Source organism: Salvia splendens, chromosome 16 (genome assembly GCF_004379255.2).
Source record: "Salvia splendens isolate huo1 chromosome 16, SspV2, whole genome shotgun sequence".
Classification (NCBI taxonomy): Eukaryota; Viridiplantae; Streptophyta; class Magnoliopsida; order Lamiales; family Lamiaceae; genus Salvia; species Salvia splendens.
The window spans coordinates 5,258,357-5,309,218 of NC_056047.1; the positions used below are offsets into that span (position 1 = coordinate 5,258,357).

The 50,862-nt window shown below is 40.9% G+C and overlaps 6 protein-coding genes and 1 pseudogene across 6 annotated transcripts; 5 read left to right on the forward strand and 2 right to left on the reverse strand.

Annotated features, from left to right (window-relative positions):
* Positions 1-312: 312 nt before the first annotated feature.
* Positions 313-4,167, forward strand: LOC121769799 (probable inactive ATP-dependent zinc metalloprotease FTSHI 3, chloroplastic). The gene is made up of 4 exons (XM_042166558.1): positions 313-1,524; positions 2,293-2,616; positions 3,271-3,571; positions 3,694-4,167. Exons 1-4 carry the CDS (start codon positions 514-516, stop codon positions 3,891-3,893), a joined length of 1,836 nt encoding a protein of 611 aa, XP_042022492.1. The 5' UTR covers positions 313-513; the 3' UTR covers positions 3,894-4,167.
* Positions 4,168-9,115: 4,948 nt separating this feature from the next.
* Positions 9,116-10,684, forward strand: LOC121771989. The gene is made up of 3 exons (XM_042168896.1): positions 9,116-9,364; positions 9,441-9,593; positions 10,073-10,684. The coding sequence occupies exons 2-3, from the start codon at positions 9,579-9,581 to the stop codon at positions 10,682-10,684; spliced, it is 627 nt and encodes a 208-aa protein (XP_042024830.1). The 5' UTR covers positions 9,116-9,364; positions 9,441-9,578.
* A 6,088-nt stretch (positions 10,685-16,772) lies between these two features.
* LOC121771991 lies at positions 16,773-19,293 on the reverse strand. The gene is made up of 5 exons (XM_042168900.1): positions 18,775-19,293; positions 18,619-18,687; positions 17,605-18,132; positions 17,310-17,535; positions 16,773-17,236 (listed from the first exon to the last, which is right to left on the reverse strand). Exons 2-5 carry the CDS (start codon positions 18,643-18,645, stop codon positions 16,773-16,775), a joined length of 1,245 nt encoding a protein of 414 aa, XP_042024834.1. The 5' UTR covers positions 18,646-18,687; positions 18,775-19,293.
* A 124-nt stretch (positions 19,294-19,417) lies between these two features.
* LOC121771219 (proline dehydrogenase 1, mitochondrial-like) lies at positions 19,418-21,646 on the reverse strand. Its single transcript, XM_042167993.1, has 3 exons — positions 20,822-21,646; positions 19,860-20,743; positions 19,418-19,761 (listed from the first exon to the last, which is right to left on the reverse strand). The coding sequence occupies exons 1-3, from the start codon at positions 21,350-21,352 to the stop codon at positions 19,719-19,721; spliced, it is 1,458 nt and encodes a 485-aa protein (XP_042023927.1). The 5' UTR covers positions 21,353-21,646; the 3' UTR covers positions 19,418-19,718.
* A 6,048-nt stretch (positions 21,647-27,694) lies between these two features.
* On the forward strand, positions 27,695-28,613 carry LOC121770059. Its single transcript, XM_042166854.1, has 2 exons — positions 27,695-28,182; positions 28,285-28,613. The coding sequence occupies exons 1-2, from the start codon at positions 27,863-27,865 to the stop codon at positions 28,466-28,468; spliced, it is 504 nt and encodes a 167-aa protein (XP_042022788.1). The 5' UTR covers positions 27,695-27,862; the 3' UTR covers positions 28,469-28,613.
* A 22-nt stretch (positions 28,614-28,635) lies between these two features.
* On the forward strand, positions 28,636-29,133 carry LOC121771992. The gene has a single exon (XM_042168901.1). It carries the CDS (start codon positions 28,636-28,638, stop codon positions 29,131-29,133), a length of 498 nt encoding a protein of 165 aa, XP_042024835.1.
* A 4-nt stretch (positions 29,134-29,137) lies between these two features.
* LOC121770057 lies at positions 29,138-31,913 on the forward strand (annotated as a pseudogene).
* The last annotated feature ends 18,949 nt before the right edge of the window (positions 31,914-50,862 follow it).

The window sequence follows — 50,862 nt, forward strand, 5'->3', positions numbered from 1 at the left end:
AAATATATGGAATGTGGAATTTGTATGCTTTCAATATTATACGGTAATTTAAGGGATTCAATTATGTATGTTTTAGCTTTCAATATTATATTTTAAGATATTGATTAATTGTATAGTTTAATTAACTTTAATTTAACTAATAGGAGTAGTTTATATTTCAAGTGAAATAAGAAATAAATAAAAAATTAAAGAATGTGATCCAAGAACAATTAAGATAATTGCAAACAACCCCAATAGAAAACCATTATTCTGTAGCCACCCCAAGATTAATTTTTCACAAAGAGTCGAAAACGAAATCGGATAAAAATCTACTGCGATTCCGTGTTTTTATCTCCCACTTCAATCGTCCAACTAAACTGAGCCATATCTTCACACTTCAGTCTCTAATTCAACATCATATTGAAAAAGGTAAGTCCTACACATTTCTCTGAGGCCATTTAGCACTTGCTTGGTTGTGAAATTAAATTGTGGCAGCGGGTTCATGGAAACTTTTCTTTGACTATTCATCAAAAAATGGCTTCTTTACCTCTTGCTTGGAGTAATGGGTTCTTGAATGCACAAGAAAAACTGAATCTTTGTGTTGTTAATTCTAAAGTTTATGGGGCAGATAGAACTCGATCTTGTTCAGTATCGAGGAGTAACTTTTGCCCTGCTGCTAGCCCCTTTTCATTGAGTAATTGCTGTCGGAAACCGTATCATAGATTGTCATGTAGCAACAAAATTAGGTTAATTGGAAATGAGAAGATAGATATTGATGCTCAGTTGATTAGAGAAGGAAATCGTGGGAAACGGAGGAGGTGGTTTTCTTTGAGATTGCGCCCTAGGATAAGGTTATTGTCGAGGAGATTGAAAAGGGCTTCGATTAGGTCGATGCTCGATGCCCTCGGGACGTTTCTCCGCAAGAATGTGAAGAGAGTCACGTTTTCGACTTCTGTATCTGTTGTTTTGGGGCTGTGCTTTTTGTTCCTCAAGTTAACTGCTATGCCCAATCCTAAAGGTGTTCCGTATTCGGACTTGATCACGAGCCTGCAGAGTGGGAGTGTGTCCAAGGTGTTGTTTGAGGAGGGTACTCGTCGTATATATTATAACACGAAGGTGTCAGCTGTGGAAGATGAGTCGATGAGTAAGAGAGAGAGCGTGCTTGAGAATGAGCACGACGAGGATGCTTCGCGAAATAGTGTGGTTGAGAAAAATATGCTTGTGAAACTCACGAAACCGAAAACTGCATCCCCTGCGTGGGAGTTTTCTACGAGAAAGATTGATCACGATGAGAGCTACCTTCTTAGTTTGATGAGAGAGGGGGGGATTTCGTATGGCTCAGCACCTCAATCAGTACTTATGTCGATGAGGAGTATCTTGATCACAGTTCTTACTTTGTGGATTCCTTTGACTCCTTTGATGTTTCTTCTCTATCGTCAACTTTCTGCTGCCAATAGTCCTGCCAAGAAGAGAAAACCTAGCAACCAATTGGTTTGCTTTGAAGATGTTGAGGGTGTTGATGCTGCCAAAGTGGAGCTTATGGAGGTATGTTGTCTCTCTTGCAAAATGATGTCCCAGAAAGTTCGGTTTGCCATATGAATAGGTCATGATAGTAGGCGAAGTTTATGTGCTAGTGTTTGTCGAGATACTTGCTGAGTTGCTGTTCAACTCTTTATTCGAGTTATAACCTAAAATATTGAAGCCAACTTGAGAAATTTAAAATTGCAAACTGAAATAATATATTTATGATAGAGATGGTAACTGAAAAGTTGAAATGAAAATTCTTTGTCCCGTCTAAAATCAGAAAGTCCAAACATGGGTTGTCGAAGGTGAGTAGGTTCCAGTTGTTAGAGACACATAATTCGTTTGTATGAAAAATATATATTCATATTCTTGCTCACACGTCTTTGCATAGCATTGTTGTAAAGTTGTATAATGTTAATTTTTGGACACGGGGAGCAAGAATATGAATATATTCTTGCTCCTGGATTTCTGTGAAACTATATCTACGGGCAGTCAGTTGCTGATTCATTGCAGAACAGTGTATGCAGGATTAAGGAACTTGCTTGGTGAAAAGCATTTTTTTTTACTCCCTAAACTTTCAACATTGGTTCTGGTTTACTTCTTCGTATATTGGTAGATGAAAAAGGCTTTATTCATTATCGAGTGTGCTGTCCTGTATTGTCTGATACTAAATCTTCATGATGTTGAAACTTTTTGGGACACGCATTAGTTCCTGTTACGTTGTTCACTTTCGTATAATATGAGAAAAAAAGAATTTTGTATATGACTCCAGTTTTTCCTCTTTAACAGGTAGTGTGTTGTCTCCAAGGATCAATTAACTACATTAAATTGGGTGCCAAGTTGCCCAGAGGTGTGTTGCTCGTAGGCCCTCCAGGAACAGGAAAGACTCTACTTGCCCGTGCTGTTGCTGGAGAGGCAGGAGTACCATTTTTCTCTGTTTCCGCTAGTGAATTTGTTGAATTATTTGTTGGAAGAGGGGCTGCCCGCATAAGGGACCTTTTCAGTGTTGCAAAGAAGAATGCACCTTCGATTATTTTCATTGATGAACTTGATGCAGTAGGTGGAAAGCGTGGAAGAAGCTTCAATGATGAAAGAGACCAGACACTGAACCAGGTATTTTCAATTGCAATTTCGCTTGTGAGAATTATATATATATATATATATATTGTAGCATTTCCATTTTTCTCATTGCAATTTTTTCCGCAACTATTTAGTGAGCATAACACTACAGATTTGCATGTTGTCAGGCATGTTACTGTGACGGTAATAACACATATCTGAGATATTCTAGGCTGTGACTATAGGATATGATGAATATCATTAGTCTTTTGTTCAAGCATAGTAATCAATATCATGAAAATTATAACTAATTAATCTGGTTGAAGGTTGCTGATTTAAACGTGACATGTAACATGGTCATTGCCATTTCTAAGTGAGATTATGGAAGATTAGAACAGATTTCAACAAACAGGTAGAGAGAGGAACATATTGATGTAGCCACATGCCTCTGTTTTGCACGAAGCCAACTTTAAACTCGTTCCATGTGATAGAAAGTGAAATTACAAACTCCTTTATTTAAGTTGTTAAATAGTAGTAGGATAGAGTATGGTGGATGTGGAAGCATCAGAACTTCAACTGGAAATTGTCCAATGTGTGATAAGAATTTACTAGCATGTGTTCGGCATTTTAAGTTTCTTTTAACATTGATATTGATTCCCCAAAAGCGAGATATGGCTAATGGCCCTTATTGTCGCTGTTGTATTCTAGTTGCTGACAGAAATGGATGGCTTTGATTCAAACATAAATGTGGTTGTTATTGCTGCAACAAATAGGCCAGAAGCCTTGGATCCAGCTCTGTGTCGACCTGGCCGGTTCTCCAGAAAAGTATACGTTGGAGAGCCGGATGAAGAAGGGAGGAAAAAGATTTTAGCTATACATCTAAGAGGAGTTCCTCTCGAGGAAGACTTGGGCTTTATTTGCAACCTAGTTGCATCCCTTACCCAAGGCTTAGTTGGGGCTGATCTTGCAAACATTGTCAACGAAGCTGCCCTCCTTGCCGCTCGCAGAGGTTTGATCAGTTTTATCGAGCCCTAAAATATCCGACTTTTCTATTTTTATTGAGGCTGCCTTGCTTGCTGCTTGTCAGTTATCACTCTTCATGTTTAGGTAACTTTGATATCGGTTTAGCAGGGGCAGAATGTGTATCAAGGGAAGATATCATGGAAGCTATAGAAAGAGCAAAATTTGGAATAAATGACGAGAGGCAGAGAAATCCAAATACGATAAGCAAGGAACTCGTAAAAATGTTTCCCTGGATGCCTTCTCTTATGAAAAGAAATGATACTTGGAGAGATGGGGGTCAAGGGCTAGGCTATCAAACTTTGAGCTAACAAATCTGTGTTTTATATCTTTTTACGTGTTTGTGGAATCGAACATCATGTTTTTGAGTACACAATCTTCACATCTGTACTATTTCTTTAGCACTCTCTCTGGATTTGGCTTCAAGAAAGGGTCCTCGTCTTTGTTGCTCTTCTCAAAAGGTAAGCATCATCATCAGTTTGATATACGTCCATTTCAATTCTTTTTATGATTAGTTGTGTTTCTGGTTGGACCTGTAATCGGGATTATAATGCCGATGAGTGATGCACATTTTCCTTCGAATTATTTCGCCTTATTGTTCCATGAGATGCGTTCTTGAAAGTCAGTAGATGTAGCAAGTGTAATGCGCCGTATGATAGTTGCGAAAATGACTTGGAGGTTGCTCGACCTTTATCAGAATTTTCGGAGTGGTTCATATCGATGAACCCTAGCTGCAGATAGCCAGATACTGCATGGTCACATGTTTAAGATGTGCTCATATTTTTCTGTTATGAAATACTTGTAAACTAGAATCCACTTCATTTGAAGAACCCTCAATCTTCTAATTTCTTGAATCCTCTTCCATGACTTAATTATGGGTTATTAAGGGATGAACATGATCAAGATGTGGTGGATATGTCACTTTGTTTAACACTAATATAGGAGTATATTGCAAAATAAAACATGATGACATTTAGTCTATTGAATTGGAATTCCAGATTTTTCTTTATGACAATAATAATAATAATAATAATAATAATAATAATAATAATAATAATAATACTCAATCTGTCCCAACTTATGTGAGATGTTTCATTTTTGCAAGTGTTTTAGAAAATAATACTATTAAATAGTTTAAGTGGAAAGAAAGTAGTATAAAAGAAAGAATATTGTATAATGAAGAGTCTCACTTAGGCTGGGACGGAGTTAGCCGTTGTTATTATTTGATTTAGACTGGTGGTTTGTAGTCAATTCTTATGTAGACAAATGAGACTGGACTTTGCAAAATAAACTATAGACCAGTTAGGATATCTTTCTCAGTTGTAGTTTCCTAATATTTCAGTAGATTTGACGTTAATGAATTGTTAACGTTGATGTGGAATTAAATTTGGAAGAAAAGTATAAGATTGATCAATATACACGATTTTTGTCTTTTTAGCAAAAATGGCTCAAAATATATGACAATTCAATTGACAAATATTTCTATCCTCAATGAAACTACCAATATAATGTCCAATCATTTATATATGTTTGTGAAATTTGGTATGGGCTAACATACTTGTAATTAATCTGGCAGCAAAACTTTTCAATTATGCTTCATTCTGTAAAATGCATTTCTGTCATACCAATATCATATACACAGCCACAAAATTAAGAGTTGGGTAATTGAGTCCTATTAATTGCTGAACTATTTTTCCAAATAGGAATGTCAACAAAACAAGAGTTGTAGATAGGCACCACAAGATATTGTGTCATAATTTCCATTTATTCAAGTTTTCAATTTGTATACCAAGTGGGTATACCATCCCTAATAACCTATATATTGAGATATTGAATAAGATTGAGCTACCTATTCCAAAAATATACTATAATTGAATTTCCATTTCTCTGATATAATACCCTGTTAGGTAACCTAGTACTTTGAACTAATTGGAAAGCTAGTGTAATAGTAGTAATTAAAAGTTGATTTTAAATACATATAGCATGAAGAGAAATGAAACATCATTTCGGTAAACATTCACATAATGTGGATGGAGTAAAGATAGATGCACTTGAAGGCTTGAAGCTATAGTAATAGAATCAAATACCATATCCCAACTTAAAACCTAATTAAATACATGGACACTGAAATACTAAAATGTTAACGTAGCTCAGTTAATAAGACATTTCTCTTCCAATTATTTTTGGTTGGAGGCTTGATAATCATGAAAAGGAATTGGGAAATATTATTATTCTGACCCATTTTTTAAGAGTTGAAAAGATAAGAAAAAATAATTAAATATATACTCGTGTTAATTGCTGAAAAAATAATGTGGTTGATTTTTTATGTTGTCCAAATTCTGACGCTGTAATGGAAAAAATGCAGTTCGTGTAACTTTTTCCAGTCTCGGATTTTTTTGGGACTAAAATAGTCAAATTTGATGAACTTTTAAGCATTGACTTGTAAGCTTTTTTTATGAAATTGGATTGGTTGTCTTGATTGTGTGAGTAGTTTTCTCTTTCCAAAATTTGAAGTTGAATATGAGCTAAATTTAATATTCATTTAATATTCAATCATCCCACTACCCCCACCCGGCCACCCCCTACCCATACCCCACGTTTTCTTTTAATCCATTTATATTTTGTTTTAGAGTATATAGTACATAATTTTTTAATTCTGTATCATGGTTTCTTTGTTATACAGTATTATTTTGTTTTTTCTAATTTTTTATTTATAAGTCATTTTGATATTTAAATTAGATTTTGTTATTAAAAATATAAAAGATGTTCCATAAAAAATATTAATAGAAAAAAGTGTATGTTGTGGAACAGAAATGTACTTCTTTTCCTTAATACTTTTATTCTTTTTATGGTATATTTTTATTTGTTTATTTAATAAAAAAACACTTTAAATTTAATTATCAAAATGAAAAAAATAAAATGTCTAGCCAAAAAGTTTACTTACTTTTAAATCGAATGCATGTTATTGAAAGTCAAGCATAGTATAGTAAATTTATAAAAATAATTAATAAATACGAAATATTAAGAAAATGATTACAAAGGATTCAATGGCATTTTTAGTGTAACAAAAATTAAATTAATGTGAATGAATTCAATAAGAAATATAATTAAAAATAAAAGTATTGAAAGAATTCAATACAATTTGTTACCTAAAAGAATAAATGAATTAATAGAAATAGTTGATGCCAAGTTTCCTACCAAATGATTAAAAGAATAAAGTTAAGTGGAGATTAAAAGAATTGTTTATCAACTTTATGAGAGATGAAATGAATATACTTATATACATCCAAACAACAATGTTTAAAAGAAAACGTGGGGTATGGGTAGAAGGTAGGGGTGGGGGTTGTGGGATGATTGAATATTAAATGAATATTAAATTTTGCTGCTGCCGTTTCATTAGGAAACTTCTGCGTTTTGTGGCACAGTATGGGGTGCTGTTGATTTTAACCACAGCAGAGGATCCTTCTCCATGAATGGGAGAGTCAGATATAAATGGGTTCCACAATAAAGACATATCCGTAAGAGCAATTTCAAGGACAAAAGGCAAATTACAATAATATACTCCAAGTAATTTCTTGGAAAAGTAAACATATTTTCTTCAAAAATATAAGGAAAACTAAAGAAAGAAGGTAAATGAATAAAATAAATATACCTCTCCACAAATTAAAGCTCCCTCTGTCCATACTACTCCCACTATTCTGTGCCGGCTCGTCCCAACTATTTACATTATTTTATTTTAAGTAACAATTATGATATTTAATTAACATATTATATACTTAATTAAGTGTTTCCTTATTAACTGATATCTCATATCACTAAAAATACTAATTTAATTACACTAATAAATCAATCTCAAATTTATTATCTAAAATTTTAAAAAAGCTGTGAATAACATAGGCTCACATAGGCAGGAGAGAGTACTATTTTAGATGCTAAAAAAAATTATATAAATTTATGTAGATTTGTATATTCTTGGGTTTTTTCGGCCAAGAAAAAGCTATGTTCCCATTCATTTTATCTTTTGATATGAGAAGATGTAAAGATATATATTTAAATTTAAATAAGATTTAACATTCTCATTTATTCATGTTGGAGTATATACTAGTATTATATGTAATATGTATAAACATGGTTGTGATATGAGCAAAACTAATTTCTAGTACCGATACGTTGATCCAACACGAAGTTTATTTTAAAATCGTATTTGTTCATTCTTTTTATAATAAACTAAAATGATTTGAATTTGAAATCCATAAAAATAAACTAAAACGAAATAAAAATGAACTACATAATCCCATAGGAGATGATCAATTGCTAACTAGTTAACAATTCAAAATTAAGACCAATTTTTAATCATTAGATTAGTAGATCTAGTGGTTGATATAATTACAAGTGGATTATATTTTAAATTTAAATAATTATTAAATAAAATTAAATGGTGTTAATGTCAATTCTTTCTTATTAAAATTATCCTAAAACTTTAAATTTACGCAACTCACTGAATTTAAATTATTTTTTTTTACAAAAAATATATCAAATTAAAAGTAATTTTATAATGATTCTAACGAAATCTCAATTGCATATGTTCCGACGACGTTCGGATGATGAAATTTGATGATTTTTATTTCAATTTTCGCATATGTTGATAAACAAATTTTTTATTAACAAGTACATAAAAAAATCTCAATATAATGTATATAAAATCTCAATATAATGCATTTAAAATCTCAATATAATGCATATGAAATCGTGTTGATATTTTGTCTACTATTTATTGATATTCGTAAGATTTAATCTCATCCACTCATTTTAAAATCTAAGGGTGAAGATTTAGTCTTGATTTTGGATTATGATGCTATGAAAAATACAAGAAGACCCTCATATATAAACCTATAAGAAAATAGATTTAATAAAGCTTTATCAATATTGTTTTCTATGTTCATCTAAGTCTTAACAACAAATCTATTTATGTAACTATGCAAGCGAAAAACAGTAACAAATCCCTATAATAGATGCACGTAATTATGAACCCTTGATACTAATATAAAAAAGAGTGTACTCCATCACGATTATTATTCCATAAAATAAATTAATAACCTTCTTGGACGTGGATCAAGGAATTAAAGACCAAAACCCACATGTATTTTAAGGGCTCGTTTGGTTTCGTTGATAGCCAAACATGGGTTTGAAGATAGTAGACTCCAAAAGCATGTTGGAGGATGGAGTTAACAATCACACCCTCGTGTTTGGTTGAAGAGATTCATATCCCGAGATTGTAACACCTCTGTTTGGTTTGGGTTGCATAAAGTATAGATAGGCAATACGGAATGACGGTGTTGTCCTCAAATATTTGTTAAAATCCCAATTTGCCCTCTTCATCCCTAAATTGGGGCTGCCAATTTAATACGCGGTATACCCTAGCTCCCGCCCACGCAATTGATTCCGAAGGACTTCTCAATCACCTTGTGGAATCGACGACGGCGAACGAAGGTTGAAGCTCCACCACAGGTCTGTTATTCGGTTATCAGAAGTAGTTAGGCTGTTTTGCCAATGTGACTGTTGCTACCAATCTGTGTTACGTAATATTTGATGAAAGCCGATGGCGGCGAAAGCTTATTCATGGTTTCGGTATTGTGTCAACCTACATCCATACATTTATTGTGTTTGTTATTTGCTTTCTTTGTTGCATATAAAACCAGGAAATAAGTATCACAATTGCTTCATCCTATGGCATCTCAACACCGAAGCGCTAATGACAATGACGGGAGTCCATTACCAGATGGTAATGTCTTCATCTAAGCTCCGTTCTTTTGCGTAGGAGTTACGGACGTGATAGTGCCCTGCTTTTTTCGGTGCAGGTAGCTCAGATATGGTGCCCAACAAAGGGGTAATAGCAGCTGCAGGTGCAGGTGCAAGACGTTGTTGGACAGAACGCGAGGAGACTATTCTTATGTCAGCCATGAAAGAGTTGGCTGCAACCGGTTGGAAGTCCGATAATGGGTTTCGTTCAGGTTATCTGACTCGTGCTCTGGAGGCACTTAAACGTGAATTTCCAAAAACTGATATTTGTGTTCACCCTCACATCAAGTCAAAAATCACCACCTAGAAAAAGAATTACTACTCTCTAATGCAAATACTTGACCGTAGTGGAGTTGGTTTCAATGCGGATGGTGACTTCAAGATAGACATCGATGATGAACAATGGACACAAGTTGTGGCGGTATAACTAGTCAAATTTTGTGTTTGGATATAGTAGTATGTGCTTATGCAAGTGTGTTTTACTTTCCCCCCTATATCTGTTATTATGGTGTTTGATTATCCACGGTTAGCTTCCGTTTGAATGATTCACGCATTAGTACCATGAGTAAGAGAGTTTGGTAATTGTGGCTGCCTGTTAAAGTTGCAACTTTAACTTTATTAGTATTTGAAGTCTTATTTTCAGTTGGCTGTACACATGGTTATTGGTGTCTTTTGTTGAATGTGTCTTCAGAAAGACATTAATGCCAAGTACATGAGGAATAAGTCGTGGCCAATGTTCAATGACTGGAAGGAGATTTTCGGCAAGGACCGTGCGGATGGGCTTAATGTAATGGACACCGGGGAGGCTGTTCAAAAGATATATGGTTCTAAGGCTGATGCTGGTTCAAGTTCAGCCAAATCTTCACCGATGACCTTAGATGAACTATTCCCAGATGAAGTTTTTACTGGAGGTGTAGTGCCTGAGATGGTAGATGAGAGCACCTCGGCCCCGGCACCAGCGAGACTACCTGCGAGGGTACCAACCAAATTGTATCCAAAAAAGAGGAAGGCCGAGGACAAGATGGACAGTGTCCTTGCTATGATGAATCGCATCCATGAAGACACCAATGAGCGGCTGAAGGACATATCTAACCGAATTGGTTATGAGTTTGATATAAGCACAAAGAGAACCGAGGTCTTCAACCAGCTGAAAGGCATGGCCGGGCTCACCATCAAACAACAGTTTTATGCGGCAAAGAAGTTAGTAAAGGAGCCAGAGCTAATGGATCTGTTCAGGGGATTGGATGAATGGGCACGGCCGACGTTTGTGCTTGATCTCCTGGAGACGGATGGAATGATTTGAAATTGGTGAAGTATGTGGCTTTTGTATGTATTTTGTTAACTATCGGGGTTATAACTTTATGCCTGTGTATGTTTATTACGGCGCATGCATCAGTTTGCAATATGGCAACTAATTTTTTTGGCTTGTTACTTTGGGATGCATAGCCATATTTTGTATTATGGATTATGACTGTTATCACTCCAGCAGTTGAGAAGGTATTTCGTATATAAGGCGCACTTGTTCATGTTAGCTGCTTCGAATCATTTTTTGGCCTTTGTTTTTTCACTTCCAACACAACACGCGTTTATTATACTTATAATTCAATAAATCAATGATGCATCGAAGTGAACGGCCGTTGTCAAAGCTGGAGAGAAGTTATTCTAATATTCCATTACATATTGGATCAGGCAATCACCCGATGAGGTCTGTCAATTGTAACTGCATTTTTTTGGCCTCTACCGAGTTGATATTGTGGCATAATGTTGTAGGAATGTTGTCATCAAAGCAATACAAATACGAGTGATTATGACATTGATACGAAACATTAACCACATCTAAAGCCCACGTAGCACTTACATCAACCATTAAAAACGATCAACTGACATTGTCACATACATTACGCCACGGAAGTTACTACAACTGCATATAGCTACGTACTTCATTCCAACGACCTTAAGGCCGATCAAACCACACTTCAAATTGGACCACAAAGTTATCAACGAGCTTGAAATGGCAACGAACCCCTTCAACCAGATTGTTCTCTTGTTTGAATCGACCCCATCCATGCTTGACCAATACGGAACAAGGATCATCAAGCAACGCTGGAGGCTTTGGGAGACGAATGGATCCTCCTAAGTTGTTTCCACTGATGCCATTGTACTCATCGCCGAAAGGTTCCTCGTGCGCGTCTTGGAGTCCTGCAGCCAGAGATGCCCACCGGTTCCGGTTCCGGCGGTTAACCGCCGAACCGGAACCGGCGGTTCCGGAACCGGAACCGGAACCGGCGCAATATTCCCGAACCGGAACCGGCGCAATTCGGTTCGCGGTCCGGTTCAGGTTCAAGATATTTCGAACCGGAACCGTCACCGAACCGGCGGTTCGGGACGGTTCGGAACCGGCGGTTAACCGTGGAACCGCCGGTTCCGGCGCTTAAATCGAGGCAGGGGGATGGGGGCCGGTGGTGATCTTCAAAAACGGTCGAAAACCGCCGGTTTTTCGGCGGTTAACCGGCGGTTAACCGGAAAAACCGGCGGTTAACCGCCGGTTTAGTGGCTTTCGAGGCGGCGCGGAGCACGAGGCGACAATGGAGCAGCTTTTGCAGACGGTTCGTTGACCGAACCGGCGGTTTTATTTCGGAAACCGGCGGTTTTGGCCCGGAAACCGGCGGTTCCGCCGGTTCCGGCGGTTTTCCGCCAAAACCGCCGGTTTTGTGAAAATTCAAAATTTTTTTTTTTTTTTTAAATTTCAAATTTGAATTCTTCCATTTTCCCCCTCATTTTTTTCTATAAATACCCCCCTCTATCCTCATTTACATTCACCCCACTCTTGTGTTAATAAGAGTTTCTCTCTTCAATCTCTCAATTCTCTCTCTTTGTCTCCAATTTCTCATTTGTGCTATTGTGCTTCCATTTAATTACGCAATTGCTACTCTTATTACGCATTGTTATACACTTATACAGTTATACTTGTTCCCGTAGTTCTATAAGTTGTCTTTCTTTCTCAATTACTAAAACAAAAAAATATATATTATTCCATATTTCTACATTTCTACATACCATTCCAATATGTCTTCATCCCGAGAAGGTCGTGTTGATAAGGGAAAGGGAAAGGCCAAGAGGCCATCTCGGAGATCCGTTATTGATGAAATTTCTCAAATGAACATGGATGAGTGGCAGGTTAATATTTATTATCTACTAATTTCATTAATTTTGAATTACATTTCATTATTGTTCATAATTTTATTTTGTATTTACAATACAAATATTATTTTGTAGGCTCGAGAAGAGCAAGATGTGGCACATGCTATTGCTCTCTCTCGCTCTCAATACCAAGGCGATGCTTATGTTGGTACCGGTAGTGGTGCTCCCGGTCGCGGTGCCTATTCCCAACAAAGTCCAACCCCCGTGAATGTTGATGAAGACGATGATGATGATGATGATGACGACGAGGAGGAGGGGGAGGAGGTAGAAGAGGTTCAAGAAATGCCACCCCCACCACCACCAAGGAGTCGGCGTGGTCGTGGTCGTGGACGTGGACAACCTCCTCAACCTCCTAGACCAGCTGAAAGGTCTTTAACCTCAAACATCTTCGTGAAACATTTCAAGAGGGTACAAGATAGTAACGATCCAAACACTTATAATGTGTATTGCAACTATTGCGAAAACGTATACACATTCCGAAAGGGTGGAGGGTACGGTACATTTACCCGTCACCTGGAGAAAGCGCATCCGGTCGAGTTTGGTATCGCTCCAACCCAAACTCAACTCAACTTTCAACATGGAGTCGGAAGTGGGACGACGGGTTCATCCCAAACATCAGGTATGTGTAGCAATACTCTTTTGAAATATGATCACAAAAATGCTCTTAATGTGATGTCTAGATTTGCCGTTATGAAACATTTTCCATTCAATGCTTTTGATAACGATGCTTTTGAGTCGAGTATGCGGCAAGTATATAATGCCGCTGCAAGAAAATTGAGTCGAACTTCAATGACGCGAGCCGTTGTTCGACAATGCATGGAAAAGAAGGCGCAATTAGGTACGTTTATTATTAACTTAGGGCATAAAGTTTCTATTTGTTCTGATGTGTGGACTGATTGTTTTTGTAAAAATTCGTATATGGGCATCACGGTGCATTTCGTTGATCACAGTTGGACTTTAAACAAACGTTTGATTGCATTTCGGGAATTTCCCGCACCACACACTGCACAAGCAATTGCTCAATTGATCATTCAAGTTTTGAATGAATTTCAATTGATCAATAAAATTTTTTCTATTGGTTTTGACAATGCTAGCGCTAACACTGCTAGCATAGATGATTTAATCAGTGCATGTTCTCCTGTTATTGATGGTAAATATTTCCATGTGCGATGTATTGCCCATATTTTGAATTTGTGTGTTCAAGATGCCATCGATTTGTGGCAAAAGTATGTTGATCCTATTAGAACTGCTGTGAAGTTGATTCATAACAAAGCTCCTATTGGTAGAGCTTGGAAGAGATATTGTCATGGTAAGCAATGCAGGTACACCAACTTTCGTTTGGATGTTTCAACTCGGTGGAACTCGACATATGATATGTTGGAGTCGACTTTGAACCACATTGAGTATTTATGTGATTTTTTTAGAAGTTGTCCTCATGTTCCTTCTGATTTGATTTTGATACCCGCTTGTTGGGACCACAGCATGGATTTATTTCGATTATTCCGCGCTTTCAAAAATGCCACTGTTGAGTTATCCGGTGTTTATTATCCTACTTCTGTGCGCGTTTTGGAGCATTGCATGTATGTGGCAATTGGTTTTAAAACTTGTGTGAAAAATACTCAATTCGTTGAGTTGAAGGCTATTTTGTTTTACATGGTTGAAAAATGGTTAAAATATTTTTCACGTATTCCAAATGTGTTTTTGATTGCAAAATGCTTGGATCCAAAGTGGAAGTTGCATGGTGTTTATAAAATTTTAGACATGTACTATGGTTGTTTGCACGCTTTGGATTTTTCTCAACTCCGCGAAATGGGCTTGACAAGAGGAGAATGCTTCGAACTAAGTATTCCGAATGTTGATGAAATCAAACATAGGTTAGATAGTGCACTTCGTTCTCTCTACGCGGAATATGAAATGCGGTATAACACCGCTCACCAGGTACGTGCTCCTCCTAGTCCTTCTACATTTGATTTTGGTGGAGGGGATTTTTCCAATGTCATGATCGATCCCGACGTAGTATCACAATTGCAAGATCTATACGGTACTACAACCAATAGGACTAGAGCGACTAGTGAATTAGATATATATTTGGAATCGCGCTCTATTTTTCAAGATGCAGGTCCTCCTACTCAACAAATTGACGTCCTTAATTGGTGGGGAACACATGACAAAGAGTTTCCGATACTCTCCATCATGGCTAAGGAGATATTCGCCGTTCCCGCTTCCACCGTCGCCGTTGAACAAGCTTTTAGTGTCGGCGGTTGTGTCCTAGACGACAAAAGGAGCAATCTCTCCGCCAAGAACATGGAAGCCACTATGTTACTTGACGATTGGGCAAAGGCGGACATGAGAGCACAAGAGCCGGATTTCGACTTCCGTGTAGAGAGTGATGGTGAAGAATTTTCTTCCGATGGCGATGACGAGGTCAGAAGCGATAGCACTCAACATTAGCAATGAGTCGACGGGGGCGGTGAACGGCGAGCACTGCCGACCAAAAAGGTAAGCAAGGTAAGAGAACTACGTGGGCTTTGATTCCTCAATAAAATTGTGGATACGTAGGCACCTCAACTTAAATTTGAAAAGTTTAACTTCGAAAGTTTAAGTTGAGCTCAAGCCCTTTTCAATTTTTTTTTTCCCCCCTATTTCATAGATCATTCAGGTTGCGGCTATGTTGTACTTGAAGATCATTAAAATATATTCCCCATTTGATAAATATCAAATGCGGAATATATTTTAATGATCTTCAAGTACAACTTAGCCGCATCCTGAATGATCTATGAAATCTTACCTTGGAATCAACCTTTTTTTCTTGCAAAATGTTGCCCATTTTCTAAGCAAACACATATCAACACGCTATATACACATTGCTGCATTTCTAATAGGGGCAATTTGATCTTCCAAAGCAATCAATGCATCTCGAACACACATAGTCAGAATATTATTCAAGCATCTAGCATGGAAAAAATTAGTACTAATAGATAGTTTGTTCTGATTTTTTCCATGCTAGATGCTTGAATAATGTTCTGACTATGTGTGTTCGAGATGCATTGATTGCTTTGGAAGATCAAATTGCCCCTATTAGAAATGCAGCAATGTGTATATAGCGTGTTGATATGTGTTTGCTTAGAAAATGGGCAACATTTTGCAAGAAAAAAGGGTTGATCCCAAGGTAAGAGAACTACGTGGGCTTTGATTCCTCAATAAAATTGTGGATACGTAGGCAACTCAACTCAAATTTGAAAAGTTTAACTTTGAAAGTTTAAGTTGATCTCAAGCCCTTTTCAATTTTTCCTTTTTCCCCCCCATTTCTTTTTTTTTTAAATTTACCTTCCGAGTCCGACGAGGCGACGAGCCGACGCCCGACGACACTTGTAAATTATATTACATTGTTGTATGTTGTTGTATTGTATACTTATGTATTGTAAATTGTAATGTATCGTTGTCCGTTACAACTCAAAATCAATAAAATTTATTTCATTTTCTCCTTATTCGTCTTATTTGTGCTTGAATTATGCATTGTCTTGTTCCGATTTGTTGTATAAAGCCAAATTTCAAATTTAAAAAAAATAAAAATAAAAAATAATTGAACCGGCGAAACCGCCGGTTCAAAAACCGGAACCGCCAAAACCGCCGGAAAACCGGCGGTTCCGAACCGGAACCGGAACCGCCCGGTTTTCGAACCGGAACCGGAACCGTGAAATAGCCTCACGGTCCGGTTCCGGTTCCGCTTCCGCCAAAACCGGAACCGGCGGTTCCGAACCGGAACCGCCGGTTTTCGAACCGTGGGCATCTCTAGCCCCAGGGCGCAAATCCACCCCATAAGTACCTAAGTCTTGCCCCCGACCGGTCTCGATCACTTTTGCCGATGTAGTAATATGTTGTTGTGTACGTGTAATTAGTAGCCTACACTTGAATGTAGGTTTAGCATGTTTTATCTATTTTGGGATGTACAAGATTGAGACTGGTCTAGTAGGTATTGTATTAAACTTCCGTAATTCCGTAATGAAAACCCAAGCTAGTTGGACAAAGTCACATAGCAACAATAAAAACGTGATAGCTCTAGAATTTGATATAATGGCTCAACACAAATGCAAAGTCAACTAAATAATGTTAAAGAGTATGATACATTACGAATCAATGTCTGGATACATAGCCACATGTTAGGTAACGGGTGAGATCAGCGGCGACGATCACATGTTTGTCCTATCATTCCATATTGTAGAAGCAAAGTCGTCCCGTTTCTTCATCCACGCCGGTGTTGGTGCGACCGAACTTATAGTGGGAACAACAGGATCATCGCTATCACTTCCATACCCATCTTCATAATGTTCTCCAACCAATGCATCATACGGATCCACCTCCATCTGCGTGCGGATGAAATTGTGGAGCAAGAAACAGGCAATGATCAATCCAGTTTGGACATCAATAGGATAGAAGCTTGGACTGCGGAGTATTCCCCAACGCATCTTCAGTACTGCAAATGAGCGCTCAATAACATTCCGAGCTTTAGAGTGCATCAAGTTGAACAATTCCTCGGGCGATTGAGGTGCCTGAGCGCCATTACCCCACTCCTTCAAATGGTACCGGACGCCTTTGTACGGTGTGATGAATCCCTCACTGTTGGCGTATGCATTGTCGCAGAGGTAATAGCAATCTACCGATGAGAACAAATGTCAAAAGGTGATTAAGCAGCCAACCAACTATACAACAATGAAAAAGAGTTTGACCTTTAGGTATTTTAAGCCCGAGGGGCCGGCTAATGGCATCGCGTAATATTCGGGAATCACCAGCTGAACCTTCCCATCCTGGCAGCACGTAAACGAACCGAAGGTAGCGATCACACACTGCAAGTGTATTTGTTGATATTTGCCCCTTCCTGTTACGATAACGTGGTGCGTCAGCTATGGGCACGCGCACGTGTATGTATGTTCCATCTAAAGCTCCTAGACAACCCTACAATGTCAACAGTTGGAATAGCATTAGTATACCGTATAATACACCCAACAGCAAGATTACACATACCTTAAAACACTTCCATCGTGAGTCCGTGCAGTCATCCCCAACCGGTTCCGGTTTAACCAAAAAAATGTCATGCAAAGTAAGCACCCCACGTAGCACAACATGAGTGTACTTAGAAACTGTTTCAGAAGAACGCATGAAATCGTGTCCTACAACCCGTGTCTTTTTGTGGTGGGACAAAATGGACAAAAACATAGCAACTTGTTCCTCAACGGTGACAAATTTTTGGTCGAATAATCCTACCCGGTCCCGTAGAATGCGACACAATCTACCGAAAGTGTTTCTATCCATACGCAAATTGTCCACGCAGGAACGATCAGAAACCCGGACAAGCCTATCCACCTGCTTTACATGTGCGGGAATGGCTTCAATCATAGCCTCGGTAATTAATCCCCCCACCCTCCGTTTCCTTTTTTGTGATTTGGATCTGGCCAAATTGATAAACATGGTGATTAGAAGCATGTTCATCCGATGATTTCTCAGTATTTCCTCAAGTAAGATCAATAGCTCTGTTGGTTCTGTTCTTGCAATCTACACGAACAATATGCACAAGATTCCTCAGATTGAAATACACACCACAACACCATGACATTGGACATAATAATCACTGCTGAAGCATCACATAAACATTAACATTGAATCATAAATCAATTGCATAAACCTATTTGACTTGGCCTCAAATTCATGAAAGTTTATGCAACAAAAAACATACAATAACCCCCTATCACAAACAAATCTGCAAAACATAATAGGCTGTATTGGTGAAGGCCGATCTGTCTACGCAGAACTCCATTCTCGTTTAAGAACAAAACAAATTCCATTCAGTTTATGCAACAAAATTAATACAATAACACCCAAAATTATTTAACAGCACATGTTCGGCAGTTTATGCTCACATTGAGAAGGCCATGGGAATGAACACATTCAACTCAATCTCATCATTAACCGAATTGGCTGGAGTAATTTCAATCTCGGCTGAGTACACATTTTTCGGGATCGGATTTTTTAAGAACTTACCTTCTGAACAACGTCTTGGTCGGCCATGGCTCTTCGTCGTCCGATGTAGCCCGAACCCTCACTTGCAACCTGCAAATACACGCAGGCGCGGTGAGAAATTCGAATAGTAGTTCAACCATCTCAATTCGGGAACCAACATATGAAAAACAGGCTTACCGTGAACTCTTCACTTACAGCCTCTCACCGATTTCGGCGACCTCTGGAAATTGTTGCTCAAATGTGGAAGAGGTAGATGGAGATGGAGTAAATGAAGGGGTATTGGAGTCAATTGATGCAAAATTTGAAATCTTCACTTTGTTGATTGCGTACAATCGCACGTCGAAGCACCGATGGAGTTATCGGTTTTTTGGAGATCCATAACTCAATCCGAGCCGGGTCGTTAGATTGAAGATGCGGGTCAGAGTGATTGCTATCATGCCAACCAAACATGGAATAGAGGGTGGATACAAATGACTATCTATGGCTATCAAGGAAACCAAACGAGCCCTAAGTAAAACATTTAAACTTAACCCGTGTTTAAACACACAACTCGTGTATTACGCACGACTACACTATTAAACTAAAAAATGACGGAGATATCATTTTATAATAATGACACGTCAGATCACCAACTCATTCCTTATTGAATCGAAACAAAAGAATCTATTTGTGACGCTGACATTTTCTCAAGATTCTATTTTCTAGAATCATGCATTCAGTCATTGTGCCGTAAAGCAATTTTCCTTTTAAAATATTATAAAGTTGATTGCAACACATTTGAACAATAATATTATAGATCATATATAGTCACAAGTAGAAATATTTTTGCCACAAATTTGATATCTGAATTGAGCCAAGAACAAATTTTACAAACTCATTTACAATGACTCAAATACCCTTAAAAAGGAAAAAAAATTGAGAAGAACTTTCCAGGAGTATATCTTGAAATGCTGGATTATTATTGGAGCTTAAGAGGGTTCCTAATTTTTCAACATTGAAAACAACATTTTCTCCTCCCCTCCAATATCTATTTACAATTCTTTGCAGTGCACCTTCATCGTCGTTGTCGTTGTCGTTGGCATCATCTATATAATTCATCCAATTCGAAACCTGTGTATCTTTCAGTGCTCCATCGGCGATTTTAGTCTGCGGATAAGTTCATTTCTGCAGAAACGAGAACATATTTAAGATGAGTTTAGTAGAAAAGATAAATAAACAAAACATGATAATAATGTAATTTTTAGTCGTATAACGAATTTTACCTCATGAGCGACCTATCGAAGGAGGATGCGGAGAGGATTCCCCTGTTTTCATCTGCCCGTCGTAGCAGATACGGAATGATCTGATCGACGGGCCCGTAGGGCAGGTACTTGCTCACTCTGAACCCGGCTTTGTTCAGCCCGAACGAAAGAGCATCTGCCATTCCATACAACTGAGCGAAATAGAGGCTCTCCTTTTCGATTCGCAAATCCACGGCTTTCTTAGCTGCCATTTTCCCTGAGTCCATGTTGTGCGTGGCCAGGACGAGCGAGCCTGAGCCGCGGCTGATCTGGTCCAGCATAAAATCTGCGCACTCGTTGTAGCACGCGTGCGTGTCGTGGATGGAGTTATGAATTGGGGATTTGACTCCGAGAGAATTAGCTAGTTTGTTTTCGGATGACATGTAAGCGCCTCTCACGAGCTTGATCCCCACCGGCACGCGCATTTCGTCCGCCGCGGATTTCGCGAGGAGGAGTCTTTCCTTGGCGTCCTTTAAGTAGGCTTGTATTGTGTTGAATATTAGCGGCTTCTCGGCGCCGGTGCTGAACTCCACCGCCGCCGAGTACGTGAAGTAGTCGATCGCCGGCTGGATCTCTGTGTCCTCTGCGTCGATCAGGATCGGGAGACTCGCCTCGATGCTTTTTTTGCAAATTTTCGCCATCCTCGCGAAGGCGGTGTCGAGATCGCGCTCTTCCTCCGCGGTTAGCGGCGCCGGCCGCGCCAACGTGTGGTAGAACGGGCTGGAATCGGCGAGGAGAGGCAGCGATTTGCGCTTCCACGGTAGATTCAACGATTTATCCATGTGCTGCCATCTCAGTAGATCGCTAACTCTTTTCAGTATCCAGAATTTGCAGATCGCCGTGATCTTCACCACCACGAAGCTTATCTGAATGCACGATTAATTCTCAGATTATCAATTGCAATCGTTGAGTTTAGGATTAGGTCAAATCAGATGAAAACTCACCGGAGAATCGACGGATTTAGCGGATTCAATTGTGCGGAGGAATTCCTCCATGCTAACATCGCACGATTTATTATCCTTAGCGTGCTCCAATCCGTAATCAAGCATAGCCGTGAGACCGGTCTCCCACAGCTCCCGCGCGGTGGCGTTCGCCGCCGCGAGATCCTTTCCGGCGCAAAATTGGCGGTAGAAGGTCCGTTCGGTGACGCCGAGGATCGCCTTCCTACAGAGCGGGCCCTCCATAAGCTTCGATTTCATGATCCAAATGCCAAAATCGGCCACCGGCGGAGTCGCGGCGAGGCGGAGCGTGATCAGCGACCGGAGCAGCTTCGCGGAGGGGACGGACGAGAACAACTTCTTCGTATCGGTGAAGTCGACGCCGCCGCCGCCGCCGAATTCGTCATCGGCGGGGCCGGCGTCGGCGTTCGGCGGTGGATCGGCCGCGAGTTTCTCCGCAAGGGCGGCAGTGGCATTGGTTCTGGCGCCGGATTCGAGGCGGAGGGGGAGCCGAGAAAGGACGTTTCTGCCGGTCATGTTTACGAGTGTGGTTATTAGTTAATGCGTTCGCAGCTTTTATAGGCGAATTTCTGGATTGAGGGGCTGTTTGGATGTGCTTAATTTGGATAATCGGATTTGAAATGGTAAGGATTAAGTACTCGAAATTATCGATATTTCATAACTAAATGCAAGGAGATTCAAATCCGTATTGAATAACTTATCCATACAAAATTGAAAGATTCCTGATCAAAGAGGAGATAAAATAGAGGATTGAATGATGTTTGTAAAGAGAATTGCCATTTTTCAAGGATCATGGATTTAATTATGAATCAAAACAAGAAATCCTCATTTAACGGGTCTATATATTATCCTAATCTGGGATTGTCCTAAACATTTGGGATAAAGATGCATTGTCAGCGCTGATGAAGAATACATTCATTTTGCCAACTCAGGGCTGAATCACTTTATTAAATTAAATAATATAGTCAATCATTTATTAAATTAGATATATTGTGCCTAAAAAAAGTTGTTTTTGAGTTTGAACGCAAGCATGAAATGGAACTCCAGCATGCGAGGAGCGATCAACCAGTGGCGTATCCAAGATTTTTAATCTGGAGTACGATACTTAATTATAAGACTTAGAATTTTAAAGTTATTTTTTTATCTTTTCTTTAATACAATATTCATTATTTTTTGGTAAACTTTTTTATATCATCTATAAAACAAGTAGTACTAACTACTAGCTTTGCTATTTGGACAACTTCTACTATCTAAAATGAAAGTTACTTTTTTATATATTAAAGATAATTTATTTAAGATTTCACATAGCGCATAGTTTTTTATGACAAAACATTTTTTGATAAAAATTTAAAAATCTTAAAAAACTAAAGAAGAGTATGCATTAGAGATACAAAATGGAGTATAAAAATACTAAATGCACTAAAAGGGAATTAAAATGCTTTAAAAACTAATTGAAAATGATAAAAGTAAATAAATTTATTAAAAAGAATTAAAAGTACTTTACAAAAAATTAAATGAGTTACCAATAGAAAATATAAAAACTTAAATATATTAAGAATTACGAAACTACTAATTGAAAATGATAAAAGTAAATAAATTTATTAAAAAAAATTAAAAGTACTTTACAAAAAATTAAATGAATTACAAATAGAAAATATAAAAACTTAAATATATTAAGAATTACGGAACTTTATAAGAGAATAGTGAAAAAATAAAAACATTAAACATATTAATTAGTAGAAATTTAAATATGTTTGATAGAATGAGTAAAAGTATAAAGAATTCCAATCAATCAAAATTGAATATATGAAACGCTATTAGTGAGTTTCAAACCTGAGTCTCGCAATGGAGAGGCAAGTTTTCTACCACTCGACCAACAACTGCAAATGTCAATAAAATAGATCTTATATAGTGCTGTCAACATCAACAAGTTGTAGATTGACTGCTACTTGATTGCAAACAAGTTGTGTGGATCATATATTAATAAGATTAAGATATGTGAAATCCTAATTTAGACTCAATATAATTTTCTGAATTTGATAAAGAAAAACCAAATATTATTCAGGAAATTCATATGGCTACGTGTCATTATTCTTAAAATTATTTTGATCAAGAGAAAACCCAGACGTCAAAAGCAAATCGGCACGTGCTGTGAAGTACGCATTCATATTGCCACGTCAGGGCTGAATCATTAATAAAATTAAATAAGATAGGTCGTAGGTTTCAACTTTGATCTATGTCATTTGTTTATTTTGTTAATAAATCGGTATGAAATACACATTCAATCTCCTTATTATAGTAGTCAATCCCAGATTCAAATTAAATAATCCACAATATCTTAGATTCCTAAATAATCCTTAGGAGTGAATGTGAGTTATTTAATTGGGCAATGAGTCGGCAATGACACTCATCGAAATCATTTTTTATTCTTAAAATAATGCTTTTGAGGTTCGGTAAGATTCAATTTCCTCGTATACTCATATAATTATTATATGGTACTTCATCCGTTCCATGTTAATAGAATCGTTTTTTTATAAAAAGTTTCAAGTTAATTGAGTCATTTCAATTTTTGGCAAAAAGTAATTCTTCTTTTTACTTTATTGTCTCTTCATCTCTTTTACTTTTTTCCACCATACATTTAACGCACTATTCTTAAACTCTGTGCCGAAAAGAAATGTATCTATTACCAAGAAACGGAGGGAGTATCGAGTTGCATATAAATTGCTACTTAGTTGCTAAATGGATGGGTATAGTCGAAACAGTTAATATTGGGTGGGCAATATATTAATAGTAAGATTTTTGGAATTCTAAACTATGCTCAACACTATTAATTTCGTTAAGATCATTTGGAATTCTAGTCTAGACTTAATTTCCAGAATTTGACAAGTTTTATAACCAACTTGTCAAACTTATGAATAAGAAATTACAACATCCATTTGTTGACAAGTAGTATTGATATTACACAGCTTTAGAAAACATAAATTTAGTTTTCTATTGCGAAGTATACTGCTATCTCCCTTCGTCATTACATATTTTTTATATTAACTATTAAATACCTCATTCATGTTTTTACATTTTTAAAACACAACCCAAATTAAAAGTGTGACATTTAATCCCAGGTGAAGGGAGTATTATTCTTTGTGTGTGCGTAATTACTAATGGCATTTTATGAATCGCAATCCAAACATTTAAATATGGAGTTTTTTTAAAAAATTCAGAATAGTCTTGTTTTTTTAGTTATTAACACAATTTAGCCATCTCTTTTGGCATATTTTTCTTTTAATAAAGTGGATTGTACAAATAATTTTTTAATCAATTTTTTTCTTTCAATTTTACATTACAATTTATATAATCTAACTATTAAGATTTAAGACTGTAGGTAGTGGATAAATTAATAAATAAATGATAAAAAAAATACTGATAGGATGTTGTGCGTCATCAACGGAACAAAATTTTCACGTGTAATAAAAGTATAACAAATCCTCAGCAAAAAGTGGAATAAACCACGGAACAAATTTAGTAAAATTAAAAATTTATCATAGACTTTTGGACGAATTAGTTTTTTTTGGTTTGACCACCTGTATCGAACCCGCCTTTGACGGAATCCGACAAATCCTCGATCGAGTTTGTGGATTAAGGCCGAAAATTTTCCAGCAAGTGACAGGTTCGAACGAATGACTTCAAGGTCACTACAGCTCTAGGCTGCCAACTGTGAATATTAATATGTTGTTTTCTTGTGATTTACCACCATTCTTCGTTTTTCTTACTTTTATTCTATAATTATAAGTAATAAATGTACATAATTATGCGTACATAATCGAATTTTTTTAATATTTTACATTAAAAATCGATATATAAATATTAATTAATTCAAAATAAATTTTGCAAAAAACACAAATGTTATAACTACCATTCCGGAATTTATGCATGAGATTCCGCATATGCTCTTACGTTACCTCTGAATATACTTTTCCCGGAATCTTCTAGTAGTTGAATTTTTTGTCATCTACTAGAGTACCAATTCATATTATCATCTTGAATTTGTTGAGTTGGTAGATATAGCCATTTTGGGTAGTTGGAAAATGATGATTTAATGAGTCACGAGAGAGAGGGCTGGATAGACACGTAAAAATTCACACTAGCCATTTGTTGAATAAAATTCACACTTATTATTACTCTTTATTTACCCACTTTAACTATTTATATTTATTTTTACAAAACAAGTGACTGAGACTATTAAAGTGGGACGGATGAAGTAATGAAAGATGAAATTTTGCATTATCCCTCCATTAGCAAGCTATGCGTCAATGTGGCAGTCGATTTGAAACACGTGGATGATATAAAGTTAGGAAATACGACAACGTTTGATTAAGTTCGTAACGACGTTTGAACACATTTTAAGCCTGAAACATCAACACTAATTTGTTGGAAAGGAAAGGATGAGATCATTGCGAAAATTTCTTCTCGCTCGATTTGTTTTTCATAATCAAAATTTGATGGTTATTCGTGACTTATTTAGCAAATTGTCCTTTTGAATATAATGTTTTGTTTGAAAAAACTAAAGATTTTATTTGAGTTCCATTTTTATACAAATGTGATTCAGATAAATAATTTCCGAGTTCTTACTATTTTATGTAAATTGAAAAGTTGTTTGTTGCGACGTTGTATAACTTTGGGTTTCAATATGACGACCTTTTGTATTTTGTTTTACTTTTGATGTTTTAATCTTCTCTTAAGCTCTATTTTTTTTCTCTAATAAGTAATTTTTCAATGGCAATGCTACCGATTTAGAAAATATCAATAAAAAACGTCATCTTGCGATTATATGAAGAGTACATATATAAATTTAGCAAAGCCAGCAAAAAATTCAAAATTATGGATCTCGAAAGAGCTATCAATATTATTTCATTTAGGAAAGTAAAGATTCACATCTGTCATATGCCATGTAATAAACGTAGAATAATAACATAACTTCTAATTCAAATCAAGAAGAAACACTAAACTAATCAAGCCCCGTCACTAATATTAAATGAAATAACCAGTCTAATTTTCATAGATATAAGAGTAATACAACCACACCCAATAAATCTGCCCTAATGAATCTTTACCAGTGGAGTTGTAAATTTTTTTAAAACATAAGATCTATTTACTACAGTAGCTGCCTAACCATTATTATTAAATTATAAAATAGTAATCCAGTTATATTACTTGAATAGGCCCCAAATCTTAAAATCCTAGTACTAATCTCACTCTTATTCTAAAGCCCAATATCAAATTTTCTTTCTACCTTACACATTTCACCCTCTCTTCTTACACAATACTCCTACTATAGTATAGTCCCTCCGTTTCCCATTTAGTGTCTACTTTCTTTCCGGCATGACCTTTTAGAAATGTAAGGAAAAAGTGAGTTGAAGAGTTACTGAAACATGAATTTAATAATAATCCCTCCTACAAAGTTTATCCCAGTTTTATCTGATGCGAATTTTAAAAAGTTGTTTGACTTTGTATTAAATAAAAGTGTGTAGTGTAATAAGGATCTCAGTCCCACGTTGAGGAGATTGAAGGGTGTATTTAATGTAATTTTTGTAGATTTCATGAGACAAACTTTGTGGGATAGACGGAAATGATAAAATGAGATAAAGTTTATGAGACGGATGAATTATATTAATTTTATAATAAAATATGCATTGAATGAGTTAGTGAAATTTAAAGTCTATTTATCTTTTATAGTAAAAAAAATAAAAATAAACTCTTAACGAGGAATAGAGTAAAATAGCAAAAATGGAACAGAAAAAGTAGCATTTTGGGCTTTTTCTTGTTTGGATCCGCCAATGCTTTTGAGAAGCGTACAAGGTTTTGCAAGGAAGCTGAATTAGATGCATAAAGTTAGATGGGCATGATTTAAGATGGCTGAGCTTATGAGTTTTTAAAAATAACTTTATATTTATAAGTTTATAAGTATTGAAAACATTTGATAAAATAAAATTTTGAAACAATTTATGAATTGGAAAAATAAATAGACAGCTTATTGTCGAACAAAAAAAAGATAAACTTAACTTTTGTAATTAGTACAGATAAATTTATATATTTTATAGTAGAAATATTTAGATACTTTGCAATAGAATTATAGGAAATTGGTCCCTACGACCATAAACTTTTCTTAAATTTTGGTATTTCCCATGAACTTTCAAATTGGTATATAATATCACAAACTTTGCACTTTTTTTGGTATTTCCCACGGCATGTCTATTAGGAGTACTATATTTGACTAACTTACGAGCCTTTTTTTTTTATCATACTTGACACAATTAAATCAATGTGGTTTTCAACGTGACTTTTTATCCTACATGTTATGAACTTAAAAAGTGATTTAAAATATCATAAAACGTATCATGGTTGCCTACGTAAAATAAGATTTTGATGAGTATATCTTATTTGAGTGAGTTTGGGAAATACCAAACAAAATGCAAAATTTGTGATATTATAAACCAATTTCAAAGTTCATGGGAAATACAAAATTTTAGGTGAAGTTCATGGTTTTAGAGACCAATATCCCTAGAATTATCTAGGATCATGAAGTAAAAATATCAGGAATTTCATGGTTAAAAGTGGAACATGAAATGGAATAACAAAAGGGTCATAAATAAACTTAAATTTTTGAAGATGAAATAATCCGTACCGTTTAATTATGCCATGATAGTTCTGAATCAATATTAGTATGTTATTTTGTGCTTTAAACATTCAATGGGTTTTCAAGTTTATGATAGAGTGCATGCAGCATGCCACATTCTACACTAATATATTAATCTCCAACTATGCTGCTTTAAAAAAGATAGTGACCTCACTTTTCCAATACTGCAAAAAACAAAGCTGAGAGACAAGATTTAAAGTGATATGTAGAGGAGGGCCAAAAGCAGTTGGCTTTAGGACTCTCTTCAATTTTTTTTTCAGTTTATTCACTTGTATGAAAACTTTATTGATATTTTCCTACTAGAAGAAGTGTGTGTGGTTAAGGCAGCGAGGAAGATGTATGTAACCAGACCGCGATCAGTCTATCACCACTTCCCGGGAGCTCTTTCGCTGCAGCCACAGGCAGATGTTGCGTATTCGGGCCACCTCGTTGTGACAGATGAGGAATCGGAGGCGATGGACTCCTTCTGCTGTGGGATTTGGAGGAATCACAAAATCAATAGGCTGCCTTTTCCTTCAGACAGAGTGTTGCAGGTGGTGCACTCTTCGTTGCAGGAAGAAGCCGGCGTGATCAAGGCTTGGTTCGTACCTGTTCTCGATCAGCCCCTCTCGTCCAATCGCTACTATGTCATCAAAGCTAAGGGAAGGCGAAAAGGGTATTCTGCTTTTCCTGTTTTTCATCATTTTTCAATAGATATGGTATGGATTCGGGTTGTTTGACACAATTTTTTTTGATGTTGTATTGGTTGTGTAGGCAGGCCTACACATGTTCGAGAGAGGGAGATGTCGGGATGTGCTGTTGTAGGCGTCCTCGTGTGGAGTCGAAAACAAGGCCTTTTGATCATAGGGATAGGTACCAGCAGTTGGAGATTAGGCCATTTCATGGTGGTGGTTTTTGTGCTAGATCAGTGGAATGGGATGGTTACCCTCCTACTTTTTTAAGCAGAGGTGGATGGGAAGTCTACAAGACGCCTTCGTGCAGACTCCATCTGCATGAAGGCGCGGGCCTTCTTCCCACGCCACCGTTGGGGTTCCCTGACAGGGACCTCCCACTCAACGCGAGGCGCTCCACCCCTGTGGTGGTGGGGAGGTGGTACTGCCCTTGTGTTATGGTGAAGGACGAGGAGATGAGGGCGGCCGAGCAGATGAAAAGGTGTATGGTGTATGAGATGAGCCTGAAGCAGTGGTGGGAGCAGATACATTCTGTGGAGAATGAAGGTGGTGGGAAGGATGCTGTGGTTGTGGATGCGAGGGTGAGGAGGCTGGTCTGCCGGGCTCTCGGGATGGAGGCGGAGAAGGAGGATGGGGTAGGGGCGGACGGGTTCGTGTGGTTTAGGGGGAAGGGGGAGTGTAGGAGGAGGGTGGGTGTGGGGCTGAGTTTGAGTTTGTATGAGAAGATGAGGTGGGTGCAAGAGACAAGGGGGTGGTTTGATGGGGAGAGAGAGGTGAGGGTGAAGGGGAATAAGGAAGTTGGGAGTGAGAGTAGTTGGACTAGGTTTGGTTGCTATGTGTTGGTGGAGAGCTTTGTGTTGAGGAGAATGGATGGGAGTTTGTTGATCAATTTCAATTTTAGAAATACAGATAAGATTGTGTGCAAATGGGAGTGATGTTGCTTCAAGATTTGATCAATTCCTACCATCTAACTTTTTATATCAAGAATGTATGTATTTTTTATGTGCTTAGCTAATTAAAGCCAAGAAAAATTTCCAAAGAGGCCCACTTCTATATTGATTTTTGGACTTAAATAATTCAGTAATTTACGCACTAATCTCAAAGTCAGTATATAAAACTACAATTGCATTTTTTTGTTACTCTATTAATTAACCCAAAACTTGGTTAAGTAAAAAAAGGGAAAAAATCTTACACTTTGAATAACACTGATTAGTGTATTGTTTGACCAATATATATATATATATATAGATAATTAATTTTTCTCATGCCATGCAAGCATCTTCCTCGCCGCTTCCACACTTCCACAGTTCCACTTTAAATTCTCTATAAAATATGATAAACAATTCAAATTTGATTTGATCATTACTATTGTCATTGTGGGTCTTTGTATCTGTTGTTATCCTCATCTCCTTCCCCACACCCAAATTACTACTCCTTTTGACTGAAAACTGCTGGAGCTTCACACTTAGCAGAAATGGATGAATCTTGTTTCCTTTCCTCCTCTCTCAAACCACGACTTCTCCTCAAAGGTAAATCTCTCTTCCTCCTCTCTATAACACATCTTCTCCAATTCCAAATCTCTTCATTACTGGATCTATCTTCAAATTTCTTCACCACTATTCCTTTATTTTTTTAGGGAAAAAAACATATCCTTTCATTACATTGAGTTTGCTGCTAATAGAACGAGTACAAAATTTAGTGAATCTTAGCTTTTTGCTTAAATTTGTTGACTATTATTAATACTTGATCGAACTAATCAGGAGATGAACAATGGCGGAGCTGTTTTTCCAGGAATATAAGGCCATCCTATTTGAGGCTATCATCCAATTTCAGAGTACAAGCATCCATTGCTAATTCTAGGGCAATTGAAATCCCTAAACAATGGTACAACCTAATTGCTGATCTCCCAGTGAAACCACCGCCCTATTTGAATCCCAAAACGTTTGAACCGGTTAAACCAGAGGATTTATCACCTTTATTCCCCGATGAATTGATCAAGCAAGAGGTCAGCAACGAGAGGTTCATCGATATCCCGGAAGAGGTCATCGATGTTTATGGCCTTTGGCGGCCGACACCTCTGATCCGGTTAGCTATGCTTCATCAATCATCATGATGCCTTAAGGTAGTTAGTTAAGAGAGAAACCTAATGTGTCTATGTTGAAATGCAGAGCCAAGAGGCTGGAGAAGCTGCTCGATACGCCTGCACGAATATACTACAAGTATGAAGGTGGTAGCCCTGCTGGTTCCCATAAGCCTAACACGGCCGTTCCACAGGTCTGGTATAACGCAAAGGAAGGTGTCAAGAACGTTGTCACTGAAACGGGCGCTGGTCAATGGGGGAGCTCTCTGGCCTTCGCGTGCAGCTTGTTTGGCCTTAACTGTGAAGTAAAGTAGCTTTTCTTCTTGTATCAATTGTTAGCTTGATGCTTGCTCATGCTATTGATTGACATTATATATGATGATTGAGTATGCTTATCTTCGAGTTTTAAGTTGACTTTCATATATTTTTGACAAAGTTAATAAGTGTGTGATGAGATGTGTATGGGGGTGTAGGTGTGGCAGGTACGCGCATCCTATGATCAGAAGCCCTATCGTAAGCTGATGATGCAGACGTGGGAGGCGAAGGTGCACCCCTCGCCTTCTAGCGTCACTGAGGCTGGTCGGAGGTTGCTTGAGAAGGACCCCTAGAGCCAGGGGAGTTTAGGGATTGCTATCTCTGAAGCAGTTGAGGTTGCAGCAGGGGATCCCAACACAAAGTATTGCTTAGGTAGTGTGCTCAACCATGTTCTGATGCATCGGTGAGGAATGCATAAAACAGATGGAGGCCATCGGAGAGACACCTGATGTGATCATTGGATGCACTGGCGGTGGTTCTAACTTTGGAGGGCTTGCTTTCCCGTTCATCCGGGAGAAGATGAGTGGTGCGATGAAGCCAATCATCCGAGCAGTGGAGCCAGCTGCGTGCCCCTCGCTGACCAAGGGCGTGTTTGCTTATGACTACGGTGACACAGCAGGGATGATTCCGTTGATGAAGATGCACACCCTCGGGCATGACTTCATACCCGACCCAATCCACGCTGGTCAGCTCCTACTTAGATTGAATTGCACATTTCATCGTTTGCTCGTTAACGTTCCTTGAATTGCAGGCGGTTTGAGGTACCACGGAATGGCTCCATTGATCTCACATGTCCATGAATTAGGCTATATGGAAACACTTGCAATTGCTCAAAATGAATGCTTTGAAGGTGAAATCAAGAGCTTCTTTCTCACTACATGATGAGTGAGATTTGTCTCAAATATTTGAATGTGTGTAGGGGCGATAAAGTTTGCAAGGACGGAAGGATTGATATCGGCGCCTGAGCCAGCTCACGCCATCGCTGCCACCATACGAGAAGCTCTTCGTTGCAGGGAGACGGGGGAATCAAAGGTGCTTCTCATGACAATGTGTGGACATGGCCATTTTGATTTGCCAGCTTATGACAAGTATTTGAATGGAGGGCTTGTTGATTTGTCTTTCTCTCAAGATAAGATTGATTTATCACTTGCTAATATTCCTCAGAGAAACTAGCTAATTCTGTAGGTGGAATACAATGTTTTACTTGTTTTGAGATCATTTAATTTCCTTGGGAATTTGGTCATAGACTCAATAGTGTAAATTTTCTTCGAATCATGTACTTGTCTCAATCTATTAATTGAGCAATAAGTTTCTGGTCCATTAAGTAGGCTGAACATCAATTTTTGAACTCTTAATATCGATTCAATAATTAATACTTTAATTTGTCTTAATCTATTAAATGAGAAATCAATAAGTTCTGGTCCATATGTAGGCTGTGCATCAATTTTTGTACTATTCTTTTGCAACACTTGTTGAACTAACAATATCGTTTCTCTGTATGTTTCTTGCAGTCCAACTGTTTTCTATAGTTGTAAATTTTCTTCTGTGGGAAACTCATTTTTAATAATGACAACTTTTATTATATGATAATCTTGTTGTTTCAACCTATTTAGAAAATGTCTAATGTTATAAGTCCAATATTCCAATAACCATCAAGTCACCATCTCAATGTGGTATAGGTACGTATATGCCTACTCATGAACATCATTGGATTATGAGAATCTGAATATGATATATGTTACATGTCACGTTCATGTAGATATTTTGATATTTTAAGTTTTTGTGACATTGTTAAAAATAGTATTATTGATCTCTAAAATCATAAATTTTAAGTAAAAATTGACATTTCTCCAAAACATAAAATTTGGTTGCAAAAATATTGTATCAGGTTTAATTATAGTGAATTTCTACGATCTATTATTTCCTAAATTATAAACGAGTGGGAAATCCACTACAAAACAAATTCATCAAATTTACAACCAAATCCTTACTAAATTTGACCAAAGCTTAGAGACCAATAGACGTATTTAAAACTTATTCTTTGTCGTTTCTCACACAAATTTTTCTATATTAAATGGTATTCTTTTTTTCATATTTTTCTTTTCATATTTTAGGTCAAATGTGTTCGGGTAAAATATAACAAGAAAATAATTTAAATAGTATTTTTTCTTTTTGTCGTTGCTTGAATATAATTATAATAATAAAAGTCTTTTTTTGTTTTCAAAAAAGAGAAATCATTATTTCTCTATAATTTTTTGGAACAAAAAAAAGAGCCCGGCTAGGTACTGACCATGCCGGGTCGTGAGAATAAGAAGGACCTTTCGAATAGGGCATCTCAAAACCCGTAGGAGTGAGCAAAAAATATCCAACCCATTTAGCAAAGTGTTGATTATCCCACAAGTAGGAGTGAGCAAAAAAAAAATGAAAATTGAATATCCGAATCGAATCAAAACTGAAATTTTGAAATTCGGTTTGACTTTTCGGTTTTTCGGTTCGGGTAATCGAAAAACCGAATTTTATTTTAAATACAATATATATATATATATATATATATATATATATATATATATATATATATATATATATATAGGGTAGTGATCAATGTATAACTAATCTTAAGTGTATAACTAGAGAACAAATCTCAGCCACACATCTTAATGGAACAATTATTATTTATTTTAATAATATAAAATAGGCCAAGGGTATTTTTGGAAATTATAATAGTAATACATGTCATGATCTGGAAATTGGATTGATCCCCAAATTCGCCGGAGCTCAGAGATTCGTGCTTACGGTTCAAATTAGGTCCGTGATTCCGGTGTGTGCGGCTTGATGAATCCGCGAATTATTGATGATGATGAATGCTCGTAAAAATAAATTACGACACGGAAATTTTACGTGGTTCGATTTACTGAGGTAAATCTACGTCCACGGGGAGAAATGGGGGCAGGTTTGTATTGCTTGATCTGCGAATTACAGCTTACAACACAGACTTGCTATATGATTTTTTCTCTAGAGAGATTCTAACCCCCTCATATCAGATCTAAGTTCTATTTATATATGGAACTAAGATCGTGGCTTGAGTCTCCACCCTAAGTCGTGGATGTCGTGTAGGTCATGGCCTAAGATCGTGGATGTAGCGTAGGTCATGGCCTACGATCGTGGCCTGAGTTGACACCACGTGGTAGTGGGTGTGTTGGACATCCTGTATGGGTCCACTAACTCCTTGTTCGGTCGAATACTGAGACCGAACTGCTTTGGTTGCCGATCTTTGAGTAGAGCTTGATGCCGACCTGAGAGCAGAGCTTGATTGGTTGGCTTTTACCGAGCTGTAGGCTGAGGCCGAACTCTTTGGTAATGCCGAACTCATACTCCTGCTTTGGTTGCCGATCTGAGAGTAGAGCTTGATAGGTTGGCTTTTACCGAGCTGTAGGCTGAGGCCGAACTCTTTGGTAATGCCGAACTCATACTCTTCCTTGGGCTTTGGGCTGATGGGCCGTCATTGCTGTTGGGCTTGTTTAGTACGCACCCCATCACTACCCCCCCCGAAGGGCGAAGTGAATCACTTCGGAGAAGTGAGTCACTTCGGCATTCTGGATAAAGGCAAGGGGGAGGCTGATGTCAGGGGACGTGCCTTGCGCGTGACTGCATTAAATGCGACAGTAAAATCCGGCCGTTGAATCCTGAAAAGGTGGGATTCGAAACGGTGCGACGATTTTGAAATCTTCGCCGAACTTGATAAATACCTCCTTTCTTCATCATTGAAGCACTTTTGCGACTGCTTCTTCTGCACTCTCTCTTTTTTGCGAAGATTCTCTCTCCGCTTTCAAGAATTTCTTCAGACTTTCTTCACCTTCAAAAAGTAAGAAAAATGTCTTCTTCTTCTTCTTCGGAGTCGGGTAGCGTTAGGAGAGGCGGTAAGGGGTCTTCTGGCCGGAAAGAGTCCGGGGAGAAGACCGTAGAGTATTTCCATAGTATTTTGAGTAAGGATACTGTGATGTCCCTACCCGAAAAATACTTTTTTCCTGGGGGGAAGGCGGTGGTACCTGACGGTGATCATAGGGCTGACTCCCCGCCGGAGGGTTACGCCACCGTGTACGAGGCCTGCTTAGAATGCGGGCTTCGTTTCCCCCTCCCTTCTGCCTTTATAGATTTACTAGATTTTTTTCAGCTTCCTTTAGGCCAGGTGACTCCGAACTCTTGGAGGCACTTGTCGGCCTTTGCTGCCGAACTCCGTAGGTTAGGAAGGGATTTGTCTTTGAAGGCGATCCTTAAATTCTTTCAATTTAAGAGGAAGGGGTCTTGGTTTTACTTGATCCCTGTACAGCCCTTTAGGGCCTTTTGTAAAACGAAGTGGCCGAAGTGGCAAAAACGCTTCTTCTACTATGATAGGACCGCGGCTCCTAGTTTTCCCTGGAGAGGGCCGAAGTCCGTTATCCGTCATCCTCGGCCTGAACCGTTGGACGAGCTCGATGGCGAGCTCAACAAGATTCCCATAGTTAGGAAACAATACACGGAGTCTGAGCTCGTCAAGGGCGACGTCGTGTTCGACATCTCGTCTTCGGACGAAGAGGCCGAGGGTGAGGATTTCTCTTTATCTTTATGCTCTACTGCTTTAGCGAAGAAAACTAACCTTGCTTTCTTGCTTTTTGGCAGTGTACATGCTGAATAAGGCTATCCGAAAGTCCTCCGAGCTTGTGGAGCCGGAGAGGCAGAGAGCCCCTCGCTCGGCGTCTGAAGCCGAGAAGGATCCGAAGAGGCAAAAAACCTCTTCTTCGGATCCGAAAGAGCCGGAGTCGTATTCGGCTAAAGGGAAGGGGAAATTTCATGAGTCCCCAAGAGTGCCGGGGAAAGACCTGGTCATCTCCGAGGTGGTTGCAGACATCCCGGAACACGTCCCTGAGCCTTTTCAATGGCCGACGAATTTTGTGGAGGTAAGCTTTCTGACTTGGCTTCTTTTCCACATTTTTTGATGGCCATTCTGTTGAGTTTTTTCCTTGTTCATCTTCAGAGAGCCAAGCTCGTCTCCGTGGAGCTCTCCAAAGCATCCCACGACTACGAGGAGATGCAGAAGGAGTTGCATCTTGCTCGTAGTCTGGCCGAACAGGCTGAGGCCAAATTTGAGAGGGCCCGAGCTGCTAGGATCTCGGCTCAGGATGAAGCCCGGTCAGCCAAAAACCAGCTCATCATCCTGCAAGAGCAGACGAAGCACCGGGAGGCTCAGAAGGAGGCTGCCGCCGTGGCTGCCCAGGGGGAGGCTCTCCGTGTTTACACGGAGAAACTCTTTTTGAGCAGCCAGTTCTCGGCCTTTGTCGGTAGTCTGGTAAGGCTAATTACCGATAAGGGCGAGCAGGGGGCCGACGTCGTGCTGCCTCTGTACAGCCGAGAGATAGCAGCTCGGCTTCAGAATCTGCCGCTCCTTGAGGAGCTCGCTTCATCCTCGGTCCTGCTTTCTGCAGACCGAGTCCGGAGTTGTCGAGCTGATCGGGACGAGAACCTGGAGGCTATCTTTGCCTCCGTGGGACCCGTTTCACCCGCTTCGACTTACAACGGAGAGGGTGAGGCCGAGCCGCTGGAGCCGGAGGCCGAAGTCGAGCGGGCCGGGCATCCGGAGAAGGAAGCCGATCAGGAGGCGGAGGCGAGGCCGGCAGGATGCGAGGCCGAGGCTGAGGTAGCTCAGGAGAAAGAAGCTGAACCAGAGCGAGGAGCCGGAGACGAAGCTGGCGGAGTATGATTTCGTCTCCCTTCTCTTACTCTGGTTTCTTCCTTGTAAAATGGCCTTGAAGCCCTCCTAGTGTAAAAAATTTTCCTTGTGAATGAAAAATTCTCTACACTTGTCTTCGTATAGCTTTTCGTACTCGCCTTTACTCCTGTTGTATTTTACTATCTGCTCGGTACAGCTGCCGAACTAATATAGCTGCTTTGTACTCAAGGAGATGGAGATACTTCACTGGAAACGGCTGTATTCTTCGGCTTTAGACGAAGCTGAGAAAAGAGCTATAGCCGATCAGACGAAGAATGACGAGCTTCTGGCTCGTTTAGTGAAGCTGGAGGCCGATAATAAGGACTTAGAGTCCGATAAGAAGGATCTGGAGGCCGAGCTGAATACGACCATTGCTGAGAGGACTGCGTACGAAGATTACATCCGTGTGCGCGGGGGAGTGACCATATCAGATGTTCAGAGTCGAGTTGACGAACTGTGGGAGGAATATCATGTACTCCGGAGGAACAATGCGCTGGAGAGCTCGGCTTGTCAACAAGTTGTGAAATCATTGCGGCGCTGGGCTTCTCGGTACAACATTGTTCTTTCTCGGCGCCCCTCCATAGAAAGATTCCTTCGGCATATCATGCCAACAGATGCTCGCACTCCAGATCAAACCTCTGGTTCCCTTGTTCAAAATCCTACTCCCAGTCAACAACGAACTCCGGAACAGCCGGAAACGTCAAGACGAGAACGGGCTCAGGAGCAACCGGAATCGTCAAGACAGGGACGGACTGAAATTCGCCGAGGAGTTGTGACTATGAGCGAGCAAGATCAGCAGATGCTTATTACAGAGACTCTTCATCGCCGAGGTGTTAGGACTTCTCGGGCTCGGGGAAGAGGCGTTGGGTCGAGGATAGCATCTCGTCGACCTGCTTATTCTTCATCTGCTCGGAACAACCGAACTCGGCTTCCAGAGGATTTTGCAGATAGGTGGCTTAACTTCAGCAACCCTGGACAGTAGAATAGTCCTTTGTAATAGCGTAACGCCATTTTGTAGGGTAGCGGAGTTGTATGCCGAACAAGATTTGAAAAATGAAATTTTGTTTTCGCTTCTAACACTGTATTTACAGCTTAGCGAAAAAATTTCATCGTACTTGTCCTCGGTCTTATGAAGTAAACTTCTTTGACCGGACTTGGTCCTTGGTCTTATGAAGTAAACTTCTTTGACCGGACTCGTCTTTGGTCTGATGAAATAAACATCTTTGACCGGACTCGTCTTTGGTCTGATGAAATAAACATCTTTGACCGGACTCGTCTTTGGTCTGATGAAATAAACATCTTTGACCGGACTCGTCTTTGGTCTGATGAAATAAACATCTTTGACCGGACTTGGTTTGTGTTCTAATTTGGCGATTTTTGTCGCCGGGATCGAACTTTCCCTTGTCCTAATTCGGCGAGTTTTATCGCGTGGATCGGACTTTCCCAGTTAACCGAAGTGGTCTTATGCAGTAAACCTCTTTGACTAGACATGGTCGTCCCCGGTCTTATGAGGTAAACTTCTTTGACCGAACTTGGTCGTCCTAATTCGGCGAGGTTTATCGCGTGGATCGGACTTTCCCTTATTGCAGTTCGTTTCAGACGAAGTGCTTATTTCTTAAGCCGAATTGTGGTCTTGTATCTTCCTGAGAAGCTTGGACTCACAATCGTTGGCTTATTGCAGTTCATTTCAGACGAAGTGCTTATTTCTTAAGCCGAATTGTGGTCTTGTATCTTCCTGAGAAGCTTGGACTCACAATCGTTGGCTTATTGCAGTTCGTTTCAGACGAAGTGCTTGTTAAGCTGAATTGTGGTCTTGTATCCTCCTTGGAAGCTTGGACTCGCAATCGTTGGCTTATTGCAGTTCGTTTCAGACGGACTGCTTGTTAAGCTGAATTGTGGTCTTATACCCTCCTTAGAAGCTTGGACTCACAATAGTCTTTAATAATCGATCTAAAAAGGGGATCAGTCTTTAAAGAACGATATACCTTGGTACCATTTGTAAGAGACGACAAGCACATCGAGACAAAACACATAGAGAAAAAATGAAAAAGATGAAAGAAAAAAACTTTAAACTTTTTTTAAAAAACGACAAGTAAAAGGTGCAAGTAAGAAACAAACAAATAAAAACATATACCCCTATGACCGAACTAGACACGAGACGGACTGACCGGACTGTCTCTTACAAGTGGAACTTCTTGAGGTTGGAGATGTGCCATGTTCGGGGTACTTGTTCTCCTGACATGTGAGTCAATTTATAAGACCCTTTGCCGAGGACTTCTGACACCCGATATGGACCCTCCCATGTGGGTTCGAGTTTGCCCAGCTTTTCTGCTCGGCTTACTTCGTTGTTTCTCAAGACGAGATCTCCCACTTGGAATTGAAGCTTTTTCACCCTTTGGTTATAATACCGGGCTACTTGCTCCTTATACTTGGCTGCTTTTATGCACGCCAATTCTCTTCTTTCTTCGGCGAGATCTAGTTCTGCTCTCAGTCCGTCGTCATTCATTTCTGAGGAGAAATTTAGAGTTCGGGGACTGGGTACGCCGATCTCCACCGGAATTACGGCTTCAGTGCCGTACACCAGACTATACGGAGTTTCACCGTTGGAGGTTTTGGGTGTAGTTCGGTAGGACCATAGGACTTGAGGGAGATTTTCTACCCATTGTCCTTTGGCTTGTTCTAACCGAGCTTTTAACCCTTTCACCAGAATCCGGTTCGTTACTTCCGTTTGTCCGTTTGCTTGGGGATGGGAGACCGAAGTGAACCGCTGTTGAATGTTCAGCTCTTGGCACCAATTCTTGAACGTCTTGTCGGTGAACTGAGTCCCATTATCCGAGATGAGGATGTGGGGTATGCCAAATCGGCACACTATGTTCTTCCAGACGAAGTCCAATGCCTTTGAGCTCGTTATCGTAGCTAATGGTTCAGCCTCCACCCACTTCGTGAAGTAGTCCACGGCAACGATAAGGAATTTCATTTGCCGAGGAGCTTGAGGAAGTGGTCCCACTATGTCTATGCCCCATTGCATGAAAGGCCAAGGGCTTTGCATAGTGTATAGATCGGTCTGCGGCATCCTTGGGACATTTGCATGAATTTGGCACTTCGTACACTTCTTGACGAGCTGCACTGCCTCTTGTACCATGGTTGGCCAATAATATCCCCATCTCAGAACTTTTGTAGCTAAAGCTCTGGCTCCGATGTGGCTACCGCACGATCCTTCATGAACTTCTCTGAGGATGTAGTCCGTCTCTTCTGGTCCTACGCACCGCAACAACGGCTGGAGGTAAGACTTTCTAAAGAGGACTCCTTCATGAAGTTCGTACCGAAGTGCTCGGCACGTGATTTTCCGAGCTTCTCTCTTATCCTCGGGCAATTGTCCTTGATCCAGATACCGCAAGATCGGCGTCATCCAGTTCGGCGAGCTGGATACTGAATGTACCTCGGCTTCATCAATGCTTCGATGCATTAATTCTTCCACTTTTGAGCTCGGATCTGAGGCCAACTTACTTAAGGTATCTGCTCGGCTATTTTCCGCTCTGGGAATGCGGATTATCCGAAAATAGGAGAAACTTCGGCTGATGTTTTGCGCTTTGTCCAAATACTTCTTCATTCTCTCGTCACGAGCTTCACTTGTACCCAACATGTGATTTACTATGACTTGTGAATCACAATGGACTTTGAGAGATTTGACGAGCAGACTTTGCGCTAACTGGAGTCCGGCCAGGAGGGCTTCGTACTCGGCTTCATTATTAGTAGTGGGGAATAGAAACCGAAGTGAGTAGGTTACCTCGTGTCCGTCGGGAGCGACAAGTAAAACACCAGCTCCACTTCCCATTTTGTTTGAAGCTCCATCTACGAATCCGCTCCAGCAGTCCGGCGGCTCTACTTCGGATTCCAAGGGCTGTGCTAGCTCGGCATTGGCAGAATTCTTCTGTTCGGCAATAACAGGAATTGCTTGATCGAACTTTGCTTCTGCAAGAAAATCTGCCAAGGCTTGTCCCTTGATGGCTTTCCGAGGTAGATATTCAATCGTGTGCTCTCCCAACTCTATAGCCCACTTGGCGATTCTGCCTGATGCTTCTGGTTTGGTCAACACTTGCCGAAGTGGCAGATCAGTTAAGACGCATACCTTGTGAGCATAGAAGTATGGCCGCATTCTCCTTGCTGCATTTACTAATGCCAGAGCAATCTTTTCCAGAGGTTGATACCTGGTTTCTGGACCTCTTAATGCTCGGCTTGTAAAATAGATGGGAAGCTGCTTTAGGCCTTCTTCTCGTACAAGCACCGCGCTGATGGTTTGATCCGATGCCGCTAAGTATAAGAATATTACTTCGGCTTCGGTTGGAGCAGAGAGAATAGGAAGCTCGGCTAGGTAACTTTTGAGCTCGTCAAAGGCCTTTTTCTGCTCGGCTCCCCACTCGAACTTTGGTGCCTTTTTCAACACCTTGAAGAACGGCAGTTGCTTTTCGGCTGCTTGGGAAAGGAATCGATTCAGTGCGGCTAGACATCCGGTTAGCCTTTGCACGTCATGTATGGACTTCGGCATTGCCATGTTCTGAACGACTTGAACTTTTGAGGGGTTTGCCTTGAGTCCGTCCTTTGAAACCCAACAACCCAGAAACTTTCCCGAATCTACCAAAAAGGTACACTTTTGGGGATTAAGTTTGAGGTTGGCTTTCTTGAGCACGTTGAGAGTGGACTTGAGGTTGTGCTCATACTCCGAAGTGCTTTTGCTTTTGACGACTATATCGTCAACATACACTTCGACCTCCTTTCCAATCAGGTGCCGAAAAAGCTTGTCTACCATCCTTTGATAAGTGGCTCCGGCATTCTTTAAACCGAATGGCATCTTTTTAAAAGCGAAAATGCCGAAATCAGTAATGAAGGCCGTTTTTGAAGCGTCAATCTCATCCATTAAGACTTGGTGGTAGCCTTTGTATAAATCAAGAAAACAGAAAATTTCGAAGCCGATCAAAGCTTCTACTTTTTTATCTATGTTCGGAAGGGGATAGCAATCTTTGGGACAGTGCTTATTTAGATCGGTGAAATCTATGCACATCCGCCATCCTCCTTCCTTTTTCTTGATCATGACAGGATTGGCCACCCACGAAGGATACTTCACTTCGAATAACACATCCGCTCTCAGTAATTGGCGGACTTCGTCATGGATGACTTGATTTCTTTCTGCCGCAAAGAGTCTTTGCTTCTGTTTTATAGGCCGGACTGATGGATCAATATTTAACCGATGAGTGATTACCTCAGAGGGCACTCCGGTCATGTCCAACGGAGACCATGCAAAGACATCTTTGTACTCCTTGAGGAGCTGGATGGTCTTTTCTCGGAGTAGAGGCGTTCCCGCGAAACCGATCTTGACCGTTCTGGATGGATCATCTTCGTATAACTGAACGGTCATTGAGTTCGGCTCTGGTGTGACCTCGGTAATTTCGCTTGCCTCTGACTCCGGCTGCTGTGATTGCTATGCTTGATGATGCCGATCTGATTGCTCGGCACTTTTAAGCGCAATCTGCAGACACTCTTTTGCTCTCTTTTGATCACCTCGGATGACCGCTATCCCCCCTTTAGTGGGGAGCTTGATGGTGAGATGATAAGTAGAGCAAACGGCCCGAACTGCGTTGAGCCAGTCTCTTCCCAGGATGATGTTGTACGGAGACCGAGCTTTTACCACAAAGAACTCAATCATCGTACTGGAGCTAGTAGGCGCTTTCCCCACCGTGATCGGAAAGCTGATAATACCTTCAGGGCGGGTGTCCTCCTGGGCGAAGCTCTTCAGGGGAAGCGGAGCCGGACTGAGCCGAGCTGGGTCCACTTCTAGTTTGTCGAAGCACTCTTTAAAAAGAATGCTAACCGACGCTCCTGTATCCACAAACACCCTGTGGATTAGTTTGTTTGACACTCCGGCTTGGATGACAATGGCGTCTTGGTGAGGAGAGATGGCCGGGACGGGATCAGCATCCGAGAACGTAATCACTTCGTCCTGCTTCAGCCTTTTATGCGTTGGCTCCTCTCGATTGGAGCCTCTGCGCTCTGACTTCAGGGACGACTTGGTCTTCCCGGCAGGGAGAGCGTCGATAGTCTGGATTACTCCATCATATTGCGGCTCGTCGTCGTCTTCGGGATCCGGCTGCCTTTTCGGATCCTGAGGAGCGCAGTTCGCACCTCTCTGCTTTTTATTCTTCTTTGACTGCTTGCTTTGGTATTTTTTCAATGTCCCTGCCTTCACAAGAACATCGATACCTGCAGCCAAGTTTCTGCACTCCTCGGTATCGTGACCGTGGTCTTGATGGTAGGAGCAGTAGTTATCCCGGGGTCGGCGCGCGGCTGATTTCGTCATCCGCTTTGGCTTTTCGAACAGGTCAGAGTGCAGTTCGAAAATTTCCGCTCTCGGCTTGTTCAGCGGTACGAACTGAGCGGGCGGCTTCTCGGGATTGAGACGGGGTCCCAATCTGTCTTGTACCGGAGCCTTTTGAATTCTTTCAAATGGAGTCCGGCGAGGATGCCCCTGATCGCTATGATCGGGCTTCCTTCTGTCTCCTCGGGACGATGAGCTGTCTAACGACCGTTTGCGACGGTCTGCCTCATCGGCCCGGGAGTACTGGTCCGCAATGTCCCACATTTCCTGAGCTGTCTGCGGACCGCACTCAACGAGCTTCCTGTAGAGAGCTCCGGGCAGGATTCCATTTTGGAATGCCGAGATGACAAGCAGATCGTTGAGATCGTCTACTTGCAGGCATTCCTTGTGGAATCTTGTCATAAAGTCGCTGATTTTTTCGTCGCGACCTTGACGAATGGAAAGCAGCTGAGCCGAAGTGATTCGGACTTCCGCTTTCTGAAAGAACCTCCTATGGAATGCATCCATTAGATCTCGGTAAGATCTAATGCTGCCTTGGGGGAGGCTATCGAACCACCTTCTTGCGTTCCCGATGAGCAGCTCGGGAAACAGCTTGCACATGTGGACCTCGTTGAGACCCTGGTTCGCCATGTTATATTGATAGCGTCCCAAGAAATCATGAGGATCCACGAGTCCGTCATAGGTTATCGACGGAGTTCGGTAGTTCTGTGGTAGGGGAGTTCGGGTAATATCGTCCGAGAACGGAGTCCTCAATGCTCCGTACACGGCGAACCCGACATTTCTTCGGTATGGAGGAGATGGAGTTCTCCTGTGATTCCGGTACCGAGGATTCTTTCTCCTGGAAGACATGACACTACTGCGGTAGTGACTGTCTCGTATGGAGGGAGAGGGAGAATCCGCCGTTTTCGTCTCCGGCTGCTTTTGGCTTTTTTGCAGGAAGGTTAAGAATTCCTCCTGCTTTTCAGCCAAAAACAGCTTGACAGCCTCGTTCAAATCGGGCTGCTGGGAAGACTCAGTGGGACGATTTTTGGAGCGGCTTGTTCCTCCGCCATGAGAACTGGTGGTGGATTTATCCCTAGGCTGTTTTCCAGACCTATGGGATGGATTGGCTTCCTCCTGGTTCTCACGGGCAGGAATACGGGTACTCTGCGATCTGGTATGCATTTTTTGGGTGGAAAAAATGGTCAAAAATTCGCTTTATCACAAATTTGGTTCTCTGATTCCCACAGACGGCGCCAGTGATGAATCCGCGAATTATTGATGATGATGAATGCTCGTAAAAATAAATTACGACACGGAAATTTTACGTGGTTCGATTTACTGAGGTAAATCTACGTCCACGGGGAGAAATGGGGGCAGGTTTGTATTGCTTGATCTGCGAATTACAGCTTACAACACAGACTTGCTATATGATTTTTTCTCTAGAGAGATTCTAACCCCCTCATATCAGATCTAAGTTCTATTTATATATGGAACTAAGATCGTGGCTTGAGTCTCCACCCTAAGTCGTGGATGTCGTGTAGGTCATGGCCTAAGATCGTGGATGTAGCGTAGGTCATGGCCTACGATCGTGGCCTGAGTTGACACCACGTGGTAGTGGGTGTGTTGGACATCCTGTATGGGTCCACTAACTCCTTGTTCGGTCGAATACTGAGACCGAACTGCTTTGGTTGCCGATCTTTGAGTAGAGCTTGATGCCGACCTGAGAGCAGAGCTTGATTGGTTGGCTTTTACCGAGCTGTAGGCTGAGGCCGAACTCTTTGGTAATGCCGAACTCATACTCCTGCTTTGGTTGCCGATCTGAGAGTAGAGCTTGATAGGTTGGCTTTTACCGAGCTGTAGGCTGAGGCCGAACTCTTTGGTAATGCCGAACTCATACTCTTCCTTGGGCTTTGGGCTGATGGGCCGTCATTGCTGTTGGGCTTGTTTAGTACGCACCCCATCACGGCTCCACCGGTCAGGCTCAGATCCGACCAGTCGTTGCCACTGAAACAAGAAGTTCCTGCTCCGCCGCCGCTGCCATTGTTGAAACAAGAAGTTCCTACTCCGCCATTTGATGAATCGGCGAATTTTTGATGTTAGTGAATGCAGGAAGATGCAGATCACGACACAGAGATTTTACGTGGTTCGATTTACTGAGGTAAATCTACGTCCACGGGAAGAAAATGAGGGCAGAGTTGTATTGCTTGATCTGTTTTCTTACAGCTTACAATACAGACTTGCTATTTTGTATTTGATCTCTAGAAAGCGAGAGAGTCTAACAGAACTTAACCCTATCTATCTGATCTAGGTTCTATTTATACATTGAACCTAGATCGTGGCATGCAGCCATTTACTAGGTAGTGGATGTCGTGGAGATCGTGGCGATCTTGCATGGGTCCACTATCCTGCATGAGTTAATGACTGCTTGACACCACTAAATAGATCGTGGGTGTAGTGGAGGTGGAAATCCTGCATGAGTTCACTATCTCCTAGTTCGGTCGAATACTGAGACCAAACTGCTGAATTATTGCCGAGCAGCTTTTGCCGATCTGAGAGTAGAGCTTGATGCCGACCTGAGAGCAGAGTTTGATTGGTTGGCTTTTACCGAGCTGTAGGCTGGGGCCGAACTCTTTGGTCGTGCCGAACTGAACTCTGATACTCTTTAGTCATGCCGAACTGATACTCTTTCTTGGGCTTTAGGCTGATGGGCTTTACTGCTGTTGGGCTTGTTTAGTACGTACTCCATCACTACCCCCCCCGGAAAGCGAAGTGAATTACTTCGGCATTCTGGATAAAGGTACGGGGTAATTTGATGTTTGTCCTCGGTCTGATGAAGTGAACTCTTCTTTGACCGGACTCGTCTTTGGTCTGATGAAATAAACATCTTTGACCGGACTCGTCTTTGGGCTGATGAAATAAACATCTTTGACCGGACTCGTCTTTGGTCCTAATTTGGCGAGTTTTATCGCTCGGATCGGACTTTCCGTTGTCCTAATTTGGGGATCGGACTTTCCCTTGTCCTAATTCGGCGAGTTTTATCGCGTGGATCGGACTTTCCCTTGTCCTAATTCAGGCAAGTTTTATCGCGAGAATCGGACTTTTGTTGCAGTTCGTTTCAGACGAAGTGCTTGAATTTTAAGCCGAATTGTGGTCTTGTATCCTCTTTAGAAGCTTGGACTTCACAATCGTTGGCTTATTGCAGTTTGTTTCAGACGAACTGCTTGTTTAAGCTGAATTGTGGTCTTGTATCTTCTGTAGAAGCTTTGACTCACAATCGTTGGCTTGTTGCAGCTCGTTTCAGACGAACTGCTTGTTTAAGCTGAATTGTGGTCTTGTATCTTCTGTAGAAGCTTTGACTCACAATCGTTGGCTTGTATATGTTCTAAGAAGGGGATCAGCCTTCGAAGAACAAGATACCTCAGTAACATTTGTAAGAGACGACACGCACAGAGACAGACAAAACACACAGACAAAACGCACAGAGACAAATAAAGACCAAGTAAACCAAATAAAGCACATTGACTGAACAGGACTCAAGACTGACTGACCGGACTGTCTCTTACAAATGGAACTTTTTGAGGTTGGAAATGTGCCATGTTCGGGGTACCTGTTCTCCTGACATGTGAGCCAATTTGTAAGACCCTTTGCCGAGGACTTCTGACACCCGATACGGACCTTCCCATGTGGGTTCGAGCTTGCCCAGCTTTTCTGCTCGGCTTACTTCGTTGTTTCTCAAGACGAGATCTCCCACTTGAAATTGCAGCTTCTTCACCCTTTGGTTGTAATACCGGGCTACTTGCTCCTTGTACTTGGCTGCTTTTATGCATGCCAATTCTCTTCTTTCTTCGGCAAGATCTAGCTCGGCTCTCAGTCCGTCGTCATTCATTTCTGAGGAGAAATTTAGAGTTCGGGGACTGGGTACGCCGATCTCCACCGGAATTACGGCTTCAGTGCCGTACACCAGACTGTACGGAGTTTCACCGTTGGAGGTTGTGGGTGTAGTTCGGTAGGACCATAGGACTTGAGGGAGATTTTCTACCCATTGTCCTTTGGCTTGTTCTAACCGAGCTTTTAACCCTTTCACCAGGATACGATTTGTTACCTCCGTTTGTCCGTTTGCTTGTGGATGAGAGACCGAAGTGAACCGCTGTTGAATATTCAGCTCTTGGCACCAATTCTTGAACGTTTTGTCGGTGAACTGAGTCCCGTTATCCGAGATGAGGATGTGGGGTATGCCAAATCGGCACACTATGTTCTTCCAGACGAAATCCAATGCCTTCGAGCTCGTTATCGTAGCTAATGGTTCAGCTTCCACCCACTTCGTAAAGTAGTCCACGGCAACGATTAGGAATTTCATTTGCCGAGGAGCTTGAGGAAGTGGTCCCACTATGTCTATGCCCCATTGCATGAAAGGCCAAGGGCTCTGCATAGTGGATAGATCGGTCTGCGGCATCCTTGGGATATTTGCATGGATTTGGCACTTCGGGCAGGTCTTGATGAGCTGCACTGCTTCTTGTACCAAGGTTGGCCAATAATATCCCCATCTTAGAACTTTTTTAGCTAAAGCTCTAGCTCCGATGTGGCTGCCGCACGATCCTTCATGAACTTCTCTGAGGATGTAGTCCGTCTCTTCTGGTCCTACGCACCGCAATAACGGCTGGAGGTAAGACTTTCTAAAGAGGACTCCTTCATGAAGTTCGTACCGAAGTGCTCGGCGCGTGATCTTCCGAGCTTCTCTCTTATCCTCGGGCAATTGTCCTTGATCCAGATACTGCAAGATCGGCGTCATCCAGTTCGGCGAGCTGGATACTGAATGTACCTCGGCTTCATCAATGCTTCGATGCATTAATTCTTCCGCCTTTGAGCTCGGATCTGAGGCCAACTTACTTAAGGTATCTGCTCGGCTATTTTCCGCTCTGGGAATGCGGATTATCCGAAAATAGGAGAAACTTCGGCTGATGCTTTGCGCTTTGTCCAAATACTTCTTCATTCTCTCGTCACGAGCTTCACTTGTACCCAACATGTGATTTACTATGACTTGTGAATCACAATGGACTTTGAGAGATTTGATGAGCAGACTTTGCGCTAACTGGAGTCCGGCCAGGATGGCTTCGTACTCGGCTTCATTATTAGTAGTGGGGAATAGGAACCGAAGTGAGTAGGTTACCTCGTGTCCGTCGGGAGCGACAAGTAAAATACCAGCTCCACCTCCCATCTTGTTTGAAGCTCCATCTACGAATCCGCTCCAGCAGTCTGGCGGCTCTACTTCGGATTCCAAGGGCTGTGCTAGTTCGGCATTGGCAGAATTTTTCTGTTCGGCAATGACAGGAATTGCTTGATCGAACTTGGCCTCTGTAAGAAAATCTGCCAAGGCTTGTCCCTTGATGGCTTTCCGAGGTAGGTACTCGATTGAGTGTTCTCCCAGCTCTATGGCCCATTTGGCGATTCTGCCTGATGCTTCTGGCTTGGTCAAAACTTGCCGAAGAGGCAGATCGGTTAAGACGCATACCTTGTGAGCATAGAAGTATGGCCGCAGTCTCCTTGCTGCATTTACTAACGCCAGAGCAATTTTTTCCAGAGGTTGATACCTTGTTTCTGGACCTCTTAATGCTCGGCTTGTAAAGTAGATGGGAAACTGCTTTAGGCCTTCTTCTCGTACAAGCACCGCGCTGATGGTTTGATCTGATGCCGCTAAGTATAAGAATATTACTTCGGCTTCGGTTGGAGCAGAGAGAATAGGAAGCTCGGCTAGATAACTTTTGAGCTCGTCAAAGGCCTTTTTCTGCTCGGCTCCCCACTCGAACTTTGGTGCCTTTTTCAACACCTTGAAAAACGGCAGTTGCTTTTCGGCTGCTTGGGAAAGGAATCGATTCAGTGCGGCTAGACATCCGGTTAGCCTTTGCACGTCATGTATGGATTTCGGCATTGCCATGTTCTGAACGACTTGAACTTTTGAGGGGTTTGCCTTGAGTCCGTCCTTTGAAACCCAACAACCCAGAAACCTTCCCGAATCTACCAAAAAGGTACATTTTTGGGGGTTGAGTTTGAGGTTGGCTTTTCGGAGCACGTTGAGAGTGGATTTGAGGTTGTCTTCGTACTCCGAAGTGCTTTTGCTTTTGACGACTATGTCGTCAACATACACTTCAACCTGTTTTCCGATTAGGTGTCGAAAAAGCTTGTCTACCATCCTTTGATAAGTGGCTCCGGCATTCTTTAAACCGAATGGCATCTTTTTATAAGCGAAAATGCCGAAATCGGTAATGAAAGCTGTTTTCGGAGCGTCACTCTCATCCATCAATACTTGGTGATATCCTTTGTATAAATCAAGAAAACAGAAAATTTCGAAGCCGATCAAAGCTTCTACTTTTTTATCTATATTCGGAAGGGGATAGCAATCTTTAGGACAGTGCTTGTTTAGATCGGTAAAATCTATGCACATCCGCCATCCTCCTCCTTTTTTCTTGATCATCACAGGATTGGCCACCCAGGAAGGATATTTCACCTCGAATAGTACATCCGCTTTTAGTAATTGGCGGACTTCGTCATGGATGACTTGGCTTCTTTCTGCCGCAAAGAGTCTTTGCTTCTGTTTTACTGGCCGGATTGAAGGATCAATATTTAACCGATGAGTGATTACCTCGGGGGGCACTCCGGTCATGTCCAACGGAGACCATGCAAAGACATCTTTGTACTCCTTGAGGAGCTGAATGGTCTTTTCCCGGAGTAGAGGCGTTCCTGCGAAGCCGATCTTGATCGTTCTGGATGGATCATCTTCGTATAACTGAACGGTCATTGAGTTCGGCTCTGAAGTGACTTCGGTCATCTCGCTTGCCTTTGACTCCGGTTGCTGTGATTGCTATGCTTGATGGTGCCGAACTGATTGCTCGGCACCTTTAAGCGCAATCTGCAGACATTCTTTTGCTCTCTTTTGATCACCTCGGATGACCGCTATCCCACCTTTAGTGGGGATTTTGATGGTGAGGTGATAAGTAGAGCAAACGGCCCGAACTGTGTTGAGCCAGTCTCTCCCCAGGATGATGTTGTACGGGGACCGAGCTTTCACCACAAAGAACTCGATCATCGTATTGGAGCTTGTAGGCGCTTTTCCCACCGTGATCGGAAGGCTGATAATACCTTCAGGGCGGGTGTCCTCCTGGGCGAAACTTTTCAGAGGAAGTGGAGCCGGACTGAGCCGAGCTGGATCCACTTCCATTTTATCGAAACATTCTTTAAAAAGAATGCTGACTGACGCTCCTGTATCCACAAATACTCTGTGGATCAGTTTGTTTGCCACTCCGGCTTGAATGACAATAGCGTCTTGGTGAGGAGAGATGGCTGGGACGGGATCGGCGTCTGAAAATGTAATCACTTCGTCTTTCTTCAGCCTTTTATGTGTTGGCTCCTCTTGATTGGAACCTCTGCGTTCTGCTTTTAGGGACGACTTAGTCTTCCCGGCAGGGAGAGCATCAATAGTCAGGATTACTCCATCATATTGCGGCTCGTCGTCGTCTTCGGGATCCTCATGCCTTTTCGGATCCTGAGGATTGCAGTTCGCACCTCTCTGCCTTTTGTTCTTTTTCGGCTGCTTGCTTTGGTATTTTTTTAACGTTCCTGTTTTCACAAGAACATCAATACCTGCAGCCAAGTCTCGGCACTCCTCGGTATCGTGTCCGTGGGCTTGATGGAAGGAGCAATATTGATCCTGAGGTCGCCGCGCGGCCGATTTCGTCATCCGCCTTGGTTTTTCGAACATATCGGAATGTAGTTCGAAAATTTCCGCTCTTGACTTGTTTAAGGGTACGAACTGAGCGGGCGGCTTCTCAGGATTGAGACGTGGTCCCAATCTGCCTTGTACCGGTGCCCTTTGAATTCTTTCAAAAGGAGTTCGGCGGGGAAGCCTCTGATCGCTATGATCGGGCTTCTTTTCGTCTCCTCGGGATGAGCTGTCTAAAGACCGTTTTCGACGGTCTGCCTCATCCGCACGGGAAAACTGGTCCGCAATGTCCCACATTTCTTGAGCTGTTTGCGGACCGCACTCCACGAGCTTTCTGTAGAGAGCTCCGGGCAGGATTCCATTTTGGAATGCCGAAATGACAAGTAGATCATTGAGATTATCTACTTGTAGGCATTCCTTATGGAATCTCGTCAGGAAGTCGCTGATCTTTTCGTCGCGA

Excerpts from the sequence above, each read along its gene's own strand:
- LOC121769799 (XM_042166558.1), top strand. The coding sequence starts at position 514 with ATGGCTTCTTTACCTCTTGCTTGGAGTAATGGGTTCTTGAATGCACAA. Across the intron at positions 2,617-3,270 it reads GAGACCAGACACTGAACCAG|TTGCTGACAGAAATGGATGG; the intron begins GTATTTTCAATT and ends GTTGTATTCTAG. Across the intron at positions 3,572-3,693 it reads CCTCCTTGCCGCTCGCAGAG|GGGCAGAATGTGTATCAAGG; the intron begins GTTTGATCAGTT and ends TCGGTTTAGCAG.
- LOC121771991 (XM_042168900.1), bottom strand. The coding sequence starts at position 18,645 with ATGGCCGACCAAGACGTTGTTCAGAAG. Across the intron at positions 18,133-18,618 it reads ACCAAGACGTTGTTCAGAAG|ATTGCAAGAACAGAACCAAC; the intron begins GTAAGTTCTTAA and ends TTGTTCGTGTAG. Across the intron at positions 17,237-17,309 it reads CGGGCTTAAAATACCTAAAG|ATTGCTATTACCTCTGCGAC; the intron begins GTCAAACTCTTT and ends TCTCATCGGTAG.
- LOC121771219 (XM_042167993.1), bottom strand. The coding sequence starts at position 21,352 with ATGACCGGCAGAAACGTCCTTTCTCGGCTCCCCCTCCGCCTCGAATCC. Across the intron at positions 20,744-20,821 it reads CTAAATCCGTCGATTCTCCG|ATAAGCTTCGTGGTGGTGAA; the intron begins GTGAGTTTTCAT and ends TCGTGCATTCAG. Across the intron at positions 19,762-19,859 it reads TTCGATAGGTCGCTCATGAG|AAATGAACTTATCCGCAGAC; the intron begins GTAAAATTCGTT and ends TCGTTTCTGCAG.
- LOC121770059 (XM_042166854.1), top strand. The coding sequence starts at position 27,863 with ATGTATGTAACCAGACCGCGATCAGTCTATCACCACTTCCCGGGAGCT. Across the intron at positions 28,183-28,284 it reads GCTAAGGGAAGGCGAAAAGG|GCCTACACATGTTCGAGAGA; the intron begins GTATTCTGCTTT and ends TTGTGTAGGCAG.
- LOC121771992 (XM_042168901.1), top strand. The coding sequence starts at position 28,636 with ATGGTGAAGGACGAGGAGATGAGGGCGGCCGAGCAGATGAAAAGGTGT.